Source organism: Liolophura sinensis, unplaced genomic scaffold (assembly GCF_032854445.1).
Source record: "Liolophura sinensis isolate JHLJ2023 unplaced genomic scaffold, CUHK_Ljap_v2 scaffold_21, whole genome shotgun sequence".
In the NCBI taxonomy this organism is placed as follows: Eukaryota; Metazoa; Mollusca; class Polyplacophora; order Chitonida; family Chitonidae; genus Liolophura; species Liolophura sinensis.
Window position 1 is genome coordinate 296,353 of NW_027017960.1, and position 72,089 is coordinate 368,441.

Consider the following 72,089-nt stretch of genomic DNA (forward strand, 5'->3'; position numbering starts at 1 on the left):
ATGATCCAGCCTCGCTTTCAATGTCGCTGTGTAAAAAGCATGGCGCCCAAGTGTACACAGACCCCCATTGCAACTTCCGTTTTTCGGTTTACCATTCAGAGTTTTTTTGCCCTGAAAAAAGACACATGTCCAAGATGGGGGTACCCCAACTTGAATTCTTCCAATTCCAAAGTTTCTGCATGTATCAAGCCCTAATTTTGCCTGTGAGGTTCAGAAGTGTCAGGAATTATGTGGTGCAAAAATTATTGATTTTGAAAAAATGTTGGCTGGTGTGATAGGACACAGACCCCCATTACAACTTCCGCTTTTTCGGTAGGGCCGATTGTAGTTCTGTGGATTTTAGGGTATAAAGTCTTTTTTGCTCCAGGCGTCCATTTTTGGTGCATAGGTGCGTTGCTAGGCACGCCTCTCAGCTGCCGGCATGGAAAGATCCAGATTTTGACGGTCAACCTATGTCAAGATTTTTATGGCTTCTTTCTCACAGGCTGGGCCAGTATGCACCAAAGCTTATTGGCCACGGAATATTTGGGACTGAGCTACAGCGCTAGACGTTAACATTGTCGCTTATGGAAAAATTATTGGGGGTCCGAGGCCAAGTATATTAGAGATGTAATCTCAACCGAGGAAATAGGTACATTCCTATTTAGAATGAGTGTGATATTGGATCCTGGAGAGCCCTACTTTTTAGTATTCGATGGCACCAAAGGGAGGTAACTTTATATGCCAAACGCGTTCAGGACGCTGCTGTGTATATACATGTAATTTGCTCTCCCGTTTCTGTAAACACTGACGAGGAAGTTGTGACGGAGGTGTAAAATCCGTTACTTCTTGATTTCAAAATTCCCCATAAAATTTGAAAACGAAGACAGAACGCGGACACGAGGATATTCAACTACTAACACCAACCTGCAGATGGTCGAGGGTTTTCCCGGTTCTCTTCCCGGTTTCCTACCACAATCCCAGCCCCTGTTGTATGAGTGAAATATTCCTCAGTAAGGCTTGAGAACTTCCAGTCAAATAAACAATAATTAATGAATAAAAAAATCACCATGCATGAGTAGGACTGAACACGTGCCTCGTAGCTAGCGGTCACGAGCTTTAATCAGTTCAGCAACTGCTTTACACGACTTTGGAATTACAGAACTTTTAAGAAAGGATTCACAGTGGGAGGAAACTGAACAGAGCTCAGTGGAAACATTTCCAGGGCAATGCGGAATTTCGACATCATCGTATCGTCCCTTTAAGCCGCCTTCACTTCACCACACGGTGGGGCAAATCAGAGAATTCTAAAATGGGTGGGGATATGCTCATTATTTTATTTATATGTGAATATTTCACCAATACGACGGCAGCCAGCATTATCGTGAGAAAAAGCAGTCAGAGCGCAAGGGAAACCCATGACCATTTGCAAATTGCTGCAAATCTTCTCCCGTACGGCAGGAGAGAAAGCCAGTATGAGCTGAACTTGAACTGACAACGACCGCATTGATGAGAGGGTCATTGCCCCGCGCTGGCCCGTTAACAAACCTGTTAACGCAAGTCTCCTATTCAGGCACGTTAAACACCCCAAACTGACCTCTCCACGATGTTGTGAGTTAGGTGCGGGATTTGTTTTTCAATCAAAATCAATATGTATAGCGTTATTTGGGAGGAACTAATGAAAATAACTTTCGATGACAAAAACGGGCGGGCGTGCGTGTGTGTGTGTGTGTGTGTGTGTATGTGTATGTGTATATGTATGTACACTGCCACATTAAGCAATGCTTGTTGGCTTCGGTGAGAAGCGGTCGACCATCAAGTGGCGTTTTGCGGAAATCTATAAAGGTTCTTATGACCACTGACTTCCACCAATTGTGTTGTGCGTTTATATATGCTTCGCATGTGGGAAGTTTCCTCATGTATAAATAAATACATGTTTTTACCTGTCATACTAGTGGTAAAGTCCCGCCAAGGCATGGTCAAATTTGTCTATACTTACTTGTTTATATCTAATCTTCCTCCTTTTCCGGAGATCGTCGTCTCTGACTTTGCACCAGTTTTGTTGAACAATGAAACAATCACATCAGACTCCGTACCAGCCAACCTGGTTCCACATGTCTCAACGGTCAGTTGGTAACTGAAATCAAATGAATATTTTGTTTAATTCTATATTTTTGAAAGATAATTTCTGACGATCTATAATTGAACAATACGATTGCCTCTATCTGTCTATCTATCGCAGGGAAAACATCGGATCTTATGCAATCTGTGTATAACTGTATAAACGACATCATTTTTCTCAGTATATTCCGGACAAATATATAAACACAAGTAAAACAGAAATATAGAAACGTTTAGACATTGTTAAAATAATTTGGGGGAAACCTGGATTTGCTAAACTTTTTCACCCAGATACCATGGACATGGTGTGGACAAATATAAGACTACATGTACGTCAACAATTTTCCTTGTGTGGGAACACTACCTTGAACTTCCAAAGTAATAGGCAGAAGTGCACGAGTTACAACAAATTGATGAATGGCTTTTGATGTTGTTCAGCAGATGATAAATTATATTAATTTTCTCTCCGCCACTTTCCCTCTCCCCCAGACCCCTCAATTATCCTCCATCGACTGAAGCAGTGGCTATCACACGGTACGAAACGGTTATCGCCGTTCAACTACAGTTTAAATGACAATCAGCATGCTTCCCTTGACAGAATGCGTTTTATTCTAATTTCTACTTCCACACCACCATTATCCTAAATCTTTTCTCCCTATGATATTACGCTCTTGAAACGAACATAAATTTTCAACATTTTCTTAGTGTCAAAATGAGAAATTATGAGGGCCAACGCTGATAAATGTTAAAGGCGATTAATGATTGTTTGCGAGTTGTAACATAACGATATGAGATTGCAAGGTTTTATTCACATCCTTCACATTACACGTGTTAAGTCCTTAATTTTAAGTATTGTAGTGTTAGATTGCAATATTACACTTCACAGGGTGCTTTCCCTCCTCCACCATAGCCAAAATATTGTACAGGTTTGAAAGGGGTACAGGTAATGTAATGCGAAACATAGTGCCAAATTTCCGATAAATCATGATTTCGCCTTACATGAATTTTACGCATCTTGTATATAGTCCCCCGGAGATTAACCCAATAATACACTCTTGAACCAGTCATGCCTCAGTATGCCGAAAACAATTTTCGACATATTCCTTAACATCATACTCTTCGTTTCTTAGCATCGTTTCATGTACCCTTTGACCTTATGACATCAACATACGCCTGCGGCTTTCGGCTTCAGATCTCTAAGTCACACTGTATTTCCCCCCTGACTAACTTGTAATTATGACGTCATACAATAGATACTCGAAATGGAGAAACATACCAGTAGAGACTCAGCCTCTTACTGGGTGCAATCATGAAAAAGAGATTGAAGCTAGCCATCTCAACGCTGGGCCATATTGGCGCAAAGCTGTTTTAACAGCTGTCACCGTTGAGGTCAGCACAACAGGCTACTTAATTTCCGGACTGACCGCTGGGACCAACACAACAGGCTACTTAATTTCCGGACTGACCGATTGGGACCTTAAGAAAACTGTACTTTGAAGCCATGTTACGCCCCAGCAAAATAGCTGACAAACTTCTCTGTAGTTTTATATGTTAGGCCACATCATATACTATATATTAAAACTTAAGAACCAATGTATCCTTCAAACATTAGGCCTACAATCAGATCAAGGCTTCCAGTTTCATATTTCGAATGAGTAAAAACTGTGCGGGAGGTTTACTGTTAGAGGAATTGTTTCCCGGTACTCATTGATAGCGTAGTATTTTAATTTAATGATATAGTTCAATGTTTGTCTGCCTCTTACTGATTGTAGCTTTCCTCAATAATTACATACGTAATTATATTTAAGTACGTTTACCTGCAGTTCGCAGCTGTACGTTAAATATAGAACCAGTAGATACACGAATGCACCGTTATAATGCTGCACACAGGGATCACTGGTCAGAACTAGTTGTACATAGGCGAGATACACATACAGATAGTAGATAAAACACACCTGTGTTAGCAAGCCTAGTTCAAGCACAAATACACAGATACACAACAAACAGATACGCTAGCAAACGCCAAAATATACAGATACTAGTACACTCAAAAAATTAATCCGTTAAATTTGAAAGAAAGTCTGTTATCGCAATGATGCAAGAATGTGTTCTGTTAATGTAGCAGATCATTCTGTTAAAATGTGACACACATATTCTATTAGTTCAGCATAACCATTCTATTAGACTGGGAGGACATTATGTTGAATGTTACACAATATTTATGCTATAATAGCAGATACATTCTGGCATCACTCAGACAACACACTTTCTGTCAAATTAAACAGATTATTTTTTATAGTGCAGTGTGCACATCACAGTAACGTTGGCAAGAACCTTTCATATATAAATAGCTAATACCTACCATATAGTTACGTTTCTCAGCCTGTGTCATAGTCACACAAAAACACAGATATCATAGAACACACAGTAATTTTGAACAAAAGTGTGCGGATAGTGTGGAATACATTATAGTGAATATAAACGAAATGATAAAATCTGTAAAACTAGTACATTATTTTCGTTTATACTTTTAGAATTTGTGATGCCTTCTAGAAAAAATCATTTGAGGTGGGATAATATATGGTGGTCGTTTTGGACCACCTTTAAATGGAGTTTATGAAGGTCACACATCACTTTCTTTATAAGAATTTTCGCATTTGTCTATGTAACATTTAAATATAATTGCCTTCTATAAACTCATCTTCGATTCATTCCTTTGGTACTGTTCTAAAAGCATTTTATGAATTCTAGTCGCTGAAAATTATACGAAAGGCTTTGAAAAATATGATCTCGAAACTTCACCTTACAAAATAATTGCTGGTTGAGGATTTCTTGATAAAAAAAATGTAAAAAATGATATGAAGCATTTCTGAAGACAGCTCTCTGTTGCCTTTCATTCTGAGACTCTATATACACTTGAAATTGCAAAGGCACTTAAATATAAAGATTTGCATTTGGTAGGCAATGCCATCATTATAGCAAATACTTTGAAAGCACATATCCATTGAAGATAATATGCAACTCTCAGTTTGATAGCTGAGTAAAATATACACACATATATACACACATTCTACAGAGCAAAGTAACGTATAAAAAAAAACAGAAGTCTCTCACCAATGCTATCGGTGTGGGGTCAAATCCAGTTCATGCTGGCTTCCTCTCCGGCCGTACGCAGGAATCTCTTACAGCAACCTGCGGATGGTCGTGGGTTTCCCCAGGTTCTCTGCCCTGTTTCCTCCGGGCCGCCGTCGTATATGTGAAATATTCTTGAGTACGGCGCGAAACACCAGTCAAACAGGTCTTAAAGAGAAAAGAGTGAGTGAGTGAATGCTTGGAGTTCAACGTCGCACTAAACAATTTTTCAGTCATATGACGACGAAGGAATATTTGGAGTGCATGTAATGTGCCTACTTGTTGCAGGTCGGATTTCGACCGCTCTTCTACACAGTGCTGCTTCACTGAAACGGCTTACCAAAGGCAAGTAGCCAACCCACCCGAGCCATTGTACTGATACGGGTGAACCAGTCGTTATGTATCAGTCTATTATATATCCCCTTCATGCTGAGCGCTAAGCGAGGAAGTTACAACTTCCCTTTTGACGTCTTAGGTGTAACTCGACCCATTATTGACGCTGGATCCACCGCGCCCGAACAGACGCTTTACCAACTGTTCTATCGGGACATGTTAAAGAGGAAAGACAAGAACAGACCAGATGCATATATACATCGATAAAGTATCTCACATGAAGCTTAAAAAGCATAACTTTGCATATTTGTGATGTTATACAACCGATATGCAGCGGTTCAAAGTGAACAAAAGCGCCCAAATTGAGGTAATCCAAGCAACATCAAAACGCAGCTGTTTCTGGTTACCTCATCCGATCCCTGCTTTGCTTTATAGTGTACACGGGAACATTCATTTTCATTACTATTTACGCAGTACACATATCAAACTTAACCTCAAAAACACATATCTAACATCTAAATATCGCGTGGGTACCATGCCATACCGCCACATGCAACTGCATTTTTGTCATCTACATATGGAAATGTCAGCCTAGAATGAACGTAACGTTTTCGCTCTGGTTGCTGGTAGTGAAGTCATAACATTTCGTTACTTTGATAACCACCAGCGGGGTAGGGGGTTACATTGAGCAAACAGTTTTGGGTTGTATCGAACATGGACATGAACATGCAGAGATTTATAATGCATAGTCAGTCTAAAATTCATTAAGCACTCCTTCATCTTTCAGTCCAATACTGAACAGAACTTGGACCAATAGCCCGAAATGCGCATGTGTTATTGTAATCACATGTACTTTGGGTACGACGGACGCGACATCGTGTTTCCGGTTGCTATAACATGGCGCACCTCTTCGTAGCGTGAGAGTTTCTGGTTAAAAATTTACCTTCAGAGTTACCAAGCACGTCATAAAAATGTCTGGTCGTTTACGTTTGTTTAAATCGCTCTTCCTAAATAGCTCAAGTTATATCATTTGTTGTCTTTTCTAAAAATAAAATCTTAAACTCGGTTATATTGGCAGACGTTCCGCACACTAAAAATTGCCAGAGTATGTCAGATAGAGTTCGGTTAGAGAGTACCTATTCTACACAACCACACAAATGATAAGAAAAAACCCAATATACGTCAGGAAGGTTTTATACACTGAGAGCATGCATGCCACACACAGTCACACGTTAGAAAGTCATGTAGCCATGCGGATGGTATGTAAAAGAAATTACCTTAGCAATACAGACAATGTGCCACACACAGTCACACGTTAGAAAGTCATGTAGCCCTGCGGATGGTATGTAAAAGAAATTACATTAGCAATACAGACAATGTGCCATACACAGTCACACGTTAAAAAGTCATGCAGCCATGCAGGTGGTATGCAAAAGAAATTACTTTAGCAATACAGACAACGTGCCACACACGGTCACGCGTTAGAAAGTCTATTTTATGCAGATGGCATGCAAAAGAAAATACCTTAGCAATACAGATAACGTGCCACACACGTTCACACGTTAGAAAATCTATTTCATGCAGATGCCATGCAAAAGAAAATACCTTAGCAATACAGACAACGTGCCATACACAGTCGCACGTTAGAAAGTCTAATTCATGCAGATACCATGCAAAAGAAAATACCTTAGCAATACAGACAACGGGCCACACACAGTCAAACGTTAAAAAGCCTATTTCATGTAGATGGCACGCAAAAGAAAATACATTAGCAGTACAAAAAACGGTCCACACACTGCACACACGTTAGAAAGTCTAGTTTATGCAGATGGCTTGCAAAAGAAAATACCTTAGCAATACAGACAACGTGGCACACACAGTCATACGTTAGAAAGTCTATTTTATGCAGATGGCATGCAAAACAAAACACCTTAGCAATACAGGCAACGTGCCACACACACAGTCGCACGTTAGAAAGTCTATTTCATATAGATGACATGCGAAAGAAAATACCTTAGCAATACAGATAACGTGCCACACACGTTCACACGTTAGAAAGTCTATATTATGCAGATGAAATGCAAAAGAAAATACCTTAGCAATACAGATAACGTGCAACACACGTTCACACGTTAGAAAGTCTATTTCATGTAGATGGCATACAAAAGAAATTGCCTTAGCACTACAGGCAACGTGCCACACAAAGTCACACGTTAGAAAGTCTATTTCATGCAGATGGCATGCAAAAGAAAACACCTTAGCCATACAGACAACGGGCCACACACAGTCACACGTTAGAAAGTCATGCAGCCATGCGGATGACATGCAAAGGAAAATACCTTTGCAATACAGACAACGTGCCACAGCGTGGGAAAGTTTTTTCTCTGACAAATATACACATCTTTTTAAAATGCAAAATAAAATATAGGTGCACGTAGCCAGCTATAAATCACTAATATGCACGCTTTTGAAATTTGTTTTCCCCGTGTCGGTCTTGGCCTTTAGGTTATCAGGGAATTTGGGACATCTCCTGGCGGCTTAAATGTAAAACTGCGGGACTTTACTGGATGACGTTTGCGATATGAACTAAAGTGCCAAGTTTAATCCCCTGTTTCCTTAATGTTCACAAATAGAGTTCAACAGTTTAACACTCAAACTTTAGACATACGGGGTTATTGCTTCACTACTTTTCAGCTTTAAAGCAGACACGGTTTCTCGTCACATCACTATAAAATTTCGGGATAAATGCAGGTGCTCAGCTTGGGGTCTTATTTTGTGACATGAGTTGAAATGCCGAGTTTAAAGCAAAAAAAAAAAAGCAGAAACAAAAACAAAACAATAATATCTTTTGTGTTCACTTACACAGTTGAAGGATTTCTGACACTAACACAGTACATGTGCTGTCCTGTCATTTAAGTCATTTTTAGCTTTAAAGAAGTAACTGTTTTCTGTCACGTAATATGTAAATGTAACTGTTCGGATTTTCATCAGAATTTACCACACACGTATACCGGTACATTGGGAATAAGACCACGTCGTTAGTAGACCTTACCTTGTCTAATTGCTTATATTCAAATTCAACCATTTTGGGTCATGTGACAAATATGGTACTCGGTATATTTTCACAGCTTTCAAGATATGAAAACGCTTTTAGCAAAGTGGTGTTGTGTCACTTGTTCTATCAGTTTATAAAATTCTACCTTAATCGGTTTACTGGACCTAGAGACACAACCATTCGCTCTTTAGTGACTGCGTAGCTGATATAATCTACCTATGATCGAACAAAGTATTAGAACTGATTAACTGACAACTCCAAGAAAAGGTAACCACCACCGTACCCCCTACTCCCAAAAGCGTAAGGCTTGGCAAAACGAGAGTAAATTCCCCTGAAAGAATAAGAATTGGCTCCAACTTACCAACTTTATCCTCGGAAGACATAACAGAATATCCCATCAACAAAATGCAGGGGAACAGCAGGGAGACCGATGCTTTGTTCACACCCATGTCTCCGTTTGGGCGTGAGTGCCAGTGTCTGATCAGCGGTTGATTCACTATAAGGTGAACACTTTAAAGTTTTCAGGACTGTATAGTCCGGAAGGGATCAAGTACGTTGAAGGAAATGTGCGTTGTCTAAAGAAAGTCAAGCGGTCGAGAAATTAGAATTTGAATGGAATTCCCTTCAATTTTCGGAGAAAACCACAAGGTTTCCTCACTGAACAAACATTCAGCTGAAAACTGGACTCGATGACCAACGGTAGTTAACCTGCAGGGGTTATCATGTAGAAGATTTCCTGATGAGGTTGACGTTTAGACTAAATCCTGGGCACGATGACCAACGGTAGTTACCCTGCGGGGTTATCATGTAGATGGTTTCCTGATGAGGCAGACGTATAGACTGAAATCTGGACACGATGACCAACGGTAGTTACCCTGCGGGCGTTATCATGTAGACGGTTTCCTGATGAGGCAGACGTTTAGACTAAATCCTGGGCACCATGACCAACGGTAGTTACCCTGCGGGGATTATCATGTAGAAGGTTTTTTGATGAGGCAGACTTTTAGACTGAAACCTGGATACGATCACCAATGGTAGTTTAACCTCCGGGCGGTTATCATGTAGAAGGTTTCTTTATGAGACAGACGTTTTGGCTAAAACTTTGACACTTTGAATAGCTCTGGTTATTGTGTGGAGTGTTATCATGCAGAAAGTTTCCTTATGAAGAGAATGGAAGACCGGGGACGTTCACCAGCTCTAGTTATCCTCGGTAGGATTACTGCAACGTTTGATGGTTTATGTCCGCAATTTAAAATAATTGGCCTTTTATCAAATTTCAAAAGCTCACATTTAAGGAAGTTGAAATTTTGTCATGAAACAGGAAGTACAGGCCTTGATGGTTCGTCCCAAATTAGTAGCCAAACGTTGTGTTCTTAATTTTGTATTTATTTGGCTTGAGATCTTTCTCGAGAATATTTCACCTATACCACGGCAGCCAGTATAATAGTGAGAGGGAACCGGCCTCCGCTGGTTGTCCTACGCTGTGTACATCATGGATCCGGTAAATGATATCTCTTGTAATTTCATGATTAGGCGTAATTACATATTAAAATTGCCAATAACCCGACAACAGTGTTCCAATTCAGTTACCGATCCTAAGCCTACATGTCATTTCATACCAGGACATTATAGTAGATGACAATTTGTACGGCGTTATACAAAAATTCAGTAACTAAAGAACTAAAGAACTAAAGAACAATACATAAACATGTAATAACAAGATGGATATTATGCCAAAAATAAACACTATGGCTATAAAATTTAATAGCTATAAGTCCACTGTTTACGTAGACCAGTGCATTCTGGGGAAAATGAATGTCGCTATGTTTATCTGAGTTTTGTGTAACATGCGCCGTTTGGGGAGTTACGTAAATTACCTTCCCACGTACGGCCGGAGAGGAAGGCAGCACGAGCTAGATTTGAACTGACAGCAACCGCATTTGTGAGAGGCTTCATTCAGTCAAATACAAAAATCGTATCTTAAAGTTGTAGAAAAAAATTAGTATAATTTATTAATAGTCTGCTATTGTTAGTCTGAGAAAAAACATTTATAAGACCCTATAGCAATCAAGCACTGGCCCAGAATGAACATTTCAAAGACAATCTAAGTGATTTTCTAAATTAGTCCACAGGCGTGAACCGATTTGATTGAAAAATCAAGTAGATTACATATCACCTCCATTGTTTCCGAGGTAGCTTCCTTACCGGTGGTTGGCAAATATCCCTTTTCATCATGACAGCCTCGTTTTCGCAAAATGTCGGCTATTTATGGAACAAGGTTATGCGGAATCCCACAATGACAAGGCCGTAGGTCTATCAGTATCTTTGTTATCAGATTCCTTCAACCATGACATAACATTTGTCCTTAAAACAAAAATATGTCTGTCGTGCCTTAACAAAGCACGAAACATAGAAACATTCAACTTTCTACAACACAAGCAGGCGGATCGTTTGAAGGAGTGTTTGAATAGCATTGCTGTGTTGTCTACGGTATGCAGACAATCTCTCATTTCACATTTAAAATGGTTCCCTACCTTAAGAAGGAATATCTGCGTCAATTACATTTCCAAGGGTTGTCGTGATTGTGCTGTCCGTTATCTTCATGTAGGCCTACACACGGTATCCGTCACGTGTAAACTCTAGAAGATATTTCCTTACTACGTAAACGAGACACACTCTTCAAATACAGGTGGTATCATAGCATCATAATACTTCCGAGTAGAGAAGTTTCACGCCATTATGCTATCCCTCACAGTTCACAATTTTCAAATGATCACCTCAGCCTAGAGAATTTCAGCCAGAACTGAGAAGTTCTGAAAACTGAGAGGTAATGGACTATTTCTAAATTTACATAATCTTTACATGCAGGGAAATTCCTTGATGAAACCTTGATTCGTCTGTCATGTTCAACGGTTCTCCGTCTAAGAATAATGAGTTATAATCGTGTTGTACAAGTTTTTCAAATCCAAACTTTTCAAATATTCGAGAGGAAAATCGACCGCTCGACTCTGCCGTTACCAACCGGAAATTTCGCTCTTGAATGATCTGGAGCGTTTTGGCCACCATTTTTGTCCAGATTCCTTGACGCTGGTATTTCTCTGCAACACAAATGCCTCTGAAAATTCACCAGTGTGTCAACGTTGTATTTAGCGAACAGATCTAACCCTTCGTATAGCTTGTCAGTAATCTCGTAATTTAGGGCAAGTTTTCTCATCTTAGGGTCGTCTTTGGAAAAATTATACGCGTCCGGTTTATCTTTGTACACTATGGCTGCAAACCGAAGACCGACGATTTCCCCGGTTGACGAATCGATAGCCAGAACAGAGAGCCTGTCCTTCAGACAGACTGGAAAGGCGACGTCGAACAACAACACTCCGTCCTCAAGAGAGGCACTTTGTCGACAAACTCGATACACACGAACTGGCGCACCCGGTCTTCGTCGTCAGCACACAACATTCGAACCTCAATGTCGGCCATGCTTGATGAAAAAGATAAAGAAAATCATCTTGGAATGCAAGGAAATCAAAGTCGTTTCAGTAAATACAAAGAAGCCTTCATCAAAAACAAGTGAAGATATAAGTGGAGACGTGTTTGATGATAAAGATTGTGTTTGTTGTTTAATTTATCCATGATTAAAAACTCTATTTCAGTGGACTGTTTAATTTTTGCCAAAGGTTTGCAGCAATTATCACACGAGTGCCAGTTAGACAGGCAAATCCAGAGAATATATTCAACTCTTTATGCCACTGTGTCAAACTTATATATGTAACACGCCGCGTTTCGAATTTGATTTGAGGATCTAAGAAATGAACGAGCACACAAAAGTTTCCCATATTCGGACACACTGGGTGTGACAAACCGATAAACCAAATTTTCATTTCAAGCCACGTTGATGGGGGAGGGGGGGGGGGTCTCCATGTAATTTGGTTTGGTGCTATTTAAAGAGCTATTTTGGTGTCAAAACATCTGTGTCCTAAATGCAAGGTGAATTGATAAAGACTGGGGTAGTCTGAACTGCTTTCCTAAATTGTGAAAATATTGCAGTTAATTAAAACCGATGTTGCACGTTTCATCAGAGTATACGGATAGAAGATATTTCTGTCCCTTCCACTATGCCTGGTGTGAAGTCACCCGCGAACACATGACGTCATCAATCGCTGACGTATATCCACAAATGACGATGCCCTTTCAAACGCTTTTGACGTCATCCCATCATAAAGGCCTTACTCAACGTCACATCTGCCTGATTCGACGTCATACAGGGACTATTGTCAGGTGACATCCGGCAAACTTTAGGGACACAGCCGAAGATTTTGTTTTTCACGGAATCTTTAGTTATATGGGTTAAATAGTCTTATTCATCAAAATCCTACTGAAACATAGTGTTAGGCTTAATCCGTAGGATTTCTTTCATATTACTGTAATATCTCTACTCCATTTGTATTCTGACCAGAGTGGCACTTTAAGCATTTGCACGAATGGTTAGAATATAAAGCCTAACTCAGGTGAGTTGACATAAGGCCGTATGTCATCTTTTAGCTGTGACCATTTGTTAATTATCGCACCGTGGTCGCAATTCTGGTTTACTCTGGTAGCTGTAAGCTTTCCACTATACTGTATTCCTGCATAGGTCATTACTCTGTTGGTGGACTAAGCATCACCGAGTACTGATCCCTTTGCCTCGTTTAATGAAAAAAAATAGTCTAATTTCATTTTTTTCTTGCGACAGTACAAACCTCCAACGTATAGATGTGTAGAATTTCTGGCGTTCCGTATCACTGACGAAAGGCAAGTTTAGTAGTTAGCAAGACTTTCACAGATTGTTGAATATAGGCGACATGTTGAAACAAACACAGTGAAGTCCCATATCTTGGGTGATAAAACTAGCAGACAGGCGGGGCATGTGATATAAGCTTGTAGCAGTGAACAGGGCGCTTGAGGTCTGCAAATCTGGGGACACTCACTCTCCCCCTTCAATACTCATGTACACGACAAAATATGTATGATGTCGATTATTGTAACTACATTACCTGCACCAATGCCCGGGGAGATTTCTTTAACACAGCGTCCTTAAGATATAGGAGAACAGACTAAACTCACAGGCAGGTATATGTCTACGTTTATGTTATGTTCTTTTACAATGTAGGTCATACTTTTATGTGGTTCATCGTTTATCTGTTTGCATAGTGTAACCTTTGGTTTTACTTTATAATCTATTCGTGGGACAATATATCACCTGGTGAAGTGGAGCACAGTGAACAAGGATTTGTATTGTAATGTTGGCAAGTTACTTAGGAACTTTTCCGTGTTTGACGTAAACCAACAGACAGGCACACCATACTGTTCACTGGTGGTAAAGGAGTACCATCGAGTCCTACTTTGCTCCTGTCCCATACAAAGCGGGGAAATTCACAAAGTAATTCCTATCAAACATCGGGTTAGAACCTGCCTATACGGTGTGCATCCCATACGATGGAAACACAAACACTTTAAATGCTCGGCCACGGCCTGTTCTCAGCATGGGATGGAAGTTTACCGTTCTATTGGAGAATTACCCAACATAAATCGGTTTTATTTACCTATGCAGAGCTAGAGATTCTGTTGAACTAGCGAGAGCTAATTGTTTTACACAATGCTGTCAGCGAGATCTCTCTAAATGAAATTTAAAACGGTAATTATACGTTATCCATTATATATTACAACCATAAAATACCAATTACTTGTTAGAGGCCGATAAAGCTTATAATTACAGAAAGAAAGAAGGATTTGTTATAGCACAGGGCACACATATACGCTTAATATGTATTGGTAGAAATTATAATAATAGTGACGGCTCATGTTGTTTCCTCTCCCTTCCACAGCGCAACACCCTGCCCATCCCTTCTGTATCTCAATAGTACTCAGCAACTTTTACACACTATCTGTGTTTATTGTAATTGTGGCACAACTATAAGCTTAATGGTGAGTAACATCCATTTAAGTGAATAAAGTCGGTTATGTCCTTCGTAGTCACAAGACTGGAAAACTGTTAAGTATGACGCTAATGCCCAAGTCTTGCGCTCTGCCAAACTTGCCTTTCGTCAGTGACACCTAACGCCAGAAATTCTACACATCTATACGTTGGAGGTTTCTACTGTCGCAAGAAAAAAAATGAAATTAGACTAGTTCACCCACTCACACCCTGTGCTGCGTTGTCAAAGAGCATAGATAGCAGCACTATTGCAACACAGTATATTCCTCGTGTGCAACGGAGTGGACATTTGGCTTGCACAAGATTCGGGCTCAAACCCGGCTTTAGACAGGGATTTTGTGATGTCTTTCGCTCTCACTGTTTCTAGAGCTCCGGCTGTTTACACAGTCTAACGTTCGTTAAAGGCCACTTGTCTTCCACCAATAGGGGGAAAGTTCGTCAGTAAATTGGTATGGTCGGACTTGCTTGGTGATTTACGCCAGGTACTCTATTTCTACTCACGAATGTAATCAGTATCGTGTAAAGTATAAAACAGTCTTTATTTAGCAAAGATCACAACATTGTGACGAGATTAATCAAACCATGATCTGTCAGGAAAAACTACACTGTCAAGTTTCTGTCGCGATTTAGACGAGATTTGGTCGAGAAATCAACGCAGAGCGAAATTCCAGCAAGCAGGCAAGATTCGATCGATAACGGGTGCGAGATTTGCATGAGTTTCTCGACAGATTGTCCCCGGAATGTCGCTCAGTCTTGCTGTGTTGTTCGAATATAGATGTTGACGGGTTGTGGCAAAAGCAAGCATGGCCGCATCCGGTTTCCGTAGATTCTGGCACTAGGAAGTTAAAGGTATATAGAATAGATTCTAATTGGCTGCACTGATTGATAGGCAAGTCCAGGCCATGCCTGTCCTAAGCTGAATTTTAGATGGGGCAGATCTATTCAAGCGTGACCAAGGCTGAAAGGCAAAACTCAGTAAACCCTTTGTCCATAGTAGCCAATCAGTGTTGATTGTGTATCTTTTTAAACGGGGACTTCCAGTAAATAAACCCCATGAGGACGTTAAGATGGGGTGGATTATGACGTCTCAAATACACTATACATTGTTCAAAAAATCTGATGCAGTTTTACATTAAAATCCACATGTTGCTGTGACGTGGTGAAGGGTATATCCCGGCTCAATACCGACTCGAGTCAATACCAAAAACTTTGACATCAGTAACGTAGTTCTTATCTCACTTGGCACTGAGTGTAAGATGAATGGACCAAGTACTGTTTTGCCCCGTGTTAGAATAATGTGACTGGGTCGGGCAGCATGTCTGTTGTCTTCGGCATGGCCTTACAGTCAGGCAGCACTATAATTATGTGGGTGTTCGGTCCGGTGTGCTACAAGGAGACACCGTCGTGATATGATCGAAATGACGTTGAATGTGACGTTAAACACGATTCAAACTAAGAACCAGACATTATAATCCCTTGCCATGATGCAAATAAAAAGATCGACTAATCATCCATTGCAGTTTTGAATCGAACACACAAGCCATCTCTGCCCTTCCACTGACCAATAAACAATAGTCTCCACAGTCTTACGACTTCATGTGTCTTGGGACTGAAAGACAAAAAAGTTTAACCACTGGGCTACATTTTCAATGTTCGACTCATTATAGGCTCACGGGTCCCCCGTGGCTCAGTCGGTTAGCGCTCTAGTGCTGTGTAATGACCCCGGAGGCTCTCGCCAATGCGATCGCTGTGAGTTTAAGTCCAGCTAATGCTGGCTTCCACGTATCACGTATAAAATCTTGCGGCAACCTGCGGATGGTCGTGGGGTTTTCCCACAAGTGAAATATTCTTAATAAATTATAGGCTCACGGCAATGTTTTATGATTATTTTCGACCCTTTATAACCTACGTGCGACTGGTGTATTACGACGCATTAAAGACTATTTCACTTGTATGAGGAATATTTGACAGGTGAAGGCCTACAAACCGCTCTTCATTAAGCCTCGTCCACAAAAGTGGCGACTGGATTTGCACTTCCCCCATCTTTATTCAAAAGAGTTGGATTCGAACTTGCGACTTCATTGAGCAAAGACTAGATCATCATTCGGAGCATACGTGCACCATGATTGCGGGTTGTGGAATCGATTACAAATTGAAATGCAGCTTTAAAATTTGCATAAATAAATAACTAGTTAAAATGTATCAAAAAGCATTTCTTTTTCACATGTCACTTAAAAATGAGCTATGTATCAAAAATTAACTTTCAATCATTAAAGTTATATGGATATAAATAATTTTATTTGATTTTTTTATTGGTGTTTTTTTCGTTGTACTCAAGAATATTTCACTTATACGACGGCAGCCAGCATTATGGTGGGACGAAACCAGGCAGAGCCTTGGGGAAATCCACGACCATCCGCAGGTTGCTGGCAGACCTTCCCACATACGGCCAGTAAAAATATTGTATATGCTTATGTTAACCTGTTATTATGATATGAGTCATGATGATATACATCAAATTTATTCAAATTTTGTTTTCAGTTGATTCGAATTTCAAACTGCTGAAGTCCGTATTTCAAGGAAAATAAAACATAATCAGCTCACACGTATTATCAAAAATTGTTGGCATTAGCCCTGAATTCAGATGCTATAATTGTACTTCCAGGACATAACTCTTTTGAGACTGATAACAAGGTAACATATCTATTTGCTAATCGCGTCACATGATGTCATTATTAGCGCAACCAGTCAGCCTTCCAGGAAATCTCGGCTGTTCTGTCCGTAACTTGGTTGTCACGGAACCATTAAAAAAGGAAACGTATAACTAAACGGACAATAAAATAAATATACAGAACTTGTGTAAATATTTTTAGTGTAGATTATCAGTGTCCCAGTCCAGTACAACTTATCACGTGAAACCACGAGAACCTTTTGCAGGATAACTACAGTTGGTCATCGTGTTCAGGTTTCCGCCCAAACGTCTGTCCCACGGGGAAACCTTCTTCATGATAACCCTCCGCAGGATAACTACAGATGGTCATCGTGTTTAGGTTTCTGCCTAAATGCCTGTCTCACGTGAAAACTCGCTGCCTGATAACCCTCCCTACAGGATAACTACAGTTGGTCATCGTGTCCAGATTTCAGTCTAAACGTCTGCCATATACATGATAACAAGATAACTGGAGTTGACCACAGTGTCCAGGTTTCAGCCTGAACGTGTGTCTCATGAGGTAACCTTCTGCTTGATAACCCTGCTCAAGATAACTACAGTTAGTCATCGTGCCCAGTTTTCAGCTAAGGTTTGTTCAGTGAGGAAACCCTTCTGCTTTTTCCGAAAACTTTCAATTTCATTCAAATTCAAAATCCACGACTGCTTGGCTTTTTGACGACAATTTCTTTCAACGTACATGATCGCTTCCGGACTATACAGCTCGGAAAACTATAAAGTGTTCACCTTATAGTGAATAAACTGTTGATCAGACACTGGCACTCATGCACAAACGGAGACATGGGTGTGAACAAAGCATCGATCTTCCTGCTGTTCCCTTGCCTTTTGTTGATGGGATATTCTGTTATGTCTTCTGAAGATAAAGTTGGTAAGTTGGAACCAATTCTTATTCTTCCAGGGATTTTTTTATTTGTCTTTTTTGTGGGGTGGGGGGAGTCTGGGGAAGGGGTGTGGTTGCCCTTGTGAGTTAATTAATTCCAACACTGGGTTGATTACATCAGCTACACAGTTATTTCAGAGGGGATGGCTTGGGTCTCTAGATCCACCAAACAGAGAAAGTTAGAATGTAATATGCTGATAGAAAAAGCATGACGCAAGATCACTTTGCACAAACCGTTTTCACACCCTAAAAATTCTTGAAAATACATTTATTACCATATTTGTTGCGTGACGAAAAATGGTTAAATTTGAATTTGAAGGTAACAAACATGCTACCGGACGTAGTTTATTCTACTGATCACATGGTTTTATTTCCAGTGTATACGTTTGCAGTATTAAAATTCCGAACAGTTGCATTTTGCTGACATTCGCATATTACGTGGCAGAAAACAGTTACATTTTTAAGCTACTGAAATGATAGGACAACACATGTACTGCGTTAATGTCAAATATCCTTCAACTGTAGAAGTAAACACAAAAGCTTTTCTTTTTTATATTGCTTTAAACTCGACATTTTGGCTCACTTTGCAAAAATACGATCAAAATCTGAGCACCTGCATTTTTTCCCGAAATTTACTAGTGATGTTACGGAAGAACGTTTCTGCTTCACAGGTGAAAAGTACAGAAGCAATATCTTTGTATGTTTAAAGTCTGATGATTAAACTGTTATACTCTATTTGTAAACAAGAAACAAAGCATTGAATTTTACACTGAAGCCGCCAGTAGCTCTCCCAAATTCCCTAATAACCTTAAAGGCCCAGCAGATGCTAGACACAAAGAAAATAAATTTCACAAGTGTGCAAATTAGTCATTTTGTAGCTGGCTACTTGTCCTTATTTTTTATGTTTTCTTATAAAATTTGCATATTTGCCTGTGAAAAAACTTTCCAGCGAGACCGTGTGTGGCACGTTGTCTGAATTGCTAAGGTAATTACTTTTGCATTCCACCTGCATAAAAAATACTTTCTAAAGTGTGACTATGTGTGGCACGTTCTCGTTAAGTGGCATTAAATAGACTTTCTAACGTGTGACTGTGTGTGGCACGTTGTCTGTATGAGTAAGGTAATTTTTTTTGCATGCCATCTGCATGAAATTGACATTCCAACGTGCGACTGTGTGCGACACATTATATCTATTGGTAGGTAATTTCTTTTACACACCACCTGCAAAAAATTAAGTTTCTAACGTGTGATTTTCTGTGGCACGTTCTTGTTAAGTGGCAAAAATAGACTTCCTAACGTGTGACTCTGTGTGGCAGGCTGTCTGTAATGTTAAGGTAATTTCTTTTGCATAGCCCATTTGCATGAAATTAACTTTCTAAGGTGTGACTGTATGTGTCACGTTGTGTGTATTGCTAAGTTATTTTCGTTTGCATACCATCTGCATGAAGTTAAATTTCTAGCAGGTGACTCTGTGTGACATGTTGTCTGTATAGCTAAGGTACTTTATTTTGCATACAATCTGTATAAAAGTGTGACGGTGTGTGGCAGGTTGTCTGCATGGCCAAGGCAATTTCTTTCCCAAATAGAAATAGAATTTCTAACGTGTGACTGTGTGTGGCACGTTGTCTGTATGGACAAGGTTCTTTTTTTTACATACCATTTACATTAAATTGACTTTCCAAAGGGGTACTGTGGGTGCTACGTTGTGTCTTTGGCCAAGATACTTTATTTTACATACTATCTGCATGAAACTGACTTTCTAACGTGTGATTGTGTGGGGCATGTTGTTTGTCTTGCTAAGGCACTTTCTTTTACATACTATCTTCATGAAACAGACTTTCTGACGTGTGACTGTATCTAGCACGTTGTCTGTATTTCTAAGGTAATTATTTGGCATACCATCGGCATGAAATAAATTTTCTAACGTGTGACTGTATCTAGCACGTTGTTTGTATGGCCAAGGTAATTTCTTTCAAATGCCATCTACAAGAAATTGACTCCCTAACAAGGGACTGTGTGTTGCACGTTATCTGTATTGCTAAGGTAATTTCTTTAGAAAACCGCCTACATAAAATGGACTTTCTAACGTGTGACTGTGTGTTGCAGATTGTCTGTATGGCCAAGGTAATTTTATTCACATGCCATCTGCAAGTAATTGACCCTCTAACGTGTGACTGTGTGTGGCAGGTTGTCTGTATGGCTAAGTTAATTTCTTTTACACACCATCTGCATAAAATAAAGTTTCTAGCGTCTGACTGTGTGTGGAACGCATGCTCGGAGTACAGAAACCTTATTGACGTATATAGTCTGTTTTTCTCATCATGTGAATGGTTGTGTAGGAAAGATACTCTATATCAGAACTGTATCTGACATACTCTGGAAGAGAGAAAGTGTGTTGTCTGAGTGATGCCAGAATGTATCTGCTATTATAGCACAATATTGTGTCACAATCAACATAATATTCTCCTAATCTAATGGAATGGTTATGTTAAACTAAAGCAAAATAAGGCACTATCGAGATACGGGCAAAGGCTGGGGAAGGGATGGGCAGGGTGTTGTGTAGTGGACGCGGGGAGGAAACAACATGAGCCGTCACTATTATTACCATTTCTATCGATACATGTGCAGCATATATGTATGCCTGTGTTATTGTAAATCCTTCCTTGTTTCTGTAATTATGAGCTTCATCCCCCATTAATTAGTAGGTGATAATAATATATAATGGATAATGTATAATTACCGTTTTAAATTTCATTTCGAGTGATCTGGCTGCCAGGGTTGTGTAAAAAATTAGCTCTCGCTAGTTCAACAGAATCTCTAACTCTACATAGGCACATAAAATCGATTCATGTTGGGTAACGGTGAACTTACATCCCATGCTGAGAACTGGCCGTGGCGGGGTGTTTAAAGTGCTTGTGTTTCCATCCTATGGGACGCACACCGTATAGGCAGGTTCAAAGCCAACGTTTGACAGGAATTACTTTGTGAATTTCCCCGCTTTTTATGGAGCTGGTGAAAATTAGGAGTTGATGGTACTCCTTTACAGCTTACGCACTGCAACGTTCGTTGAAGACAACTTTTTCTCCGCCAGTAAACTGCATCGGTAGATCTACGTCAAACACGGATAAGTTTTTCAGTGACTTGCCAAAGGTCTATGGTTAAACCCGTCAGTCCGGTTGCCTCCAGCCACAATACTGATCCCCATTGTATATGTGAAAACGTTTTGTCATTAAATTACAGTCAAAAATAAACGAAATACATTCTTTGTTCCCTGTGCTCCACTTGACCAGGTGATATACACTCTCACAAATAGTTTATAAAGTAAAAACAAACGTCACACTATGCAAACAGATAATCCATCTCAGTAGCGTTTACATGAACCACATAAACTTATTTCCTACATTGTCAAAGAACATAACATAGATGTAGACATATATCTGCATGTGACTTTCATCTATTCTCCTTTGTCTTAAGGACATTGTATTTAAAGAAATCTGCCCGGGCATTGGTGCAGGTAATCTATAGCTCTAATAATCGATAGTATCCACATTTTGTCGTCTATATGAGTATTGAAGGGGAAATTGAGCGCCGCCATATCTGCTGAACTCAAGCGCCCTCTTCTCTGCTATAAGCTGATACCACGTGTCCCGCCTCTCTGTACTAGTTTTATGACCCAAGACATGAGACTTCACTTTGTTTGTGTATTTAATAATCTGTGAAGGTCATGCTCGCTACCAAACTTGCCTTTCGTTAGTGACACGTAACAACAGAAATTCTACACATCTACACATTTTTGTATTTACTGAAAGAACTTTGATTTTCTTGAATTGTAGGATGATTTTCTTTATCTTTTCGTCAAGCATGGCCGACATTAACGTTCGATTTTAAAGACCGGGTGTACCGGGTCCATCGTTGAAGAGTCCCTCAGCAAGAGCCTCAATATGACCGGAAGTGAGGACGGAGTGTTGTGGTTCGACGTCGCCTTTCCGGTCTGCCTGAAGGACAGAATGTCTGTTCTGGCTATCGTTTCGTCAACCGGGGAAATCGTAAACGATAAACCAGACGCGTATAATTTTTCCAAAGACGACCCTAAAATAAGAAAACTTGCCCTGAGTTCCGAGGGTATCGACAAGCTATACGAAGGGCTAAATCTATTCGCTAAATACAACGTAGATACACTGGTGAATTTCAGAGGCATTTGTGTTGCAGAGAATACCAGTGTCAAGGATAAAAATGGTGGCCATAACGCCCCAGCTCATTCAAGAGCGGAACTTCCGGCTGGTAACGGCAGAGTCGAGCGGTCGATTTTCCTCTCGAATATTTGAAAAGTTTGGGTTTGAAAAACTTGTGCAACACGATTATGACTCAATAGTCCTAGACAGAGAACCGTTGAGCTCGAGAGACGAATTGAGGTTTCATCAAGGAATCTCCCTGCATGTAAAGATTATGGAAAGTTAAAAATAGTCCGGCACCTGGGAACTTCTCAGCTCTGGCTGAAATTCTCTACGCTGAGGCCATAAGTTCAAAATTGTGAATTGTGAGGGATAGCATAATGGCGCAAAGGTTCTCTTGTCGGAAGCATTACGGTGCTATGATACCGCCTGTATTTGATGAGTGCGTCTCGTTTACGTAGTGAGGAAATATCGCCTAGATTTTACACTTGACGGATACCGCGTGTAGGACAAAGCGAAGATAACGGACAACACAATCATGACAACCCTACGAAATGTAATTGATGCAGCTATTCCTTCTTAAGGTTGGGAGCTAGTTTAAAACTGAAATGAGAGATTTTCTGTATCCCGTTGACAACACAACAATACTGTCCAAACACTCCTTCAAACAATCCGCCTGTTTGTGTTGTAGAAAGTTGAATTCTATGTTTCGTGTTTTGTTAAGGCAGGACAGACATGTTTTTGTTTTATTTACAAATGCTGTGTCATGGTTGGAGGAATCTGATAACGAAGATACTGATAGGGGTACAGCCATGTCAGTGTGGGATTCCCCATAGCCTTGTTCCAAAAAAAGCCAACATTGTGCGAGAACGAGGCTGTCATGATGAAAAGGGAGACTTGCCAACCACAAGTAAGGAAGCTAACCAGGAAACAATGGCGGTGATATGTAGGTCTACTTGACCTTTCATGCAAATTGGGTCACGTCTGTGGACTAATTTAGAAAATCCTTTAGATTATCTTTGAAATGTTCATTCTGGGACAGTGCCTGCATGCTATAGGGCCTTATAAATTATTATTTTTTTCAGACGTGACAGAAAATGGCAGACTAACAATAAATAAGTTGCGATTGCTGTATTTGGGTGGATGTTTTCCTCTCTTCAAGAATTGCTTCATAGAATTTATGTATTTATTTATTACCTTCCCACGTACGGCCGGAGAGTTAGCCAGCTTGAGCTGGACTTGAACTCACAGCGACCGCAAAGGCTTCTGGGTCATTACTTTGTGCTAGCGCGCTAACCAACTGAGCCACGGAGGTTCCCCTCATAAAATGGAAGTGTTTCTAATGGAAAATGATAGCTTAATAAGCACAATATGAACAAGTATGGAGCGCCATTAACAACGATACATGGAAAAGTAAATGACACAGATATGAGGGTAATACGTTATAATGTCACAATATAATTATGACCTACAGCCTGCAGAGTAAAACCACAGCGACAACGATAGTGTGCTAGCTGGCAAACGGTCACAAGAAACCGGTGAAAAACAGGCCCTTGTCATTTTACCTCGGTTAAGGGTTACATTTTAACTGTTCATGTAAATGCATAAATAGGTGTAAAATGCACTCCCGGTAGCACCATGGTTTAAGCAGAATCAGGTAAAACAAGTATGCAGGGATTGTTGATTGCAATTAATTAGAAGTCACTGGTCTAGAACTACTCAAAATGCTGCTTGTCATCACATTTAACATACAATCACATTAAAAGAATGCAAAGGAATGACATAAGTCAGTATTACGTCGAAAAGTCTGCCAAAGAAAAAGCGTTCCAGTTACACCTTCCTTACGAACTAGTTTTACTACTGATCTTTCAAACAGATAACATGTGGCATTTTTACAATAGCTAAATTTAAGTAGCTCCCGAAACGGCGCATGTTACACAAAACTCAGAAAACATAGCAACATCGATTTTTCCCAGAATGCACTGTCCTATGTAAACAGTGGAGTTAGGGTTGGTTTTATAGAAAAATATTGGACAAATTGTTATTACTATAATGTTTTGGTACGAAATGACATGTCGGCTTAGGATCTGAATCTAAGATGGAACACTGTTGTAGGGTGCAGTTTTCATCGCCTGTACTTCCTGTTTCATTACAAAATTTCAACCTGCTTAAATCTGAATGTTTTTGAAATTTAAAAAAAAGGTAATTATTTTAAATTGCGGACGCAATCCATCAAACGTTTTAGGACTCCTACCGTGGATAACTAGAGCTGGTGAACGTGTCGAGTCTTCCAGTCCCTTGATGAGAAAATCTTCTGCATGATAACCCTCCACACGACAACAAGAGCTAATCAGGTGTCCAGGTTTCAGCCAAAACATCTGTCCCATGAAGAAACCTTCTACATGATAACCCTCCGCAGGAGGATCACAGTTCTTCATCGTGTTCAGGTTTCAGTCTAAACGTCTGCCTGGTCAGGAAACCTACTGCATGATAACCTTCCAGAAAATAACTACCGCTGGTCATCGTGTTCAGGTTTCAGTCTAAACGTCTGCCTCATCAGGAAACCTTCTGCATGATAACCTTCCGGAGGATAACTACCGCTGGTCATCGTGTTCAGGTCTCAGTCTAAACGTCTGCCTCATCAGGAAGCATTCTACATGATAACCCTCCTCAAGATAACTACAGTTGGTCATCGTGTCCAGTTTTCAGCAGAATGTTTGTTCAGTGCTCTTTTAAGACAACGAACATTTCCTTCAAAGTACGTGATCAGTTCCGGGCAACACAGTCCTGAAAACTTTAAAGTGTTCACCTTATAGTGAATAAACTGCTGATCAGACACTGGCAATCACGCCCAAACGGAGACATGGGTGTGAACAAAGCATCCGTTTCACTGTTTCACATATAGACAAATAAGAAAATTCTTATAAAGAAAGTGATATGTGACCTTCATAAACTCCATTTAAACTCCATCCGTTTCACTGTTGTTCCCCTGCCTTTTGTTGATGGGATATTCTGTTATTTCTTCCGGAGATATAGTAGTAAGTTGGAACCAATTGTTATTCTTTTAGGAGAATTTATTTTCGTTTTGCCAAGCGTTCCGCTTTTGAAAGTGGTTGGGTAGGGTGGGGGTTGCCCTTTTCTTGGAGTTGTCAGTTAATCAATTCGAACACTTTCTTCCATCATAGGTAGATTACATCAGCTATACAGTCACTCAGTAGGGAATGTGTCGGGTCTCTAGATCCAGTAAACCGATTAAACGAGAATTTAATTCGCTGAGAGAACAAGTGACACAACACCACTTTGCCAAAAGCGTTTTCATATCTTGAAAGCTGTGAAAAAATACTGATTACCATATTTGTCACGTGACCAAAAATGGTTGAATTTGAATATAAGCAATTAGACGAGGTAAGGTCTACTGATGACGTGGTCTTATTCCCAATGTACCGGTATACATGTGTGGTAAATTCTGATGAAAATCCAAACAGTTGCAATTACATATCACGTGACAGCAAACAGTTACTTCTTTAAAGCTAAATATGACTGAAATGATAGGACAGCACATGTACTGTGTTATTGTCAGACATCCTTCAACTGTGTAGGTAAACACAAAAGATAGGATTGTTTTGTTGTTGTTCCTTTTTTCTTTTCTTGCTTTAAACTCGACATTTTGACTCATGTCACAAAATAATGTCAAAATCTGAGTACCTGAATTTTTCTCGTAATTTAGGAGTGATGTGACGGAAAACCGTGTCTGCTTTAAAGTTGAATAGTAGTGAAGCAATAGAATAGCGTTTCAATAAAATTTGTATATTTTTCTGTGAAACAACTCTCCGACAAGACTGTGTGTGGCATGTTGTCTGTGTTGCTAACGAGTGACTGTGTGTGGCACGTTGTGTGTATGGCTAACGGGTGGCTGTGTGTGGCACGTTGTCTGTATGGCTAACGTGTGACTGTGTGTGGCACGTTGTCTATATGGCTAAGGTAATTTCTTTTGTATACCATCCGCATGGCTGCATAGCTTTCTAACGTTTGACTTTGTGTGGCTCGTTGTCTAAATGGCTAAGGTAATTTGTTTTGCATACCATCCGCATGGCTGCATGACTTTCTAAGGTGTAACTGTCTAGCGCGTCACTGTGCATGGCACACTGTCTGTATGGTTAAGTTAATTTCTTTTGCATACCATCCGCATGGCTACATGGATTTCTAACGTGTGACAGTGTGTGGCTCGTTGTCTATATGGCTAATGTAATTTCTTTTGCGTACCTTCCACATATCTGCATGACTCTCTAACGTATAACTGTGTGTGGCACATTGTCTGTGTGGGTAAGGTAATTTCTTTTGCATACCATCTGCACAGCTGCATGACTTTCTAACGTATGACTGTGTGAGCACATTTTCTCTATTGCTAAGGTAATTTCTTTTGCTTCCCATCCGGATGGCTGCATGACTCTCTAACGTGTAACTTTGTGTGGCACGTTGTCTGTATGGCTAAGGTAATTTCTTTTGCATACCATCCGCAGGGCTGCATGACTCTCTAACGTGTAACGGTGTGTGGCACGCTGTATGTATGGCTAAGATAAATTTCTTTTGCATGCCATCTGCAGGGCTGCATGACTCTCTAAGGTGTCTGTGTGCGTGGCACCTTGTCTGTATAGCTAAGGCAATTTATTTTGCACACCATCCGCATGGCTGCATGACTCTCTAACGTGTAACGGTGTGTGGCACGCTGTATGTATGGCTAAGATAATTTCTTTTGCATGCCATCTGCAGGGCTGCATGACTCTCCAAGGTGTCAGTGTGCGTGGCACCTTGTCTGTATAGCTAAGGCAATTTATTTTGCACACCATCCACATGGCTGCATGACTTTCTAAAGTGTCACTGTGAGTGGCACGTTGTCTGTATGGCTAAGGTAATTTCTTTTGCGTCCCATCCAGATGGCTGCATTACTCTCTAATGTGTAACTGTGTGTGGCACGTTGTCTGTATGGCTAATGTAATTTCTTTTGCATACCATCCGAATGGCTGCATGACTTTCTAAGGTGTGACTGTGTGTGGCACGTTGTCCATATGGCTAATGTAATTTCTTTTGCGTACCATCCGCATGGCTGCTTGACTTTCTAACGTATGACTGTGTGTGGCACATTTTCTGAATTGCTGAGGTAATTTCTTTTGCATACCATCCGCAGGGCTGCACGACTTTCTAACGTGTAACTGTGTGTGGCATACATGCTCTGAGTATATAGAATCTTTTTGACGTACATAGTATATATGTAGTTTTTCTTATCATTTGTATGGTTGTGTAGAATAGGCACTCTCATAGGGAACTCTATCTGACATACTCTGGCAATTTTTAGTGTGCGGAACGCCTACCAGTATAACCAAGTTGTATAATATCTGGGCTGTGTAAATATTTGCTTAAGATTTTATTTTTAGAAAAGACAACAAATAATATAACCTGAGCTATTTAGGAAGAGGGATTTAAACAAACGTAAACTGCCAGACAATTTCATGACGTGCCTGGTAACTCTGAAGGTAAATTTTTAACCAGGAACTCTCACGCTGCCAAGAGATGCGCCATGTTAGAGCAACCGGAAACACGATGTCGCGTCCGTCGCACCCAAAGTACATGTGGTTACAGTAACAAATGCGCTATTCGGGCTATTGGTCCAAGTTCTGTTTAGTATTGGACTGAAAGATGAAGGAGCACTTAATGGATAATACTGTTACACAGACATTTTAGACTGACGATGCATTATAAATCTCTGCATGTTCATGTCCGTGTTCGATACAAGCCAAAGCTGTTTGCCCAGTGTAACCCCCTACCCCGCTGGTGGTTATCAAAGTAACGAAATGTTATGACATCACTACCAGCAACCAGAGCAAAAACGTTACGTTCATTATAGGCTGACATTTTCATATGTAGAAGACAGAAATGCAAGTTGCATGTGGCGGTATGGCATGGTACCCACGCGATAGTTAGATGTTGGATATGTATTTTTGAGGTTAAATTGATATGTGGACTGCGTAAATAGTAATGAAAATGAATGTTCCCGTGTACACTATAAATCAAGGCATGGGTCGGATAAAGTAAACGGAAACAGCTGCGTTTTGATTACCTCAATTTGCGCAAACTAACTAATAATTCACATATACGACGGCGGCCCGGAAAAAATTGGGCAGAGCCCATGGGGAAACCCACGAACATCTGCATACGGCCGAAGAGGAAGCCAGCATGAAATAGATTTGAACTCACCGCGATAGCATTGGTGAGAGACTTTTTTTGCATTAGTTTGCTCTCGTTAGTTTGTGTGCATATATGTGTATATATGACTCAGCTATCGAACTGAGAGTTGCATATTATCTTCGATGCATACGTGCTTTCAAGGGTTTGTTAAAATGATGGTATTGCCTACCAAATGCAAATCTTTATATTTAAGTGCCTTTGTAATTTCAAGTTTATATAGAGTCTCAAAATGAAGGGCAACAGAGAACTGTGTTCAGAAATGCTTCATATCATTTTTTACATTTTTATTTTTATCAAGAAATCCTCAGAAGCAATTATTTTGTGAGGTTAGGTTTCAAGATCATATTTTTCAAAGACTTTCGTATAATTTTTAGAGACTAGAATTCATAAAATGCTTTTAGAACAGTACCAAAGGAATGAATCGAAGATGAGTTTTTAGAAGGCAATTATATTTAAATGTTATATAGACAAATAAGAAAATTCTTATAAAGAAAGTGATATGTGACCTTCATAAACTCCATTTAAACTCCATCCGTTTCACTGTTGTTCCCCTGCCTTTTGTTGATGGGATATTCTGTTATTTCTTCCGGAGATATAGTAGTAAGTTGGAACCAATTGTTATTCTTTTAGGAGAATTTATTTTCGTTTTGCCAAGCGTTCCGCTTTTGAAAGTGGTTGGGTAGGGTGGGGGTTGCCCTTTTCTTGGAGTTGTCAGTTAATCAATTCGAACACTTTCTTCCATCATAGGTAGATTACATCAGCTATACAGTCACTCAGTAGGGAATGTGTCGGGTCTCTAGATCCAGTAAACCGATTAAACGAGAATTTAATTCGCTGAGAGAACAAGTGACACAACACCACTTTGCCAAAAGCGTTTTCATATCTTGAAAGCTGTGAAAAAATACTGATTACCATATTTGTCACGTGACCAAAAATGGTTGAATTTGAATATAAGCAATTAGACGAGGTAAGGTCTACTGATGACGTGGTCTTATTCCCAATGTACCGGTATACATGTGTGGTAAATTCTGATGAAAATCCAAACAGTTGCAATTACATATCACGTGACAGCAAACAGTTACTTCTTTAAAGCTAAATATGACTGAAATGATAGGACAGCACATGTACTGTGTTATTGTCAGACATCCTTCAACTGTGTAGGTAAACACAAAAGATAGGATTGTTTTGTTGTTGTTCCTTTTTTCTTTTCTTGCTTTAAACTCGACATTTTGACTCATGTCACAAAATAATGTCAAAATCTGAGTACCTGAATTTTTCTCGTAATTTAGGAGTGATGTGACGGAAAACCGTGTCTGCTTTAAAGTTGAATAGTAGTGAAGCAATAGAATAGCGTTTCAATAAAATTTGTATATTTTTCTGTGAAACAACTCTCCGACAAGACTGTGTGTGGCATGTTGTCTGTGTTGCTAACGAGTGACTGTGTGTGGCACGTTGTGTGTATGGCTAACGGGTGGCTGTGTGTGGCACGTTGTCTGTATGGCTAACGTGTGACTGTGTGTGGCACGTTGTCTATATGGCTAAGGTAATTTCTTTTGTATACCATCCGCATGGCTGCATAGCTTTCTAACGTTTGACTTTGTGTGGCTCGTTGTCTAAATGGCTAAGGTAATTTGTTTTGCATACCATCCGCATGGCTGCATGACTTTCTAAGGTGTAACTGTCTAGCGCGTCACTGTGCATGGCACACTGTCTGTATGGTTAAGTTAATTTCTTTTGCATACCATCCGCATGGCTACATGGATTTCTAACGTGTGACAGTGTGTGGCTCGTTGTCTATATGGCTAATGTAATTTCTTTTGCGTACCTTCCACATATCTGCATGACTCTCTAACGTATAACTGTGTGTGGCACATTGTCTGTGTGGGTAAGGTAATTTCTTTTGCATACCATCTGCACAGCTGCATGACTTTCTAACGTATGACTGTGTGAGCACATTTTCTCTATTGCTAAGGTAATTTCTTTTGCTTCCCATCCGGATGGCTGCATGACTCTCTAACGTGTAACTTCGAAATTACTGTGTGTTCTATGATATGTGTGTTTTTGTGTAACTATGACAGAGGCTGAGAAACGTAACTAAATGGTGCATATTAGCTATTTGCACATGAAAGGTTCTTGCAAACGTTACTGTGATGTGCACACTGCACTATAAAAAATAATCTGTTTGTTGAAATCAGAAAGTGTGTTGTCTGCGTGATGGCAGAATGTATCTGCTATTATAGCACAATATTGTGTAACATTCAACATAATGTCCTCCCAGTCTAATAGAATGGTTATGCTAAACTAATAGAATATGTGTATCACATTTAACAACATGATCTGCTACACTAACAGAACACATTCTTGCATCATTGCGAAAACAGACTTTCTTTGAAATTTAACGGATTAATTTTTTGAGTGTTGTAGTATCTGCATATTTTGGCGTTTGCTAGCGTATCTGTTTGTTGTATATCTGTGTATTTGTGCTTGAACTAGGCTTGCTAACACAGATGTGTTTTATATACTATCTGTATGTGTGTCTCGCCTATGCACAACTAGTTCTGGCCAGCGATCCCTGTGTGCAGCATTATAGCGGTGCATTCATGTATCTACTGGTTCTATATTTAACGTACAGCTGCGAACTGCATGTAAACGTACTTAAATATAATTACGTATGTAATTGTTGAGGAAAGCTACAATCAGTAAGAGGCAGACAAACATTGAACTATATTAATAAATTAAAATATTACGCTATCATTGATTACCGGGAAACAACTCCTCTAACAGTACACCTCCCGCACAGTTTTTACTCATTCGAAAGATGAAACTGGAAGCCTTGATCTGATTGTAGGCCTAATGTTTGAAGGATACATTGGTTCTTAAGTTTTAATATATAGTATATGATGTGGCCTAACATATAAGACTACAGAGAAGTTTGTCAGCTATTCTGCTGGGGCGTACACATGGCTTCAAAGTACAGTTTTCTTAAAGTGCTATCGGTCAGTCCGGAAATTAAATAGTCTGTTGTGCTGGTCCCATCGGTCAGTCCGGAAATTAAGTAGCCTGTTGTCCTGACCTCAACGGTGACAGCTGTCAAAACAACTTTGCGCCAATATGGCCCAGCGTTGAGATGGCTAGCTTCAATCTCTTTATCATGATTACAACCAGTACGAGGCTGCGTCTCTAATGGTATGTTTCTCCTTTTCCAGTATCTATTGTATGACGTCATAATTACAAGTTAGTCAGGGGGAAATACAATGCGAGTTACAGATATGAAGCGAAAGCCGCAGGCGTATGTTGGTGTTATAAGGTCAAAGGGTAAATGAAATGATGCTAAGAAACGAAGAGTATGATGTTAAGGAATATGTCGAAAATTATTTTCAGCATACTGAGGCATGACTGGTTCAAGAGTGTATTATTGGGGGAATCTCCGGGGGACTATATACAAGATGCGTAAAATTCATGTAAGGCGAAATCATGATTTCTCGAAAAAATGGCACTATGTTTCGCATTACATCAGCTGTACCCCTTTCAAACCTGTACAATATTTTGGCTATGGTGGAGGAGGGAAAGCACCCTGTAAAGTGTAATATTGCAATCTAACACTACCATACTTAAAATTAAGACTTAACACGTGTAATGTGAAGGATGTGAAAAAAACCTTCCAATCTCATATGGTTATGTTACAACTCGCAAACAATCATCAATCGCCTGTAACATTTATAAACGATGGCCCGCATAATCTCTCATTTTGACACTAAGAAAATGTTGAAAATTTATGTTCGTTTCAAGAGCGTAATATCATAGGGAGAATAGATTTAGGATAATGGTGGTGTGGAAGTAGAAATTAGAACAAAACGCATACTGTCAAGGGAAGCATGCTGATTGTCATTTAAACTGTAGTTGAACGGCGATAACCGTTTCGTACCGTGTGATAGCCACTGTTTCAGTCGATGGGGGATAATTGAAGGGTCTGGGGGAGACGGAAAGTGGCGGAGAGAAAATTAATATAATTTACCATCTGCTGAACAACATCAAAAGCCATTCATCAATTTGTTGTAACTCGTGCACTTTTGCTTATTACTTTGGAAGTTCAAGGTAGTGTTCCCACACAAGGAAAATTGTTGACCTACATGTAGTCCTATATTTGTCCACACCATGTCCATGGTATCTGGTGAAAAAGTTTAGCAAATCCAGGTTTCCCCCAAATTATTTTAACAATGTCTAAACGTTTCTATATTTCTGTTTTACTTTTGTTTATATATTTGTCCGGACTATACTGAGAAAAATGATGTCGTTTATACAGTTATACACAGATTGCATAGGATCCGATGTTTTCCCTGCGATGTACAGATAGAGGCAATCGTATTGTTCAATTATAGATCGTCAGAAATTCTCTTTCAAAAATATAGAATTAAACAAAATATTCATTTGATTTCAGTTTACCAACTGACCGTTGAGACATGTGCAACCAGGTTGGCTGGTACAGAGTCTGGTGTGATTGTTTCATTGTTCAACAAAACTGGTGCAAAGTCAGAGACGACGATCTCCGGAAAAGGAGGAAGATTAGATAAAAACAAGTAAGTATAGCCAAATTCGACATGCCTTCGCGGGACTTTACCACTAGTATGACAGGTAAAAACATGTATTTATTTATTTATTTATTTATTTTTTTATTTATTTATCTATCTATCTAATCATTTTTTTCTTTTATTTTTGTTTAACATCATATCATCAAGAATTATTCACATTTACTATGACGTCCAGTATTATGGGTGCTTGAAACCGGAGTATCTAGGAAAACCAGGGACCTTTGGCAGCTTGGTGAGGAACATTCCGACATGTCAGGCATATATAAACGCACAACACATTGGTGGAAGTCAGTGGTCATAAGAACCTTTACAAATTCCGCAAACCGCCAGTTGGTGGTTGACCGCTTCTCACCGAAGCACAACAAGCATTGCTTACGTTAACGTGGCAGTGTAGTGCAGTACCTTGTTTGGCACTCGCTTGGCAATCAGCACTGAGATGTTGGAGCAAGGAAACTCGTGGTAACTATAATGTAACTGGTTGAGGTGTCATGTCTGGTTTCTTCGGCGTGATTCTTCATGGGCGGCATGGTCTTGCCTTGCCCCAAGAAGACACAGTAAACATAGATGTACACAAATCTAATGACCCCTCGTCTACATAAGACTGAAAATCATAATTACATACATACACACACACGCACACGCGCATACACACACACACAGGCACACATGCACGCACGCACGCCCGTTTTTGTCATCGAAAGTTTTTTTCATTAGTTCCTCCCAAATAACGCTATGTATACATACTGATTTTGCTTGAAAAGCCAATTTTGCACTTAACTCACAACAGAAGTCACTTTGGGGTGTTTAACGTGCGTGAATAGGAGAATGCATTACCCAGGTTGTTAACGGGCCAGCGCCCGGCAATGACCCTCTTATCAATGCGGTCGTTGTCAGTTCAAGTTCAGCTGATACTGGCTTCCTCTCCGGCCGTACGGGAGAAGATTTTCCAGCATCTTGCAAATGGTCATGGGTTTCCCCTGCACTCTGACTGCATTTTTCTCACGATAATGCTGGCTGCCGTCGTATTGGTGAAATATTCATATATAAATAAAATAATAAGCGTGAATATACTTTATTTCATTTGAATTTTTCTCGTGATTGATGATTTTTATTACCTGAGATTTTTATTTTAGGAGTTTAGCAAAGTAAATCAAATACTGGTTTTATTGCATATCCCCACACATTTTAGAATTCTCTGATTTGCCCCATCGTGTGGTAAAGTGAGGTCGGCTTAAAGGGGCGTTACGTCGAAATTCCGCATTGCCATGGAAATGTTTCCAATGAGCTCCGCAGTTAACGGTTCAGTTTCCTCCCACTGTGAAACCTTACTTAAAAGTTCTGTAAGTCCAAATTCGAGTGAAGCAGTTGCTGAACTGAGTTAAGCTCGTGACTGCTAGCCACGAGGCACGTGTTCAGTCCTGCTCATGCATGGTGACTGACGCATTCAATCCCAGTAGAGACGTCATGCACAGGCATCGATTGTGCAGATTTCCAAAACAGCCTGGGTTTATTTATTTATTTTTATTATTTTCTTTTATTCATTCATTACTTGTTCATTTGATTGGAAGTTCTTTAGCCTTACTGAGGAATGTTTCACTCATACAACAGGGACTGTGGGATTATGGTAGGAAACCGGGAAGAGCGCCGGGAAAACCCTCGACCATCCGCAGGTTGGTGTTAGTAGTTGAATATTCTCGTGTCGCTTTCTGTAATCGTTTTAAAATTTTATGGAATTTTGAAATCAACAAATAACGGATTTTACTCCTCCATCACAACTTCCTCGTCAATGTTTACAGAAACGGGAGAGCAAATTACATGTATATACACAGCAGCGTCCCTGAATGCGTTTGGCATATAAAGTTACCTCCCTTTGGTACCATCGAATATGAAAAAGTAGGGCTCTCCAGGATCCAATATCACACTCATTCTAAAATAGGAATGTACCTACTGCCTCGGTTGAGATTACATCTCTAATATACTTGGGCGCCATGCTTTTTACAACAGCGACATTGAAAGCGAGGCTGGATCATCTGATCTGAAAGGACTACATCCGCTGTAGCCTATATATGCAACCCCATGCGAGGGCGAACGTACCATACTGGTGCTACTGGCGCGATTTACAGACGTTCGAACCATAACAGATTAGATATATTTATATGTCGGAACGCGTGCTAGCGCAGCGTAATGACCCTGGAGCCTCTCACCAGTGCGGTCGCTGTGAGCTTCCCCTCCGACTGTACGTGGCAAGGTCAGGCAGCAACCTGCGGATGGTCATGAGTTTTCCCCGGGCTGTGCCAGGTTTCCACCCACCATAATGTTGGCCGCCGTCATATAAGTGAAATATTTGTGAGAACGGCGTAAAACACCAATAAAATAAAAAAATAAATAAATATTTTGGAACAGGGGCGGGGGTGGTTGGGTTTAGTGTGGTGGGTTGTTAAGAGCACACTTACCACTTGATCTTGCGATAACAGAGGGATTCAACAATAGCTACCGCGAGTTCCTCACTGTGTTCTCTACGCGGGATGACTCATCTTCTTATAAGCATAAGCATAGGCTAATATACGAGAGTTCTATCATTCCCAGTCTCTAACATCTTTTTTCTCATATGCCACACGAAGAGCGGTGACCTGCTATGTCTTCAGCTCTACGGAAATGTCAAGGTTTGCCATGCCACAAGATTACTTCTTCGAACTCGCTTTTCGTGCTGCCTTTCGTGAGCAACACCATGATGAATAACTTAATATTCATTAACTATAATGTCAGTAGATAGTTCTATTTTATTTTGGATCTTTTCGATTATTTCAGATACTGGTTGGTGCTTGACTTTTATACTACTGACACAGATATAGACTCGATGATTCTGAAAATACTTATTAAATATCTGATACTCCTCTATCAACAATTATTCTCAAATTTTGAGGGGAAATCACTACGCCTATCTATACATGAGCCTTGTCTCTGTACCGTTGGATCACTTAGAAAGGCGCGTGATCTTGATTGATATCACGCCAACAGGAAGGTCACGTGGCACGATTAAACTGATCTCATTGGACCACATTTGTAGCTATATAATAAATAAAGTTCGTTCTGGATCAGTTGCTTCCCACCAATGTTGAGTGCTGCGTGTAAGTGAAAACTGGTATGACACGTGGGAAAATGTGTCAGTGTTAGTGCATATCGGTTTCTTCCAGCCATAAAATCTAAATTTGCAGTATAGGTGAAAACATCATCGTTCATCATCATTCAAGCAAATAATTAAGCCTGTAATAAGCAATTCCTAATTTCCCCTCCTTTACAGGACGGATATCTACTATCTGACATCAAAGGACACCGAAGACCTTGGTCCCGTGTGTAAAGTCAGGCTTCATTTGACGAACGCTCGTAGCCAGGGGTGGGCACTGAGGAGTGTAAGTTTCTTTTATACTATGTACAACCGAATGTCGCCGCCATGATTTTCAATGATCCAGGAGCCTCTCGCCAATCTCGCTGTAAGTCCAACTGATGTCAGCTGGCTTCTTCTCCGGTCGTTATGTGATAAGGTCTGAAAGAAGCCTGCCGATGGTCATAGGATTCCTCGCACTCTACCGGGTTTCATTCCATCATAATGCTGGCTTCCGCAGAATTATTGAAATGGTCTTGAGTACGGCGTAAAACACCAATGAAATAATCAAATAAATACACAATCAAATTTATTTATTTCATTATAGATTGTTTGACACGGTATCCAAGAATGATTCTTACACGTGTCTCTGACAGGGCACTGATCGGCGGTTTGTCAACATGTGCTTAGATTGATCAAGTGCATTTCGGATTTAAAAAGAATGTTGACTTTTGTCTGGTTTTATAGAATAACGCTGTATCATGCAAATGTTTGGGTCACTTCCTGAACTAACGTTTTACTTTTTGTTTAAATTTTATGATTTTAAACAAGGGTTTGAGCATTAAGCATTTTTTCACGATCAGTAAAGTTGATGATTTCAGCAACCGGGAAGACTAAACAACTCGGATCCGTGGTACGATTAACAAGTGACGTCATGGATAATTTGTAATTACGTCACAGTTGAGTAATGTATATATAGGCCTACCCCAAGCTGACCATGAAAAGCCAATGGTTCACAGATGGAACTAATTGACATATACATGCTAAAATAAAAACTACTATTTGGCCACTCTAGCAGACATGTCACATGTTTCCAGAAAACACCAATGATTTGGAGAGCTGGAAATGATTTGTCACCCTATGGTTTAGCAAAAACGAATGCGTGTCTAGTCGTATACATGTAACACGTTTATGGATAAGACGTCAGGGTTCAAATAAAAACAGTAAGACGTTTGAACGTTAATGCGTGTTTTTTTATAAATACATGTCTTGCGTCTTTAATATTTGCAGTTTTATTGCACAAAAGACGGCGACGTCTCTCATTAGCCGTAGCACGAATACGATTTACTAGCTATCTTTTACATTTCCTGTCTGTCTTTTGTAACTTGAAGTTAGTAATCATTTCGCCATATTTCAGATATATAAAGAAATATGGCCCTGTTTGTTCTCATTAATGAGGACACTGTGCGTCCAGCTCATGTTGCATTGCTTCCTCTCCGGTTGTACGTGGGAAAGTCAGCTGATGGTCGTGTGCTTTCCACAGGTTATGCCCGGTTTTCTTCCACCATACTGCGATAGCCACCGTCATATGGGTGAAATGTTTTTGAGTACAGCGTAAAACACTTACATTATAAATAATTCATCTTTTCCTTTTCCGCAGTTAACGGTACGTCATTCGGCAACACATGACGTTGGAATATTCGGCAGGATTAGCTGCCCAGATGACCACAAAATTGGCGAAAAACCGGTGACATATAAACGTAACGGTAAGTGAATGGTCTTCAACCTGATCGTGTGTCGAACGGTCTTGATAAACTGCACTGTGAGTGCAATGTGAGTCTGAGTGATATATTATTAGGCACTGTTGTAGAAACCGAGTGCCTAAACCAAAAGATGTTGTTCTTAAATTTATTTATTTACTTGACTGTTGTTTTACGCCGTACTCAAGAACATTTCACTTATACAACGGCGGCCAGTATTTTAATGAAAGGAAACCGGGCGGAGACCGGGAGGAACTCACGACCATCTGCAACCTGCTGAGGGAACTATTATTCTTAAAGATTAAGAGAAAACTACAACAAAGTGTATATCAGGAGAAAGACCAATATACACTGTCGTGGACAACAGAGTATTCCCAACCGGATAAAATGTTTTTAAAAGGATTCTACGACTGTCTGTTTGAAGGCTTTCGATATCAATGACATCACATCCATATGTTTGAAATTGTTCCTTTTTAATAGCCATTGAGCGAATGCAGTTTGTATCTAAATGTATATGCATATTGAATACAAAAGTCTTAAGCGGTAAACTCCATGAGACGTCAGTGGTCACATTGGTCACAGTATATTAAATGTATTTTTTTCTGTTAAAAACATTCTAAAACAGTAATAGCTAATAAGCGCTACATGCATTTTTCTGGACAGTGTTGACTGGCTTATCACCTAGAGTATACTTTACTTTGGGGTTTTCTTTGCCTTTAAAGTCACAACAGACGACACAAGAACTATGGAGAAATGCTTTGTCCAGTGCTGTCACGCCATGCCTCGGGATCAATCTCAGACTTTGGTTAAAATTTCAGTGATTAAAGTTTGTGTGCTGCTTTCCGCTTTTTTAGTAAAAATTTGTTGTATAATAACTTACTCAGAATTTACAGTGTCAAGCAATACTCTGACCTTATTACATGAGAAATAGCTGTTTTAAAGTGATTTAAGGTTTTTATTTAAGTCTAAGATCGTTTAGTGATTCCGAGTACGCAGGTCACTCAGATAAAGGACTTAAAATGTATCGTTGGCAAACATCAATATTTATCCTAATAGTGAACTGCTATGTCTATTATAAACAAACCAGTTCTATCACATAGCTGTAACAATACCAATATGAGTGGCAAAGGTAGCAACACCTTGAGCTTGAGCTGGTGAACAGTATTTGCGCATGCTTCCTTCAACAATAATTTAGGCCACCTTCTGGCACGATCGTTCACTTATGTGTCTTTGAGTTCAGCGTTTTTGATCCATTCCCTCTCTATAGCAACGAGGTCCAACATATCATGTAAATGACAAAACTAAATAAAATAATCTAATGGATTCTGGTATAATTTTCTAAACAACTCCATTTATTAAACAACATAATGGGAGTAATTTTGTAAGTTGTAAGAAAATATCACAAAATTTTAACCTTTGCCCTTGAAAGAGGAAGTTGTAACTAACGTGGTGCATTAAAAGGATAGTGCAGGGACTGGGCGGCTTATTTATTTTCGGTAAGTGGTCCCAATGAAGCAGCACTAGATAAAAGAGTGGTGGAAATCGGCAACAAGGTGTCACATTACATGTACTGAAACTACTCCTTCGTCATCAGATGACTGGAAAATTTTAAAGTACGACGATAAACCCCAAGCACCCCCCAATAGACAATAATGTTCTGGGCGTGGACAGAATTCACACTGGACACACGTTATGTGTGGTAACTACTAAAATTTGACTTTGATATCGATACCCGCAATACACTGCAAATTACGTGACTGTCAATAATAAGCGGTAGCGGACTTGAACACTACATCCCTCCCATTACTTGAATAAGAACCATACATAGAAAAGGAAAGCATAACATATTCAGTAGCGTGCAGTAAGTATGTATAGGTACTACACAAACTGTTCCAGTGAGAACAAAATAAAACTGTTTCAAAAGTTTGCAATGAGTCCTTTCTGGCATCAGTTAGGTACTAATGTGCATACCTTGAGGAAATGTTGTATTGTCATTGAACACAAACCAGTGTCATTCACATATGATAAACAATTAAAACTTATGCAATATGCGGTCTGTTCCTGCAGAAATTAAAGTTGAGTTTAATTAGATCAGCTTGATCTAAAACAGTTCGACACAAGAAAGTGTCATTCATCGGTAGAACAGTTACTTCAGCAAATCAGTTACAGTGTGTAATCTGGTTATCTGGTCGGCACGTTTGTCTGTCGAGGGGGATAAGTTTAGTGGAGTTGAAACAGGGATATCGTCGTCATATATAAGTTGACTTTTCCTGGGAGCTGGACGGATAGCACCCTTGTGAAATTTTAAGGATAAATTACGCAAGTGTGAGTCTCTCTTGGCAGTGACCATAGAACTGTTCACACGAGTAAAATTGTACGGAACTCGGTTGGATGGCGTTTGAAGCTTATCCGTATGCTTTTTGACGGACAAAAACAGTATTAGCTACTTTTATACCGACTGCTGGGCATTTCGGAATACATACATTTCGTAGGCCACATTTTCCATCAGGTTAAATTACTTGTTGAGTTTTGCAACAGCTCCATCGACTGCGCTTACTTGACTGCATGGAAGACAGAGACTGCGTTTTTTGACGGCTTCTGCTACTCACTTTATGCAGAAAACCGTAGCCGTAAGTCTACTCAACCGGTAGGATAGGACGGTCTGGTTTAGAGAGACTAGGCTTCTGTTAGAAAGCTGACATACTTTTGGTTGAAATCGTTCATCGTCGTCGTCGTCGTCGTCGCCTAACATAATGTTTTGGACGTGGACAGGCTGGACACTGGACACACCTTATGCGTGGTAACTACTAAAAGTGTGACTTTGATACAGAGACGCGGAGTACACTGTAAATTACGTAACTGTCAATAAGAAGCGGTAGCGGACTTGAACACTACATGGACCTTGAACCAAATAAATAGATAAAGGCCTTTATTTATTTCATTGGAGTTTCATTCCGCGTCTGCCGCGAAGTCGGACGGCTCGCGGATCAAATCCATGTCGGTCGATTCCAAAGACTTTAAAAATGGTACTTGTTGCTGCCTCGCTTGGCGCTCAGCACTGAGAGGTGTCTTCGACATGATTCTTCAGTCGCGGACTTGCCCTGCCAAAGAAGACATAGTATGTGTAAAAACACATTGTCGTCCTGAAAAATTAAAACCCCAAGCATTCATTCGTTCATTCACCTTAAATGTTAAATCACATAGGGTAAGCATTACATATTTCTCATTTATCATTCAGAACCTACTGATCCATGGAAAGTTTGGGGAGAATGTAACTGTGAAACCAGAACCAGACGACGGTTACCGGATCCATGTAGGGACGCCGGAGGTATAGATGATGAGAAGACGTGTACACCCGACGAAAGCGCCTGCGATAAAAGTATATTGCCTGTTCCTTGTATACTGGCGAATTGCGATAATGCATAGTCTCTGACAGATTATATTGCAGGCTTAAACACATCCCTTTGAACACTTGTTTGATGCAAGCTAAATTTTAATTGGCAACATTGGCACAAGATAAAAATGTTAGAGACATTGAATGTGGAATTTATTTCAGTAAAATGAACAGAAAAAGTGATAAAATATAAGGTTCTAGCAGTTCCGTACACTGGGCAAGCATTTCACGTGTTTTGCAGTCTACCCTGGCTGATTGTGTCACCTGGTTGAAACTAGCCATTATTTTGCTAATTACGAAACGCATTTCATAAAATACGACCTCTCTCCCCGCCCCCACCCACAAAAAACACTTTTTTTAACCCCGACTACCCACTGGACATTTTTTTGGCATTTCTGATCTCGCTTTTACAATGCTCCGTACATCTTGGCGTAAAGGGCTGATAGTATTACTATGTTGTAACTATTACAGCATCCAACTTGCAGAAAGCACATGGACATTTCTTTGTCGACCACGTAGAAAAGTGAAGTCCAAAGCTAATAATTCAAGTGGTAAACCAGCCCCACCCAACCCACCCATATATTTTTTAGTTCGTTTCGTTTTCAGTACTTTGTGTAAATACTTATTGCACGGTATAATTAAGTGGAATAATTTGCTATAAGTTGCTGAAGTTGCTATATTTTATTTTCAATAGGTAGATTTTGTCGGACATTCCAAACATGCTAAGGGTTAATATTATTCGGAATATTCCACTTGCTACAATCAAAATTATCCTGACTTTTCGTAGATTGTATCATAGTATATCAAAAATACGGGAGAAAAGAGCATTGCCTAGCTCGCTTTTGAGATGAGAGAGACTCTATACCGTACTGGAAAATTTGTCATTGGCACGACGTCAAGTTTGTATATCAGCAGATAAAACGGAAGCGCCTGTTACCATGTGAGGTTTATATATCAGCGGAATGTCTGATGAAACCTCCGCTCTTGGTCAGGTAAATTGTAAACCTTCTGACTTAAAGTCACAGCCAGTTTCAGTTTGCAACCTCATTGGTCACCATGGATATGTTGCGGTCAGAAAATAGATGCATATTTCACCGTGAGGGTAGAATATCGTAAATATTTTTCGAAAGACTGATGGAAATGATAAAGTCATCTCGCTATGAACGTCATGAAACGAAATGTTGCTTTTTCGACTTCATGTCGTCTGGGTGTGAAATGTTTATATATTTATGATTGGTATTTTACGCCGTACTCAAAAATATTCCACTTACACTACAGCGGCCAGCATTATGAGGGGCAGAAAGCTGGCAGGGCCCAATGGAAACCTAACGATCATGTGACATACTTTTTTGAGTCATTTATAGCCCTCTTAACACAACGAGCGTGACCGCATTCATTTTAATATGCTGACTGTCAACGAAGACACAAACTACATGTCCAAAAAAAAGCTTTGTCCGTACACATTTGACAACTGACATAGGGAGCAATGACAAACTCCTCACAGCGCATTCTACGTTCGCTTTACGTATCCTCCACAGTTTACAAAATTTGTACAGAAATCTAGAGCAACGCTGCGGTCATTTGGATATGGTTACGAGTCAGTAAGTGATGTCATGAAAAGACAAAAACTTACCCTCAATCTTTGATACTGATAATACTTCATAAAGATGCATTTTTGTTATATACAGTACAACATCTGTTATGACTCCAACCAACACCTGAAACAATTTTATTGCTGAATGCTGATTAAACCGTTCTGTTTGTGAACAGTGGTGAGGTTATGCCCAAGCAAGCGTACATGCGTCGCACAGACGCCATGATCTATCGTGTCTGGTAGTGCCAGTGATGTAAAGCGAGGGTAGAGAAAAGCACATGCGCTGTAAGGAGTACGAGCAATACCACCCCATCTACATACAGGCGCACATCGCATACAACCAAAAGCAACAAGTGTTTATATTGGACATTTGCTCACAGATACTTTTATATGTTGTGCACTGCTTCCTTAAAGGCGGCTTTTTGAAATACATTTATGGAATCCGTCTTTGTGGGTTGCATATAACAAATATTCAGTGCCCTCATGTCGATCCCTCTGGGTTTAAACTAATGACCTTTGGGACAGTAGTCGACACCTCTACCACTGCAATGACCAAATGTAACCCCATGTCACTTAATTAAATGCAGATAGCCAGTAGAGTAACAGTCTTTGTTTGTAATTGACCCCTGATAGCCGATGGAGCCCCCCCCCCCCCCCACACCCCCTGTATAACAGCTTTGTGTCGCGCATAGGAAGTCTCGCGTTCTCAAGTGAATCTAGAGGGACAACCAAAGAAAAGGGAGCTAAACAATTAATTTGTTGTTCAATTTTAAGATCCCACTTGGAGGGGTTTCAGTATCTCACCTTACGGTTAAATTTTTTTCTGGTTTACAGCTCACGTGATGATGTTTGTTCTAATCGGTTCGAGTTATGGGTTTCTTACGTTGCTTCTGATCGTCGTTGGGGCTGTTTGCTGTATTAGACACAATCAACCGTAAGTATGAGCAGTTTGATCTGAACACAATCTTCATCAGCATCATCATCATCCTCATGCTCATCCAGTAAGCAAGTTTTTCGGTCAAACTCCAATGTGATTGGTTAATCCCACTGGAAGATCAAACTAATTCGATTTCTATTACCTTGCCAAAGGGGAAATATTACATTCAACATGGCTATAGTTTTTTCTCTCGTTTCTGTAGCAAAACAGTATTTTTCAAAACAGCAACGCTAGCTATGCTATTTATTTTATATCATCTAAGTGAAAACAATTGTATAGTTATTGCATCCTATGACCTGCATACTTAAAGCTTTTAATAACTTTAATTACACGCTCAAAACAGCTGCCGATCGACATCTAAGTTAAAACAGAAGCATTGCTTTACGAAGGTATGTTCTAAAGGAAAGACTTGCGCTATTGGACACTTTGTGTTGAGGGTGAGATACATGTATATCCAATATAATGGGGAACAGGTCGGCGTCCGCACTTTGTCATGAAGTATTAAATCAAAATTGCTCGCCGTAAGTACAAGTCCAGTTTAAGCTGGCTTCCCCTCCGGCCGTGTGTGGGAAGGTCTGACAGCAACCTGTGGATTGGCATCGGTTTCCCTGGGGCTATGCTCGGCTTCTGACCGCCATAATGTGTGCCGCCTCCGGATAAGCGAAATGTAAGTGGAATCCGTGAGCTTGGGAATTGAACTGTGGTCAGATTGTATGACATAATCTGTTTTCTGTGTCTCGCTTCGTAAATTCATTCTTCTTCTCACAGGTCCGCCCCTGCAGTTCACGCCCAAGGAATGCCCGACATTCAAGCCGAAAATTCACTCGTACCTTGTCACGGATTTAACATGCCGGATCACAGCAGGCCTCCGTTACCGGTTCAGTACATGAACCAGGAATTTGAATCGGAATACAGTTATATATGAAGCTGTATACAACGTTTTCAAAAAAATTATAATCGTACAAGTATTTATTTGCTTGTTAATTACTTAACGCCATGTTCAAAAAGATTACACTTATACGATGGTTGTCAGCTTTACCATATGATTGCAATATCAAGGTACAAAACACATATTCCACTGGCTTTCACTTAAAAAAATGAATCCGTTAATTTTAACAGAAAATCTCTGGTCTGAGAGATGATAGAATGTGTTCTGCTATTATAACACAATATTGTACCATATAGTATCAACATCATAAGCTGTCGTGTATGTCATATTTAACTGAGATCGAACATCAGATTTTCTGTTTAAGTTTAAGAGAATATTTTTTCACAGTTGCAAAAGAGTTGGATATATCTCTTAATACCTAGCAACTAATTTAGATCACTTTCATTTGAACTGCCACCGCCGGTTAAGATGCTTATCTTCCAATCGAACGCACCGTTGTAGATATTAACCCATTAGTTTAGGCGCTTGCTTTACAGCAATTACGTTAATGGAGACATGGGTTCAATTCCAGGGTCGGCCAAGGAATTTTCTGCCAACCGCTTATGGTTTCGTTGTTGTCGGGGGCTTGGTGGCATTCAGTGATCGCTCTTATGCGTATTCGCACAAAACAAAGTCTGTTTCATTTAACAGAAAGTCTGTTGTATGAGTAATACTAGAATACATTCTGTTATTGTAACACATTATTCTGTTAAGTGCAATACACATATTGTATTAATTCAACATAAAGATTCTAACAGATTAGATTATACTAACAGGTCATTGTGTTATAACAACAGAATACATTCCTGCATCACTGAGAAAACAGACTTTCTGTTAAAATTAGCACATTTTTTTTTTGAAGGTAGTCTTTCATGAAGTTTGCATCAGACGAATTGCATATCACCAATAAGGCATATGTAACATGTGAGAAGGTTTGACAGTGACAGCGAAGAGCACTCGATTGCCCCAAGTATTCTAGGTTTCTCGTTGATAGAAATGAATACCATCTCGAGTATGACGTTAGACGAAAAATTAGCTAAATCAAATCGGTAGGCTATTTCGCACACATTATAAGTGAGAGCTAATTCATTCTATAGCCCAAAAGGGGATACAGCAGCATTTGGCATTTCATTAATGCCCGTCTGTTATCAGGTCCTTGGTGATAATAAATTGTAGACTGCGCTCGTGAGGTAGCTCAGGTAGTTTTTACATGACGTTGCTTGGATATACTTGACTTTAATCGCTATGAGGTATATTTTGAACGCGCACAAATACCTGTGTCCCACGTGGGAAATTTCATCAGTGTCTTGACAAAGCCGGGTGGTTTATATCGTAATCCCCCGTATCCTGGTCCAAAACACAATGACTGAAGTCATGTGAGTGGAATAAATATTCAGTAAGGTTTCCAGCACCTATCAGTCAGTCAATCTATCAGCTAACTGACTGGCAATGTGCGCTGTACGATTTTCAAAGGGTTGTGTTGGGTTCTATCATTAACTACAACCATGACCACCGCCATACATGTACATGTATAATTTAAATATTAACAAAACAAAACAACAACCAAATTCTTACTGTACCAGTATGATCCACAAAGGCAACCACAAGTCGACAGCTGTCAACAATATGCCCGTTTTTTAATCAATAGTACGCTGATGGTAGATGGATAGATGGTACGCTGACATTCATTTACTCGTTCATTTAGACTAAACATTTTTTTATATAATATGGTGCACAAAGCAGTTTTTTCTGTTGTCCTCACTGTTCTATGCTGTTCTTGACATTTGCTTCGCTTGGGTTCCCGGTTATTCTAGGTTGCCTGATAATGAACGAGCAGATAGACTTGCCAAACCAATGCAAAATCCGCGTGATGTCACCTCTCATATCAAATAGTCCATATCCGAAGCCCTGAATGAAGTAGTGTCATTATCATTTAAATTATGGCAAAATGAGTGGGGCGCTTCAGAGAAGGGTCGTTTTTGTCGACCATTTACCCTGTTTGTCAAACAGAAGAAAAGTTTAGCAGAAAAGCAGAAATCGTCTGATTTCGACTTCGGTTAGGACATCTCCCAGTTAATATCTACTTAAAAGGATCGAAGGTAAGAGATTCAGACCAGTGTAATGTTTGTCAGACTCAGGAGACCATGTTTTACTTCTGGGCCCGCAGTACACGGCTCAAAGACAAATATTCCTTTCTCATCTTGTAGACGTTGGAATTGCTCACCGAGCTTTGTCCACCGAAAAATGCATGCTTTGTTTTAAAAGCTGTAGGCAATTATTTATGTAGATTTTTAGGCATAACATACCTCGGGGATGCTTAGTCCATCAGCAGAATCCTGGTTTATGCTGGAATACAATATACATGTAATTAAAGGAAGACAGGATGATCACAATGTAGAATTTATATTTATAGAATTTTGATAGATTCTATTCCTAGAGATTTGTGGTATGTGTCGCTAGCTCATACATGCCCGTACAGTGTCAGAGTGACCTTTGCCAGTGTGTTGCTTGTCAAGTGAAGATTTTAATAAAACGAAACGCTATTCGGAGAAGGTTTACTCTAAAGATTGTGATTCCTGGTCGTGGTCGGATAATATTTTAAGACTACTTTGGCTACAGCCAAATATAATCCGATGAAGAGCACATTAAAGGAACGGCTGGTTATGAAACATATAATCCGATTATACCTATCAAGTTTATCAGATTCTAATGCTCTACAGATTATCAAAGTACCTAATGTAAAGTAACACTATATGTTTAAAGTTCTAATATCTACTGAACAAGCCGAAGATCTAATGGTTTTGTTTACTACACCTATTTCTAAGTAGATTGTACCTCTCAAAATGTGCTATCAAGAAAGATTTTTTATAAACATATTTAGATATGAAATGTGTATAAAAGGTGAACTTGATTTGTTATAAAATAGACAAATCCACTTGTGTCTCCCATCCGAGTCGTCTTTGTGTTCCTTTCTTAAGACTTCAGTACTAAAGACAACGGATCCAAAAAAGCTTACATGTAACCGGTGAAATACGCCCCTTTGTCAATTTACCTCAGTTAGGATTTTATTCTACCGATATCTGTTGATGTAAATACTTAATCAGTAGCAAATGAATCGCCCTCATTTGTACCATGTCTTTAGCAGTGACAGGTAAAAACAAATGCTGCAATGTTGATCACAATTTTTGGACGTCACAACACAATCCACACGAAATCACATTCACAAGAAGCCATGCTGGCTTCCCCACCGGCCGAACATGTGAGGGTCTTTCGGCAATGTGCGGATGGTCGTGGGTTTTCACCGGGCTCTGTCCGGTTTCCTCCCATCATAATGCTGGCCGCCATCGTATAAGTCAAATATTTTTGAGTACGGTGTAATACACCAATTAAATCAATGAATGGATAAATTCACACAAATCACTCAACAGTAATCCACACAAGATTCGTTTTGTTACTCGATGATGTATTTCTTTTACACTCAAAAAATCGGGATTGATTTCAATCCCTAAATACTCGGAGCAAACGTTTTTACCTTGACATTTTCCGGTTTGACTAAAGACAACACAAGTGTTGAGAAAACACCTACATGCGTTGACTTCTGAAGATTTTCAGATCATGGCAATATAGATGTCGTTCAGCGGCTTCTCGAGAAGCCCATTAAATGTCCATAGCTGAGTCTTCAACGTTTGCCACCTGGCTGCACCCATTACTTAACAACTCTCAAACAGGGTAATACCATCTTCATTTAATCAAGCTAGCGATGTTCTGCATGATCCACTTGATTTACTGAGCCACATTAACCTTTCCAAGCCTTAAACTTTCCTTCATAAATATGCATGACTCATTGCCCAATCAGACTCTACCGCAGTTATTGACACTGACGGGAGTTCAAATCAACATGGAGTGTGGCTGTGGTGAGAAGTAGGCCATGAATATATTAATGTCACACTAGATGTAGAAATGCTAGCACAAAAAATAACTTCCTGCACATCGACGTGTTATGGATTATCGGTGTGACGAGCATTTTTAGGCAAAATAGGCTCGACAGAAATTAGTGACGAAACAACAACAACATAGACTATATCGATCAGCTGGTCGGCCTCTTTCGCTGTAACCGGTATTTGCTGATAGCACAGTGCCTGTTCGTTTCTCTAAAAGCACATCGATCACCGTTTATACCACTGCTTATTGGTGTTGTATAATGTTGTGTCAAGGAATAAATCGGATCCGAACGTAAATGCATTTGCTTCGAAACAAGGATATACACTTATGAGGGAGATCAAAGACTGGCTGAAAATGCCCTGGTGGAAGTAGACGGGCCACGATGTCATTGGCTTTCTGTATAGTAGGTTTCTGAAGACTTTCATATGTAGAGTAACGCAAGGGTGGTTTAGAAGCCTATAGCAAATATCAACCTTGCAGACATGAAGATAGGTGATACAGATAATGCTCATTGTTTAGAATTGACTCTTCAATTCACCGCTTCTAATGTATTCATTGTCAGAGCTGAGTCCTTAATGTCACTAAACAACCTGGCATCATCTAATACGTAACAGCTCCCAAATCAGGTAATGCAGTACGGTAGCTGTTAGACGTTCTCAGCATTGCTAGACAGTCTACTGGGATACCGTTATCACTGGTACAGGGGGAGATAACTCGTTAGGCTCACTTGAACACCCGATACACGTCACTTGAACACCCGATACACGTCACTTTAACAACTGATCCATACACGTCTCTTAAACATCCGAAACATATCAGCCGAACACAAGATATATGTCACTTCAACACCCAAAACACGCCAGTTGCCGCACAATGAATGATTCGCGGAAAACAATAGAGCCAGTGCTTATTTGCCGTAAAAACACACATATCATCAGCAAAATACCATAACACTCCTGGTCCCATCAAAATGGTAACATATAGCAAATATATAGATTTACATCACAATTTATTCATGAATTTTCAGGAAAACAGAGACAATTCCGTTTGAGTTCAACCTCCGTGTTAAAATTTATTAATTTATTCTGTCGATATTACACACCTACGTTTTCTTTATTTATGCCGAGGTTTAGATGTCGACGGAGTAAATCATGCTGAGAGGAATGTAAACAAATGAGTTTGTAACCTTATGGAAATGTATGGATTTAGGCTGTGAGCTTGTCTGATTTGTTCATTTGATTTGCTACAACCTTACTTACAGTCAACTCGCATGCAATTATTGGACACCTCCGTGGCCGAGCTGGTTACCGCACTAGGGCAGCGCAATAACCCAGGATCCTCTAACCAATGCGGTCGCTGTGAGTTCAAGTCCAGGTCTTGATGGCTTCCTCTCCGGCCGTACGTGAGAAGGTCTGCCATCAACCTGGCCGGATGGTCCAGGGTTTTCCCCGGGCTCTGTCGATTTCTTCCCAGCATAATGCTGGTCGCCGTCGTAAAATAAAAATATTTTTGAGTGCGGCGTAAAACACCAATCAAGTGCATAAATAAATAACATGCAATTGTTTCTAAGCTAATGTTGTTCTTTCATTGTGGCACTGATGAGGGCTTCAACAGACATATCCTCTTAAAACGCAAATGTTGAAGTGCTCTACAAAATGATGCATGCTAATAGCTGTAAAATGTGAATGCAAGTAAAGGTGAATAAAACGTAAAAGTGTTAATCTGACAGGCCTAGTTTCATTGTTATCTCCCAAACTCTATCAACACATTTGATAAAGTAGCCCTCATAAAATATCATTGTTATCTTTCCCAGTCAGCCCCTTGAAAACTACTTAGTTTTTCGCATATAACCAACTTACCAGAGCATAATTCCATAGGCCTAGTCTTTACTGTGCATGAGTCGCTCTCTAACATACGCCTTAGGGGCCTCCGTGGCTCAGTCGGTTAGCGCGCAAGCGCAGCGTAATAACCCATCAGTCTCTCACCGATGCGGTGGCTGTGAGTTCAAGTCCAGCTCATGCTGGCTTCCTCTCCGGCCGTACGTGGGAAGATCTTCCAGCAACCTGTGGGTGGTCGTGGGTTTCGCCCGGGCTCTGCCCGGTTTCTTCCCACCATAATGCTGGCCGCCGTCGTATAAGTGAAACACCCTTGATTACAGCGTAAAACACCAATCAAATAAATAAATAATTAAACATTCGCCTTACATCACGGCCACCACTAGGAAATTTTATACTGAAATCTTAAACAACGTCGTGGTTGAGACAGGAAGTGATGTCAGAAAATACAAAAAAGCTCTGTCTCAACCTGCGTTTTTAACAACACTTCATACATATGCGTTCTGTTTATCTAAAGTATACACAACATGATTCCAACCATCACCTGTACAACTTAATTGATGAACGCTGATTTTTGCACGAGGACATTAGTGGTGAGGCTCAGCCATAACAAGCCCATGTGCGTCGCACAGCACTCATGCAATGCGAATACACAGAAAGGAACACGCGCTGTAAGGAATATGAGATGTTCAGAACAAATGGGCCATTACAATAAAAAATAAACAGCGCTCTACCCCAACCGACACTCCACACAGACGAAAGTTCCCCGCCGACTCCCCCAGTTGACAGTTGGCTGATCTAAATCTCTGTTTCATTTCTATACTTATTATTGACCAAAATTATAGATTACTTGCAAACAGTCTTACACGGTAGCGCTGTGTGTTATTTTGTCAAGTGCGCGCGTCTCCCATTTAAGCTGGCACCATAAAGAGAATCTACCTTTGTTCATCGATTTAAAATTAAATACAAGGATTAGCTGAATAGGCCTAACTAATCGACTTTCTGTCTCTATGGTGTGTGGAACTGGGCTACATTCACAAAGCGTGTGATTGGTTACCCAGAAGTTGTTTCCGTGTATAAGCAGAACTAGGCGAGAGTTGACTCCTGTATGGATTTTTGCCAACGCCTTAAAAACAGAAAAACGCTCGGTTTGTAAACGACGTATTTTTATTCCGATATCATGTTGCTGTTGTTATTATTGTCTCTGGTGCTGAAATATGCTACAGTTTGTGAACCGAGAAACTCTGAAAACATGAGGAGTTTTCAATTTTCACGACATTTTGACAATAACGACGTTGCACAGGAGCCATACAAAACTATATCATTGGGAAACTCCGTAGAGTACCCAAAGTGTTTAATACGAGGAGCCATGGCCTGTATCTCCGATCCGAACTGCCGGTCATTTGGCACAAGCGGTCAAGATCTGCTTTTGTACAAATGCACTGAGGGCGACTTTCAGTTAAAAGGTAGGTAAGGATTAATAACACTACCCGAAAAATGACATGATCTTGTCAGCTTCTGCTTGATATGCATGTGTGCTTTCAAGATATTTCCGTGAAACAGACTTTGGTCTTAACCGTAGGGTACGTATAATATGGTGTAAAATTAGACATGATCCAGTCACCTTTACTTGATATATGGCTTCAAAACAAGATTTCCTGCCATGAAAGAGATCTTGGCCTAAATTGCAGGGTACAGGAACTTTAATATGGTCTGAAATTAGACATGATCTAATCAGTTTTGCTTGATACATCCTTTGATAAAACAAGACCCTGTCCCTTTTCGGCTATATACACCGAAGCCTACGATATGTTGTATTTCAGTTAGATTATAAAACTGCAGTAAAAAAGAATTCCATAAGAATATCCACAATCAAATCTTTAATGACGGATTTGAAGGAAAAGGGAAATTTCGCAGCAACACCAAAGATGTTCAGCGGGAAACTGTACCTGCTGGACAACCTGTTGGACAAAAAGAATAAGAAAATCGCCGGAAATGAAGTTGTAATTGCAATGATAATTACAGACATCTGCCCAGAGGCAGAAAGATTTAGCAAATTTGTCTCTCAGCGTTACAGACGGTGATGGAAGCCATGTATTCATATCAAGATGTTTGACAAGGATAATGATTGTTGGAATAACTGTTACATCCTGAAGTCGACGCCAACGTGCAGCTTTTTTAGTTGTGATGTCGTGAAGATCCTGTTGTACTTTAGTCCAATCTAGACACTCTGACTAGGTAAAGTATTATTCAGCAAGTCACGGAGCTTACTGCCTGGCTATCAGCAATGGTTGTGGTTTCCAAACCGAACGGATAAATTCGTCTTTGTATCAAGTCAAGGTCAAATGATTTAGCCACACTGACGCCAGAACTGGAGTTTTGCATCTTTGAATCTTTTAGATTTGATCTTGCTGAAACAAACATCAATTCTACGACTTTTGGAGCCCCCTTAATGAAACACACTACTAAAGTTCTTTTGGCGTATCAGATGACAAGCAGTCATTTGTAAGAGCAAAATAAATATGAGAGCTCACAAGGCATTTGTTTATATCAAAACAGTATCCAGGTTACCTTCTCGGGATGTTGCGCTGTTTTTAGAGCTACTAGAGTTATTGATTCAGAAGATATACGTGAAATTTGGTAGCGCGAAACACGACAACATATACATATCCAATGGAAAATAACTGCGCTCTCCTACATTCCCACTTTCATCTATTCACATATGAATACGACAATATCCAGAAGAAAAATATCAATTAAGCTGATTCCCGGGATGAAACATCTTACTTGGCTTTGTATGTTGATTAAAACGACCATGACATTCTGTCGCACAGATTGCATAATAGGAGACATAAAATTTTCAAATTGTTAACAATCCAATAATAGATAGCTATATCTCAGAGAGCTGACATGTTTATACACGAATTGGTGATGCCAATACATCCCAATTCATTCGAACCAAAGGAACATAATGATTACAAAGTTGGAGCATTTTATATACATCTGTGTCTTTATAAAAAAAAACACACCAGGGCTTCTTCTTCAGTCCATTCTATAAGAAACATGGCTTCTTTTCAAAATTGTTAACTATCCATTTATGGATAGCAATATCCCCGGAAGTTCTATATAGTGTATATACATGTCTCGTCTGGGCGTGCATTCTTGACCGTGTATTAACATCGACGATTTCAAAATACGTGGTAAAACACTGCAGACTAAACTCTGAAGTCAAAATTTTAGGCGATCAAAGGCTTCACTTCAAAGTCTCTTGAACAAACATACCAACGATTTTTTACAATTTACAAGCATAGTGTGGAAAATCTGCGAAGCTGTACTAAATATGTATGTAATACCATTTAACTCGGAGCTAGGGGTTTATAAACATCCAGCAGTTTCAATATTACCATAGTGTTTACATGAACAAGTGCTATAGCGGCATACAATAATTCACCATAAACTGTCAACATTTCCTTGCCTTTAGCAGGATATTCCTTACAATACAAATATCGACTTTCAGTGTTTAAAAGTTTTCATGGGCTAAGTGCTGGATTTTACGCATCAGGTCTTCGGGGGAAAATGATTGTCCATACTGTTTTACCAGTTGACGCCCTGAACAGTGATTGGTTAAATCGCAGATAGTTGAACAGATCTCGTCCATATAGCTCAATCAAAATTATGCCATCACCTACAGGTAATTAAAAGCAATAAACGTCTGGGAAACATGGTTAAATCCCTCTTGGAATCCACATCATGACTACCACTGGTTTTTGTTCCATTGTGAGAACGTCTCACGATTGACAATCTATTTTTCTTGGAAGAAGAAATCCATTGGAATTGTCTTCAGCTAGTGAAAGACACCATGTCAAGCCTTCTTGTCTGGAATGATTTTAACTACAAATCTGATATACAATGAATGGAATGCCTCCAAAGATGCGCTGCTATGCATAATGACGAAGCTGTGACCCATGCAAAGCTTCTTTTGTCTTCTGCAGAGAAGGATTACGCTTACGATCTGTTGTCTGGAATGGAAGGGAGCGAACAGTATGTCTATGGAAGGAAAGTCTGGACTAAATCCAGCCAAAAACACATGCAATAAATCGCTTGGAAAAGCCTGCACAGTGCTTAAAGAGACTACAGCATCTGTTATTGTGCTAGCAAAAGCTCTTGTAGGAAGTGACTTACAAGAATGTCACGGAAGTGTCGAGCTTAAGCCTTCTTAAAAACACCAACGTTTTTCCCGATACAGTATATCACTATTGTAGAATAATCTCCAACAAGCGGAAAGTGTTGTTTCAAAGGGCAACTTCCTTGGATTCAAAAATGTCAACAATAAGGTGATACAGATTGATTTCATACTTCTGCTTCAGAAAGGAACTCTGTTCAGAACGGAGTAGTGTTTAGAGATAAACGTTAGTTTTCATATTGGAAATCTTGTACCGACTCAACAGCACATTGGTGTGCAGGCATGTATCTGTAGTGCTAGAAAATGGTAGAAAACATTACGGACCGACTACGTGTGAAACCGGCAACACCCTTGATCACATCCAAATAATGAAATTATGCGACGTTGTCGTTGTACATGTACATCATCTTTTACAAAGTGTCATGCGTCCTACATCGGCATGTTTAAACCAAGTCACCCTACGAGGTATAATAACATTGATTCGTGAACAATGGGGAGCTCCTAAAACTCTTTCCCGTCTATATCATGGCGGTCCAAATCCGTGAACACATTTGTTCTTTCCGTTATTACGTCACAATTATCGGTGTATGTGTGCTCAAAAAACATATAGGAAACACACACGCATTGCAATGTACAGAAGAAGGCGATCCGTTCAACTGTCATTTGGACCTTCTGCTCGTCCTTGAGTCTCCCATTAATTATTGAGAATTCAAACAGAGATGAATCTGTTTGCACCTAGTTCGCTGTGCTTTTCGGACGTGGTCTTCAAGACTAACGATGTATTTTTACAATCCCATTCTCGACAACAAAGAAACATAGCAACCGAAATTTCTTGAACTCTATCGTGCTACTTACAAAATCAATTCTTGTGTTAGAAATATAAATCCTCCTTGTTGGTTAATATTCAGTGGGTTACAATGTAACAATGAGAAAGGTGACCTTCCGATCATTGCTGCTCAGGGTTTAGTGGCTTAACAGTTTAAGGGTATACCCGGTTTGACAATTGGTTCTTGTCGTCATAGAGTGAGTTAATGTGAAAATACCATCTTCCTCACACTCAGCAATATTTATGTACTCAAGGTTTGTGGTTTCAGTTTTAAATAATGTAGTGTTCGCCTATGATAAATGGTTAATGCCTATGCCAATCTTTGCCGGCCAGAACCAATAACAATAAAACAGTTGCCAAAACATATCATATAATATAGAGTTTCCGAACACATAATTGTCAGCTAGTAAACGACACATTTTCGATTCCATTCCAATAGGTAGCATTCTTCAATAACGAGATATGTTAATCTGCTGGGTACAAGCTCTGCCTTGAACAGAAAATTTGTAAATTGCTCCGCACCCAATGTTTGCGGGATGCTTGGGGCCATTCACTGGTCAGCGTTTCCCGACACTGAGGCCATTGTAACGTTCTTTGAAGGCCGATTGTCATCCACCAATGCGACATACATACTGAGCGTCACACACAGGAAAGCTGGTCAGTAATTTGCCAAATGTGGGTGGTTTTATATGTGTACTGTGGTTTCCGCAATCCAGAATAATAATTTAGTATTCTGGCTTGTGTTTACGTGCATACGCAATAATCTCTCACTTATACGAATGAGATCAGGTTCATTGATGCAGAGAGGAAACCAGTGTCCATAGAAAGTGACCACCTTCTCCCAGGTACCCGATAAATACCCAAACTTAAATTTGCAGTCGATCTAGCCAGAGCTAGACTAAAGTTTATGATCTCATTATTGTCAGTTTACCAATGGCTGCGGACAGAACAACGCTCACGGCGAAGGAGCCAATGAGATGACTTAATAAATGAAGTTCCTTTCTGACATTTCTGACATAAACGAACATTTCTTAATTTGTTGAGCAATGCGTTAAACACTCACTACTCAATCAAACTCTATTGCGTAAATCAGTCAATCTATTAATGTATGTATGCATGTATGCTTGGGGTTTTTACGTTGTACTTCACATTTTTTCAGTCACATGTCGACGAGGAACCATTTGATGTATGCACATATAGTATGTTCTTGTCACAGGGCGAGCTAGTTCATGTCGCCAAAGCGCTGCCGGCAATGAAATATCATGCCGAAGACAGAAGAGGTGACACCCCACCCACATTATACTCACACCAGGCCAATCGTTCCTGTTTCCATGACCCAATCTCCCAGTATTGAGCGCCAAGCCGTGAAGCAACCATTTTTAAAGTATGTATTATGGCCCGACCCGAGTTTGATGCCAGGTCTCCCGATTTCGAGGGCATGCCCTAAACCTATGAACCGATTCCTCAATGAATCAGTGTGACTTCTAATGTCTAGCGTTATGTTTTTTTTTCCAGTTCGATGTCCCTGTGGAAAAGGTATGCTTTATATAAGCCACTTAGATATATGTTATACAGCCAACTCAACAGACCTCACGTGGAACCAGGCCAACGACGCCTGCGTAGTTAGCAGCGGGCATCTGCTGGATCTTCACACCGAAGAAAGATTCTATGGATTTCTTCAAGCGTTCAACGATATAGGTAAGCTTGCAGAGGTTTCGATACAGGTAGGTACACGATTTTTGCAAACCATGGGCTGTTCGAATTAGTACAATGAAGTTTAAAACCTCCTGCTACAAGGATATTATCCTCTGAGATGTTCCCTCGGATTTGGCGAGATACATGTAGGCCTACATGTACCTGAGAAGCATCTTTGCAAACATCCTGACAAACATCCCAATTCTAAGATTAAAGCGTTGAAAAGTGCATTCGTATTCCAGCTGTCAACCAATAAGGATGTACTAGATCAATAATTGCAAGGCTAATTCCCAAAACGACGCTTATCACAAACCACCAAATAACTAAGAAAGTACATGAAGTGCGAAATTAGGACGGAATCATACAAAGAGAAGCAGACAACAGTTTTCACTGCGCATTCCAATTCCCAAAAGGATGTATAAACACAAATCACCCCAGAACTAAGAAAGTAAGTAAAGTACGAAATCAGGACGGGGTCATGAAAAGGGTAGCAGTCAGCAGTTGGCAATGGTATTGAAAAAGTGCAAGGTATGTTCTAGGAGAATGAATGAAATCAGCATTGAATTCGTGTTGTATCTGTTTACATAAATGTGCCAGATAGTTTTTTACATCGAACGTGACGATCAAATTCAACATAATAAACATACTGCCCCGAACACGGTTTGAATATTGCTAGTAATCATGTCCGTGGGATTTCGATACACTATCCATTTGCAAAGCAAGCGAAGAACGCAACTATACATTTTAATATTTCAACAACAATGTAACATGTTAAACAGTGTCAACAGCGTAACAGGAGCAACAATATAATGTGTTAAACAATAGCAACTTTTGGGATCATGGCCTTAGCAGAGTAAGGTACAAAAAAGCAGATATGTTAATTACAAATTATTACATGTCAATGAAATTACTGAAAATGATGTGTTGTTATCATATTTTATAAGCAATCGCACTGATTGATTCCACGTTCATCTTATGGGTTTATTTTTGAATAGTAATCAGATCAGTGGACATTAACACCCTATGGGTTTATCTGTGAATAGTAATCAGATCAGTACACACTAACACCTTATGGGTTTATCTGTGAATACTAGTCAGATCCTCACACATTAACACGTTATGGGTTTATCTGTGAATACTAGTCAGGTCCGTACACATTAACACGTGATGGGTTTATCTGTGACGGCTAGCCAGATCAGTACACATTAACACGTTATGGGTTTATCTGTGAATAGTAATCAGATCAGTACACACTAACACCTTATGGGTTTATCTGTGAATACTAGTCAGATCCTTACACATTAACGCGTTATGGGTTTATCTGTGAATACTAGTCACATCCATACACATTAACACGTTATGGGTTTATCTGTGAATACTAGTCAGATCCGTACACATTAGCACGTGATGGTTTATCTGTGACGGCTAGCCAGATCAGTTCACATTAACACGTTATTGGTTTATCTGTGAATAGTAATCAGTTTGGTACACACTAACACCTTATGGGTGTATCTGTGAAGGCTAGCCAGATCAGTGGACATTAACACGTTATGGGTTCTGTGTGGATGTTTGCTGAATATTTCCCCTAGTTTAATTTATTCATTATATATAGGGAACATTTGCCGTGGTACATCTGTTTCTCTGTGTGGATGTTTGATGAATATTTCATGTGGTTTGGTTTATTCACCACGTGTACAGCACATTTGCCGTGGTATATGTGCACCTCTGTGTGGATGACTGATGGATAGTTTCAGTAGCCTGATTTATTCACCACGTGTAGAGCACATTTGCCGTGGTATATGTGCACTTCTGTGTGGATGACTGATGGATAGTTTCAGTGGCCTCATTTATTCACCACGTGCAGATCACATTTGCCGTCGTATATGTGCACTTCTGTGTGGATGACTGATGGATAGTTTCAGTGGCCTGATTTATTCACCACGTGTAGAGCACATTTGCCGTGGTATATATGTATTTCTGTGTGGATGTTAATGAAAATTCACCATGGTTTGTTTTATTCCTCTGTATTTTTAAGGGAATGTTTCCAGTTGTTTTATAGGAAATATTTACCTTTGATTACATATACGGCGACCCTCTTCTTTCACAGAGAATATTTCACGTCTTTATTAGGAAAAGGTTTCGTGGATTGGTAGGTCTAACGTAAGTTCTGTCACGTTATAATTTTTTCTACAATCGCATACATATTAAGATAAGTTACTACCCAATTCATACCTTTTCCATAATAATTTTAATTTAAAAAACAGCTATAAAAACTTTGGAATTTATTATCTATCCCGTAGAGTTTCATTACAAATGTCAACTTTCTGTGAAGGCTTAACGCACATTCACATATTATGCAAATACGTATCAGGTGGAATACATGATGGTGTAAGTACGCTTTAGGTTTACTTGAACTCTCAGCACTCTCAGTCTTTTGCCGTTATATTTGGCATAAAAAGTCTTGTGTATTACAGAACCACAGAACCTTCACCGTGCTCAATGTTTTCTAGGACATTTCGAGTTTTACCATGTGTATGTGTATGTACTGATCAATCTTTCACCAGCTATACAACTGCAAATACTCGGTCACTGGCGTACGACTTGTTCTTTTCAGTCAGTGCATGGCTGGATGAAATTTTGTCTTTTGAAAAAAGTCATAAATGGACCAAGGCGGGTGCAAGCCTATTGATAATCCAGGGCTGTGAAACCATTATGAAAAGGTACTGCATGGAAGTGAAAGGTTTGGGAGAGACGAGAACTTGTTGCTACTTGTTTACCACGTTTTCACTCCCGTATGCTTAGGACCATACAGAGCTATACGTGCACATTATTGAGTGTGTTGTACTAGTAGCCAGTCCGCTGTTGTGACATATACAGAGAAGGCCCGTTATAATGCTGCTGTGAGGAATTACTGGATGGCGCAATTTCGGGCACACACATCTGCACGTTTATTTCACTAGGCTAAGATTGGATTCAGGATGACTCTTGTTACCAAATCATATACACCTGTTTTATGCAGGTTACAGATACTGCTGATGAAGCGTGAATACAAGTAGCTGGTGCCTGCAAGGTGCAGTTTGGATACGCCTCGGCCAAAGTGGATATACATGCTTCTTAACGACCGCATGCTGCAAAATTCATAGGTGTTGCTTGTTAGTAAATTATTCGCCTTTACCACATCGTGTTCTCTCTTGATGACGACACTATATTATATTCCTAGGTGATGCCTGTTAACAAATAATCAGCCTGTATCAGAGCGGATACTTTCTCGATGACGACTATATGTGGTTATATCCATAGGCGTTGCCTGTTTGCAAATTATACGCCAGTATAGCAGGGGATACTTTCTTGGTGACACGCTAGCCGCACTCACGTTAATTTTATTTATTTTTTTGATTGGTGTTTTACGCCGTACTCAAGAATATTTCACTTATACGACGGCGGCCAGCATTATGGTGGGTGGAAACCGGGCAGAGCCCGGGGGAAACCCACGACCATCCGCAGATTGCTGGCAGACCTTCCCACTTACGGCCGGAGAGGAAGCCAGCATGAGCTGGACTTGAACTCACAGCGACCGCATTGGTGAGAGGCTCCTGGGTCATTACGCTGCGCTAGCGCGCTAACCGTCTGAGCCACGGAGGCCCCCCTCAAGTTAATGACAGGATGTTTCATTCACAAACTGATGATGTCCATTGACGAATGACTCGGCAGTGATAGCTAGAACACACCCCTTAAAAGGTGTCAGTGTAGGCTACAGTCATACTAAGACAGACATTTTCTCTCCGACGTTAATACGCTTTTAGTGATAGTGTTTGTTATACCAACTGATACAGCAGTATCACATGGAACTCTGCTTGTAAAAACCAAAATGCTATCTTACTCATCTCAACGTTGACTCATACGTTGTATGTAGGAACAGAAAAGTTTGAGAATTGGTTCTGTTGTACGTGTATGATTCGCTTGGCTTATGCTAATCTTGATGACAAACTTAGGAGTGCAGCTGTACTTGTATAGCCGTGACAACGACCCCAACACGTCATAGGCATTGTCAATCTGTATACTCACACTCTTAATTAAGTTTTTGTTGCCTTCTGTTAAAAAAGTAGCGGACACTTCATTGCGTGTCTTATCGGCAATTTCAAGGCAAAATGGGCTGCACTAAGAAGCAAGCATGCTGGTTATTCCAGGTTATACTCGATGTAATTTTCTTGATTGGCAGCCCAATCACGATAATTGCAATCGGTTTGGCCTTTTGTAAGCCTTACCATACAACGAGACATTTCAGCGCCACAAACTGCACTGTTCAGAAAGTGGTGAATGTTGGCCAGATTGCTTGTCACTGCGACAGGTGGCACGGGTGTACGTCACACTACCCCTGCGTGGAGATCATAGTGGTTTACGTCACTGAAAGCGGGAAGAACGTTCCCAACGCCACGTTGTTCGATGATGCTCATAACTTCATTCATTACGGATATTTACCTGTCACCTACGACAAAGAAGCCATTAAGGCAATAAATAATTTTTGTTTTGGTTATACCCCAGTCCCCCCTCCCCCAAACGCATCACTTACGTCTTTAATAGTACGTAAACTTTTAACTTTGTTAAATGGCTGACGACAATATTTATTTATTTATTCATTCGACTGGTGTTTTACGCCATACTTACTTATTATTATTTCACTTATACAACGGCGGCTGCGATGAGCAAACCGGTCAAAGAGTGGGCAAAACGTACGATCATCAGCAGGTTGTTTGCAAACGACGGAAATGGAAAAACTCCCTCTGGTGAGCTGGACGATCGCATTGGTAAGAGTGAAAACGCCGTACTGGTATCAACTAATCGATTGCGTACGTTTTCAAACATGGCCAGCGCCATATAACCGGAGCGGTCACACCAGCTCAACATTTGAGATCATTTTGTTTATTTATTTTTTTTTCATATTTTTACAGAGAATAAAAAGAAAGAAAAAAATAAAGAAAGAAAAACGAGGTGGACCACATTCAACAACCTGAACCACATGGACGGAGCAGATTTTTTCTCGCTGCTAAGCATCATTTGGCAGCTCTAATTTAGCACACTCCTACATCTACATGTATGTCTGTATCTGAAATGGAAATAGGACAGTTACAGTCTGATTATCAACTAAAAAGAATCTGTTACGTCACGTGTTTCATCCCGTCCAATATGGCCGAAAGAGACATCAGCAGAACCTTACTTTTGCCTGCATGTTAAACACCGTCCAAAAACCGTCCAAAAACATATTTAGCATCTGTATTAAATGTTTTTTCAGATGTTGTGAACTTTACCAAAATGTGATCACCTCCCTTTCAACAAAATTCTTCATTTTGTCCATGCTTTTCATTGTAAGAAAAAAGCCTCTATAGACCACTTAAATCTACGCATTAATATATTTTCATTTATTTGCTTAGATTTTTGTGAAGAGAGTTAAGGGAGTTTGAATTCTTTGGTGGCCTTTATGGATCATACTGTCAGAGTGTAGGAACTCTGATGTCATAACTTTTTTAGCCCATGAATAGAAGATTGCTGAAATAATGTTCTCAAAGATTCCTTCCTTCTGGACAACATCAGGAAAAAAAGTGACGTGACGTCAGAGTTCCTAGATACCGTCAGTATTGCTCATAAAGCCTATCAGAGAATTCATATATTTGAATGCCTGTCAACATTCTTCATAAAATCTAAAAACAATAAGTGAATGTCACAGTGTTTTTGTGCATGCTTTTCAGTTGCCTGTATGATGAAACATACTTTATATTTTAGCCTTGTTTTCACTCTTATAAATAAAATAAATATTTCTATTGTTAATTGCTTATAATTAAACTTTTTCTCTTTTTGTGACAGTGCTCTACGTACTCCTGCGATGGAAGCATAATCCATGACGCCAATAACGTCGCCACGTTTGTTCGCGCGCACGGAAGACTCGGCCAGTCATATTCTTGCTTCTACAACCAAGAAAACTAGAGCGAGGCTCTCCTGAGGAAAGTCTCCACCACTGCCCTGGCGCTAGGACTTCTGTTCCCTCTGCTATGCTTCATCGGTGCTCTGCTTCTCTTTATATTCCTGTACCATCGCATTCTTATGAGACGCGGAGAGAAAGTCTTGTGTCTCGGCCGGACTTACGAGATTGAGCCTTACGAGTTATCTCCCCCTGTCCCAGTGATAACGCTATCCGAGTCGACATTCTAGCGATGTAGAGAACAGCTTCCGTACCGTATTACCTGATTTGGAAGCTTTAAAGTATTGGATGGTACCAGGTGGTATCGTGACACTGAGGAGTCAACTTTTGCCAATACATCAGAAGCGGTGAACCGAAGAATCAGCTTTTGACAATGAATACACGAGAAGCGGTGAACTGAAGAGTCAGTTTTTGGCAAAGAGCATTATCTGTATTACCCTATTTGAGAGTTGTTAGTTTATGGGTTGAGCCGCGTGGTATAGTAACGTTGAAGACTCGGCTATTGACAATGAATGGGCTACTCGAGAAGCCGCAGAACGACATCTGTACTCACTTGATTTGACTGAAAGTCGTTAGAAGTTTATGCATGTAGGTGTTTTTCCAACACTTTTGTTGTCTTTAGTCAAACTGGAATATGTCAGGGTGAATACTTTTTATCCCGAGTATTGAGGGAGCGAAATCAATCCCGATTACTTGAGCGTTAAAAAAGACATCATCGAGTAACATAAGCAATTCGTGTGTGGATTACTGTTGAATGCTTTGTCTGAAGGAGACTGCGTGTGGAATGTGTTGTGGCGTCTAATACGCGTGGAATGTGTTGTGGCGTCTAATACGTGTGGAATGTGTTGTGGCGTCTAATATGTGTGGAATGTGTTGTGGCATCTAATACGTGTGGAATGTGTTGTGACGCCTAATACATTTTAATTAACATCACTGCATTTGTTTTTACCTGTCACTGGTTAAGCACTGATGCAAATATGTGTGAGTAATTTGCTACTGATTAAGCATTTACATAAACAGATAGAATAAAATCCTGAGGTAAATTGACGAGAGGCCTTGCGTTAGAAGGTCTTCCAGCAACATGCGGATGGTCGTGGCTTTCCCACGGGCTGTGCCCGGTTTCCTCTCACCATAATGCTGACCGCCGACGTATAAGTGAAATATTCTTGAGTACGGCGTAAAACACCAATCAAATAAATTAATAAATTGACAAGACGCAGTATTTCTTGTAATTTGGTCTGATTTATGCATTTAAATGAACAATTAGAATAAAACCCTAACTGGAGTAACTGGACAAGAGGCAGTATTTCTCCGATTACGTGTAACCATTTGCCAGTTATGACACTCGCTGTTCTGGTTTACTCTTTATGCTGCACGACTGGGCATCACCGAGGACTGATCCGTGTGCCATATTATGTAAATACATGTGGAGTATGATAACGAATTTGTCTCACAACCTCGAGTGACAGAGAGTACAGTAACGGTTGTAGTGAAGGACAGAACCCAACTACCATTTGAAAACCGTACAACCCACATTGTTGGTCAATTAACAGATAGATTAACTAACTGACTGATAGGTGCTGGACGCCATACTGAAGATTTATTGAGTCATTGCGTTTTGGCCAAGGATACAGGAGATTCCGGTATAAACCATCTGGCTTTGTCAAGACACTGATGAAATTTCCCATGTGAGACACAGGTATTTGTGCATGTTCAGAATGTGTCTCGTACTGATTAAAGTCAGGTATATTTTCAAGCAACTTCACGCAAAACTACCTGAGCTACCTCACGAGTGCAGTCGACAATTTATTATCACCAAGGACTCGATAACTGAAAGGGGATAAAGGAAATGCCAATATATCCCTGTTTGGGGTATAGAATGAACTCTCACTTAGTCTGTGCGAGAGATTGACTTGATTTAACCGATTTTTTTTCTAACATCATACTTGAGATGGTACTCATTTCTATCGGCAAGAAATCCAGAATGCCTAGGGTAAACCAACGACCTTCGTTGAGTCACTGTCGAACTTTCTCACGTGTGACCTATGCATAAAGGTGGTATGCAATTCGTCTGAGGCAAACTTCATGCAAGAGTACACTACAAAAATAATCTGTTAGTTTTAGCAGAAAGTCTGTTATCTAAATGATATTAGAACTTAATCTGTTATTATAACACAATGTCTAATGTAATCTGTATGTTAAATTAACGGAATCCATTATTTTTTGCGAGAGTACGCCTAAGAGCTCCGTCGATCGCCAAATGCCACCAAGTCCAGAACAAGAACGAAACCATAAGCGGGTTGCAAAAAAATTCGTTGGGCGAGACTGGGGTTGAACCCACGTCTCTGTTGTCGTAATTCTTGAAAAAAAAGCAAGCGGCTTAACTAATGAGTTAATATCTACAACCGTCAGAGCGGTTAGAAGATCAGCATCTTAACCGACAGTGGCAGTTCACATGAAAGTGTTCCATATTAGACGCTAAGTATTAAGAGGTATTAAGAGGTCTTTTGAAACTCTCAAAGAAATAATCTGTTAAATTCAACAGAAAGTCTGTTGTCTGAGTGATGCCAGAATTTATTACAAAATAAGTAAATCTTTTAAACATTTGGTTTACATATATTTTTCCTCTATGTACACAGTTGCTTTTTTACTTATATACGCATGCATATTTATAAAAAAGAAATGCAAAGTGAACGTAGTAATAATAATGAAGTCAAGGCATCACCACGTCACACGAAGCTTGACAATGATCCCGCCATCAAAAGCTTGCAGTTAGGTGGTCATACCTCGACTTATTACCATTATTACTATTGAACTCACGTACAACTGTGAGTCTTAAGCAGTATATAGAGTATAGATGTAGCTGAATAAAGAGGAATACATTCAAAATGAATAGAATAAAAGCAAATGTATAGATTTACAGCACGCCGAATACAAATGTTAGATGACCTGAACATAAACTGAAATGTATAATCTATCTACGTTCTAACTGCACAGGAGTGGTTCTTATTGATATGCTACACGATCTCGAAATACGAAATATATATCATGGTGCATGTAGCTGATAACGATATGAAAAAAAGAGAAGAAAAACAAAGATATACGGTTACCGACTTCGACGCGTGGCATACATGCGTCGAAAAATGCACCTCAAGCCAAAAAACCTCTGTCCCAACAATAACAGTAGCTTAAACGCCAGTAGATCCATGTCACAGCAGGCGTAAAATCGCTGGTTCTGTCAGTTAACACAATATGCTACCAGAAGTACCAGTAGGAACTTATTTACGATGTTAGCTGCATGGCACAGGAGCCCGGCAGATGACATCAGACATTCTGATTAACCGATTGCTGATCGGCCTGTGAAACATTTGTATTGGTAAAACTGTGAAGAACATACTATTTTATTTTTAAGGATCAACCTCTAAAACACAGGGGCTCTGTAAGGTGTTAGCTTTACTAAAACGCACTGGGCAGTGAACTTCAAAGAATGCACTATCGAATGACACCCAACATAAAGCAAACAAATACAAAAAGGTCAGGTTAAAATTATCCCACACGAAATAAGTCCAAAAAAGCTGAACGTAATGACGCAGTGAAATTTAAGCAAGACATAGTTCTTTGCTGCTTGCTGAAAACAGAAAATGCTTCAAACAACAGAAAACGATAGGTACACTAGTAAACACCGTCAGTACAAACATTGCATGTGTATACACAAGAATAATGTGTATAAATCAAAAACAACAAACGGATATGAAAAACGATATAAAAACTAGCTAATTGCAGGTTTTTAATTAGGAAGCTATGTGAACAGTCAATTTCAGAAACCTTTGTTAAACACCATATCAACACCATCTAATTCCAGGTCTTAACTGGGAAGATAGGCGAGCAGTCATTGTCAGAAACGTGTATTATAATCGATATAAAATACCATCAAATTGCAAGTATTAATTGGGAAGTTGTGGGAGCAGTCATTGTCAGAAGCGCGTGTTATAAGCGACAGAAAAAAAACGATCTAATTCCAGGTATTAATCCACAAACGCTTATTATAAACGACCAAAAAACGACCTAATTCCAGCCGTACATGTGATTTACAGACATGAGGACCATGTTAGTAGAAAATAAGTCGTCTTCAATGATTGTTCGTGTGCAAATGCGCCCACTCGTATGTTGTCTTCCGCATAACTGTCACCAAGGCAGTGAAACCGGAACAGTCTTCAAATTCCCCGTCGAAGATCGGTTTTGAGCCCTCACCTTGTGGGCCTCAGTTTTTTTGAAGGTAAGCACCTTTAACCACTAAACCAGAGTCAGCAGTCATGTGACAAATGTTTGTTGGGCCTTGTGTACAAAGTCTAAGCAGTCGACCACGCTCGTGTACTCTAACGTTAGTACAGGGCAATTTACCACGACGGTGTGTATATCTATCCAATCGCCGACAAATATACAGCGTCATCCATAAATGTATTCGGATTCGAATTCCTGGTTCATGTACGGAACCGGCAGCGGCGGCCTGGTGAGATCTGCCATCTTAAATCCGTGACAAGGTACGAGTAAATTTTCCTCTTGAAACTCGTTCATTCCTCCGGAAGTCTCCAGTTTAATTATACTTCCAAAAAGTTCATTGGTAGTGGTTATTTGTCGGGAAGGCATTTCGATGTTAACTGTAGGGGCGGGCCTGTCGAAAAAAGAAGGAATTGACGAAGCGAAACATAGAAACAGATTATCATGCATTCTGATCACAGAATGCGGACGTGGACCGGTTCGCATTATACCAGATATGTCTCATCAACTCAATGTGCCCAACAGCACAAGCTTTGCCTGTAGAATATACCTTCGAATAGCAATGCTGCTCTTTTAACTTAGCGATTGATGGACAGCTACGGCCATGTTGAATTTAACATCACCCGTTTTGCAGGATAATATGAATCTATTTAACTCTGTCAACCAGTTCGATTAACCAATTAGAATGGAGCTTTGATCCAAAAACTTACTTTTTGGATGATGATGATGATGGTGATGATGATAATGACAATGGTGATGATGATAACTGTGTTCAGATCAAACTGCTCATACTTACGGCTGATTGTGTCTAATACAGCAGACAGCCCCAACGACGATCAGAAGCAACGCAAGAAATCCCAAAACCGAACCGATTACAGCAAACATCATTACGTAAGCTGTAAACCAGAAAAAATTTTAACCGTGAGGTGAGATACTGAAATCCCTACCAGTGGGATCTGATAACTGAAGAACAAATTAATTTTTTAGCTCCCGTTTCTTTGGTTGTCTCTTTAGATTTACTTGAGAACTCGAGGCTTCCCATGATCGACACAATGCTGGTATACGAAAGGGCGCCATCGGCTATCAGGGGTCAATCAGGGGTCAATTAAAAACAAAGAATGTTACTCTACTGGTTATCTACATTTAAGTGACATGGAGTTACCTTTGGTCTCTGCAGTGGTAGAGGGGTCGACTACAGTCCTGAAGGTAATTGGTTTAAACCCAGAGGGGTCGACATGGGGGTACTGAATATTTGGTATATGCAGCCCACGAAGACGGATTCCACAGATGCGTTTCAAAAAAACCGCCTTTAAGGAAGCAGTGTGCAACATATATAAAGTATCTGTGAACTTGTGTCCATTATAAACACTTGTTGCTTTTGGTTGTATGCGATGTGTGCCTGTATGTAGATGTGGTGATATTGCTCGCACTCCTTAGAGCGCATGTGCCTTTCTCTACCCTCGCTTTACATCACTGGCACTACTAGACACGATAGATCATGGCGTCTGTGCGACGCATGTACACTTGCTTGGGCATAACCTCACCACTGTTCACAAGCAGAACGATTTAATCAGCATTCAGCAATAAAATTGTTTCAGGTGTTGGTTGGAGTCATAAGAGATATATTAAAATGAATGCAGTCACTCTCGTTGTGTCAAGCGAACTATAAATGACTCAAAAAGCTCCTTCAGCACTTATGTCAGATGATCGTTGGGTTTCCATTGGGCCCTACCCTCTTTTCGCCCATCGTAATGCTGGCCGCCGTCGTGTAAGCGAAATAATTTTGAGTACGGCGTAAAATACCAATCAAATATATAAACATTTCACACCCAGGCGACATGAAGTCGAAAAAGCAACATTTCGTTTCATGACGTTCATAGCGAGATGACGTTATCATTTCCACCAGTCTCTCGAAAAATATTTACGATATTCTACCCTCACTGTGAAATATGCATATATGTTCTGACCGCAACATAACCGCGGTGACCAATGAGGTTGTAAACTGAAACTGGCTGTGACTTTAAGTCAGAAGGTTTACAATTTACCTGACCAAGAGCGGAGGTTTCATCAAACATTCCGCTGATATATAAACCTCACATGGTATCAGGCGCCTCCGTTTTCTCTGCTGATATACAAACTTGACGTCGTGCCAATGACAAACTTTCCAATACGGTATAGTGTCCCTCTCCTCTCAAAAGCGAGCTAGGCAATGCTCTGTTCTCCCGTATTTTTGGTATACTATGTTACAATCTACGAAAAGTCAGGATAATTTTGATTGTAGCAAGTGGAATATTCCGAATAATATTAACCCTTAGCATGTTTGGAATGTCCGACAAAATCTACCTATTGAAAATAATATATATCAACTTCAGCATAAATTATTACATTTAATTATACCGTGCAATAAGTATTTACACAATGTACTGAAAACGAAAGGAACTAAACACCACGCTGTGACAGCACAACTAGCTCATTTAATTAATTAAACTTTGCTTTCACATGAAACTCACTTTAAACCATCAGGTACTATAATGAAAGCAGATGTGTTTTTCACCCTATGATTTTGAAACTATATGGGTGGGTTGGGTGGGGCTGGTTTACCACTTTAATTAATAGCTTTGGACTTTACTTTTCTAAGTGGTCGACAAAGATATGTCCATGTGCTTTCTGCATGTTGGATGCTGTAATAGTTACAATATAGTAATACTATCAGCCCTTTACGCCAAGATGTACGGAGCATTGTAAAAGCGAGGTCAGAAATGCAAAAACAAAATGTCCAGTGGGTAGTCCAGGCTAAAAAAAAGTGTTTTTTGTGAGGTGGGGGAGGGGGGGAGAGGTCGTATTTTATGAGATGCGTTTCTTCTTTAGCAAAATAATGGCTAGTTTCAACCAGGCGACACAATTAGCCAGGGTAGACTGCAATACACGTGGAATGCTTGTCCAGTGTACGGAACTGCTAGAACTTTATATTTTATCATTTTTTCTGTTCATTTTACTGAAATAGATTCCACATTCAATTTCTCTAACGTTTTTATCTTGTGCCAATGTTGCAAATTAAAATTTAGCTTGCATCAAACAAGTGTTCAAATAGATGTGTTTAAGCCTACAATATAATCTGTCAGGGACTATGCATTATCGCAATTCGCCAATATACAAGGAACGGGCAATATACTTTTACCGCAGGCACTTTCGTCGGGTGTACACGTCTTCTCATCATCTACACCTCCGGCGTCCCTACATGGATCCGGTAACCGTCGTCTGGTTCTTGTTTCACAGTTACATTCTCCCCAAACTTTCCATGGATCAGTAGGTTCTAAATAATAAATGAGAAATATGTAATGCTTTCCCTATGTGATTTAACATTTAAGTCGAATGAACGAATGAATGCTTCTGGTTTTAATTTTTCAGGACGACAATGTGTTTTTACACATACTATGTCTTCTTTGGCAGGGCAAGTCCGCCACTGAAGAATCATGTCGAAGACACCTCTCAGTGCTGAGCACCAAGCGAGGCAGCAACAAGTACCATTTTTAAAGTCTTTGGAATCTCTAACAGGAATACAATCTTTTGGAATTTCTAACAGAAGCCTAGTCTCTCTAAACCAGACCGTCCTATCCTACCGGTTGAGTAGACTTACGGCTACGGTTTTCTGCATGAAGAGAGTAGCAGAAGCCGTAAAAAAACACACTCTCTGTCTTCCATGCAGTCAAGTAAGCGCAGTCGATGGAGCTGTTGCAAAACTCAACAAGTACTTCAACCCGGTGGAAAATGTGGCCTACGAAATGTATGTATTCCGAAATGCCCAGTAGTCGGTATAAAAGTCGGTGATACTTTTTTTGTCTTCCAAAAAGCATACGGATAAGCTTCAAACGCCATCCAACCGAGTTTCGTACAATTTTACTCGTGTGAACAGATCTTTGGTCACTGCCAAGAGAGACTCACACTCGCTGACGCGTAATTTATCCTTCAAAGTTCACAAGGGTGCTATCCGTCCAGCTTTCAGGAAAAGTCAATTTATAGAGGACGACAATATCCCTGTTTCAACTCCACTAAAGTTATCCTCCTCGACAGAGAAACGTGCCGACGAGATAACGAGATTACACTCCGTAACTGATTTGCTGACAGTAACTGTTCTACCGATGAGTGACACTTTCTTGTGTTGAACTGTTTTAGATCAAGCTGATCTAATTAAACTCAACTTTAATTTCTGCAGGAACAGACCGCATATTGCATAAGTTTTAATTGTTTATCATATGTGAATGACACTGGTTTATGTTCAATTACAATGCAACATTTCCTCGAGGTACGCACTCTTGTACCTAACTGATGCCAGAAAGGACTCATTGCAAACTTTTGAAACAGTTTTATTTTGTTCTCACTGGAACAGTTTGTGTAGTACCTATACATACTTACTGCATGCTACTGAATATGTTATGC